This window comes from Hakea prostrata, chromosome 1, assembly GCF_041222555.1.
Source record: "Hakea prostrata isolate BN-2017 chromosome 1, UWA_Hpros_2, whole genome shotgun sequence".
NCBI lineage: Eukaryota > Viridiplantae > Streptophyta > Magnoliopsida > Proteales > Proteaceae > Hakea > Hakea prostrata.
This window is the reverse complement of record NC_142600.1, coordinates 14,902,575-14,973,965: the sequence shown is the minus strand read 5'-3', so window position 1 is coordinate 14,973,965 and position 71,391 is coordinate 14,902,575. Positions and strand designations below refer to the sequence as shown.

The 71,391-nt window shown below is 37.6% G+C and overlaps 5 protein-coding genes across 8 annotated transcripts; 3 read left to right on the top strand and 2 right to left on the bottom strand.

The window, feature by feature from the left end:
- Nucleotides 1–3,505: 3,505 nt before the first annotated feature.
- Nucleotides 3,506–9,290, top strand: LOC149027755 (transcription factor DIVARICATA-like). Of its 2 annotated transcripts, XR_016175050.1 has the most exons (3): nt 3,506–4,945; nt 5,494–6,701; nt 8,647–9,284. XR_016175050.1 is itself a non-coding variant. In XM_089165530.1 (2 exons), exons 1-2 carry the CDS (start codon nt 4,521–4,523, stop codon nt 5,987–5,989), a joined length of 921 nt encoding a protein of 306 aa, XP_089021656.1. In that variant the 5' UTR covers nt 3,506–4,520; the 3' UTR covers nt 5,990–9,290. The 2 variants fall into 2 exon arrangements, 1 of the variants encoding a protein (XP_089021656.1); XM_089165530.1 differs by having other exon boundaries at nt 5,494–9,290.
- A 1,181-nt stretch (nt 9,291–10,471) lies between these two features.
- Nucleotides 10,472–28,098, bottom strand: COI1 (RNI-like superfamily protein). The gene is made up of 3 exons (XM_089165515.1): nt 26,612–28,098; nt 12,454–12,925; nt 10,472–12,357 (listed from the first exon to the last, which is right to left on the bottom strand). Exons 1-3 carry the CDS (start codon nt 27,094–27,096, stop codon nt 11,539–11,541), a joined length of 1,776 nt encoding a protein of 591 aa, XP_089021641.1. The 5' UTR covers nt 27,097–28,098; the 3' UTR covers nt 10,472–11,538.
- A 9,213-nt stretch (nt 28,099–37,311) lies between these two features.
- LOC149027753 (large ribosomal subunit protein eL19z-like) lies at nt 37,312–42,826 on the top strand. Its single transcript, XM_089165507.1, has 5 exons — nt 37,312–37,489; nt 40,048–40,170; nt 40,534–40,847; nt 41,177–41,223; nt 41,328–42,826. The coding sequence occupies exons 1-5, from the start codon at nt 37,378–37,380 to the stop codon at nt 41,350–41,352; spliced, it is 621 nt and encodes a 206-aa protein (XP_089021633.1). The 5' UTR covers nt 37,312–37,377; the 3' UTR covers nt 41,353–42,826.
- Nucleotides 42,827–45,901: 3,075 nt separating this feature from the next.
- LOC149027752 (flocculation protein) lies at nt 45,902–52,974 on the bottom strand. The gene is made up of 4 exons (XM_089165498.1): nt 52,292–52,974; nt 52,063–52,178; nt 47,504–47,744; nt 45,902–47,403 (listed from the first exon to the last, which is right to left on the bottom strand). The coding sequence occupies exons 1-4, from the start codon at nt 52,685–52,687 to the stop codon at nt 46,042–46,044; spliced, it is 2,115 nt and encodes a 704-aa protein (XP_089021624.1). The 5' UTR covers nt 52,688–52,974; the 3' UTR covers nt 45,902–46,041.
- A 6,500-nt stretch (nt 52,975–59,474) lies between these two features.
- THIC (thiaminC) lies at nt 59,475–68,078 on the top strand. 3 transcript variants are annotated; one of them, XR_016175040.1, is made up of 7 exons: nt 59,475–59,584; nt 60,915–61,219; nt 61,354–61,481; nt 63,334–64,160; nt 65,528–66,213; nt 67,109–67,195; nt 67,370–68,078. XR_016175040.1 is itself a non-coding variant. In XM_089165479.1 (6 exons), the coding sequence occupies exons 2-5, from the start codon at nt 60,915–60,917 to the stop codon at nt 66,209–66,211; spliced, it is 1,944 nt and encodes a 647-aa protein (XP_089021605.1). In that variant the 5' UTR covers nt 59,475–59,584; the 3' UTR covers nt 66,212–66,213; nt 67,109–67,293. The 3 variants fall into 3 exon arrangements, 2 of the variants coding, with proteins under 2 accessions (XP_089021605.1, XP_089021613.1); XM_089165479.1 differs by lacking the exon at nt 67,370–68,078 and having other exon boundaries at nt 67,109–67,293; XM_089165487.1 differs by lacking the exons at nt 59,475–59,584; nt 67,370–68,078 and adding an exon at nt 59,591–59,688 and having other exon boundaries at nt 67,109–67,293.
- Nucleotides 68,079–71,391: the final 3,313 nt, after the last annotated feature.

The window sequence follows — 71,391 nt, the reverse complement described above, 5'->3', positions numbered from 1 at the left end:
ATCTAATACCAAATTCTTGAGCTCCTCCAAGACAAAATCAATAAAATAAAATATAATAAGAACTACAAAATGTGACCTACACCCACTGCTAACCTTATGTACCAAATCCATGGTGTTTTAATGTTGTTTTGTAATTGTAGAACCTTGATTATAATCATAATCAAACCAAACTTCAAATTAGAGAATGAAATTTATTTCTTTTTTTACTGAGATGAAAGAAATGCTTGTGTAACATTCATCCATTCTCTTATGAGCTTCTACAAAGGTTCCAATTTAACATGAAAGAGATGAATCAGTCGGAGTAGATAGATGATGTTGTTGACATTGTGGTTGGGAGATTGAATCTCAAGTAGAAGAACTTCGCAGCAATTTAATGGGAACTAGCCACCTATCTATCTTCATTATTGATGAATGAATTGTTACCAAAATTAAACCAAGATGGAATATCTAGTTTGTAAGTAGATATTCAACAAAGGCCTTTATGAATGATTTAATCCATATTAAATGAATTAAAGAGCTCAAAGACAAATAACCTTAAGAGAAGTGATGATAAAGAATATATATATAGCTTAGGCCTTATATAGCTCGTATGACTATAAAGAGTTGATTAGAAAGTAAAAATCTATATAGTTGACCCCGTTTAGTTGGAAATATAGTTGTTAATTAATTAAAATTGATCACTAGTTTTTCTTTCCTTTATGAGTCATTCCATCCCATTATTCATGGAATCTATGGTCTAAACTACTAATGAATGGAATGCTGATTAGCTCCCAAATGGTTTTCAGAATAAATAAATAAATAAAACTCCAACCCACTAGCTACGGGCCCACGAGAGTCCAGAACGAACGCATTAGATACCCTGATGACCTTGCAAGGAAATTTCACAGTCCACTTGGGCTGGAATGAGCGGATGACCCATCACTTTATAATGGGCCCTACCACTTAACTTTCTTACCAAACACCGTACTTAAAATTTAGTGGGTTTTTATTTTTATGGGCCTAAGTCGGTTGTCCAAACTCCACACTACAAACAAAATCTACAACGTGAAAACGATTTGTTAGTATAAGGGACAAAACTATGCTCAAGAATGAACGTTCAATCAATCAGACGGTCAAGATCCTTCCATGCCCCACCTAATGCTCATCGTTTTGTCTTTTAACTCTTTATTATTATTATTAAAATAAAAACTCTTTTTCTATTAGTAATAAGTGGAGAAGAGAAGAATCTCCAACATGGGCCCTGGCCGGGTTGTCGGTTTCCAAGAACCAAACCCTATTTTTTCCTTTGTTGTTTTCCATGAAGGGGGTCTAATAGATAATTCATATTTCAATTGATTAATCATAAAGAGGAAGGTAGAGGACAAAACGCTGGAGAGGAGCTTCATCATCCATCCACCGGGTCTCCATCAATCAAACAATTTCTAATTTTTAATTTCTAACTTCTACACAACTCTGAGACTCCATTGGTCTATCTGTAATCTAGGGGATTTTTTTTTTTTTAACTGTGATCTTGGTTCTCCAAGCATGCAAATCCCGAAATCTATTTTGAATAAAAATTGATTTGGAACTTCTCAAATCGATCTCAATCTCGATGTTTGTAACCTTAAAAGAGAGAAAGAACAATTCTCAGTGGTGCCCCTGGCATGGGAGGCAACAAGGCACGGGTGTTCACTTTGGGTTCAACTTTAGTGTTGTACATTTCACTGAACTGTTTATGACAAATCTCGACCACTCATTTTGTATTTTTCTTTTGTTATAGGTAGGTACGGTTGAAAAAGTTAAATAAAGAAACATACAAAATGAGTGGTCGAGATTTTGACCTCGACCACTCATTCCATGCTCATCGTACGCATCACTGAAGCTCTATTTGTACAGGTTAGGATTTGTCGAAACTTCTGGACCCTGTTAATGTAGCTTCAATGATCTTTCTTGCTATCTAAATACAAAAATATGTTAAAAGTACCTATTTGCCCCAGCGAGACTAAAAAAATCTCATGGAGAGTACTATTTGTTTGCCATAGTGGTGGTCAAGGTGTTTGGTTCTTTAAATTTCTTTATTTCCATGTAAAGGTGTCCCTAAAACTCACTACATCATGCATGGCCGTTAATACTATCTTTATAATTTGTTAATGAGTTTAGTTTTTATGCATGATTGTGCTTGATTTTTCTTTAGTTAATGCGTAGGACTGTCCTGTGGTTGTTGGATGGTTGTCATGTGGTTGAGTTTTAAATGCCGACCATCCGACGGCCACAGGTATGCACAAGACTGAAACAAAATCCTGACTATGCTATCAATGCACGGCATCTTTACTAATCCCATGTTGATGACGAATGTATGTGAGGCATCAAGATGGAATCAATTCTTAGATTCTTATACCTTTTACTCTATGGATCTATATAATTACAATTTAGTTGTACTTGTAGTTGGTACAAGTTTTACGTCAATTACTCGTACAGGTATAAAATTTTAATTATAAGAAGATTAGAGTTTTGAGTTTTCCTATAAATAATCTCTATGAGATAACCTAATAAAAAATCCACCCATACAGGTGTAAGGTCGGGAGGCTTTCGAAAATAGTGAAATCTCTCTCTAGTGGATGTATGCAGTTTTGTCGAATTACGTTAAATTTCTTATAATTATAACAATTTCTTGCTTGAATTATTCTTTGTGGTTGTGCATTTGTCCACAACATTAATTATTTGTGAATAATTTTTGATAGATTCCTTGAATTCACATAACGTTTATATGCATAAAGATTTATTTAACTTATGAAGCAAGTAGCTATCACTAGTTTGTTCAAGCAACATTTATTTAACTGCAATGGATTGGTTTAGTTGGCAAGACCAACACCTTAAATTATGAAATCAAGTTTGAATTTCTTTAAGATCATGAATGAAATCTTCGCTATATATTTAAATTATTTATAAAAATTTAAAAATTATCTTAAGATATAATTGAGATGCAAATAAGCTAATCCGGAACAACCAGACATTTAACAGGGAAACACATTTGATAGGATCAAGATATGTTTAATCAAAATTTTGAAAAAAATACAATAAAAAAGAAAAACTGATCCAGCAGCCCTAATGTCAATAATCCATGGCTTCACAACTCCATTTTACATTGATAAATTTTAATGGAAGTGGGTTTAGGGTTTTCCTTGTTTTTACTGAGCATTGGAGAAAGTGCAATGAGAAAAGATCCTGTGTATTACACAGTTAGAAAGGTTCAGTGTGACAAGCCGTACATTTCGTTGATGTGGCTGCGGATTAACAAACGCTGCAGCACGGTAACATCAGATACTGAAAAACACAATCTTCTTGTCAGAATACCGACGGCGGGGATTCCGTACAGATCAACTTCCCATCATTGCACACGTGCTCCCTGTAACACCCATTCCTCTCTCTCTAGCTCTAGCTCTGCCTATAAGCGATATAATCCCATTTTTTTAAATATAAAGAAAGAGGGAAGCTTTGCTTTTGAGCTCTGCAAGTGCTCTCAGACTCCATTATCCACGAATCACAACTCGACACAGTTGACTAGTCCAATTCTATATTCTTTCGCCGTTCTCTTTCTCTCTCTCTCTTTCTTTCCTTTTTTCTCAAGCCTGTGCTGCTGGGTTTTTGTGTTGGTCTCTTTCTGTGCTCTCTCACTTTCCATCTCTGTCTAGGGCTCTCCTATTGGGTGTGAACGCAGCCTTGTGAAATCTAGATTCACTTCTTGGCGATGGTCGTTTGCTTTCCTTGTCCTTATTCTTTTATTGGGTCTTTGATGCTCGGGCCTTAAGGAAGAAGGAAAATGAACTAAACGGATTTTCACGTTTTTGTTTCTTTTCTATATGAGCCTGCTCCAGATTCGTCAGTATCTCTCTATGTTCTCTACAAGTATTTCACCTGGGTATTGTTAATTTTATTTGTCCTTGTGGTTTTCCTTCTCATCTGTTCCTCTTTTCCTATTCGTCTTCCTTTTTATTTAGACAGATTGGGGAGTTGCCATTAGAAGTCTTACATATTTCTTTACTCTTCTCTTTGTCTTCCTTTGCTATTCTAACATCTTTCTCTGTATTCCATCTTCGAGATTTGCTTCTTTCAGGTTATTTGCAACGGTAGATCTGAAAAGCATTATTTGGATTTATCCTTAGACCAGAAAAATCCGTCTTTCTTTTTCTTTTCTTCCTGGTTTAATAATTTTTTTTGGGCATTAAGATCTCTTTTCGAATTTGGGAAGTGGGTCTTTTTAAGATTCTTCATGTCATGCTTGTGTGAAAAGGTATTCGGATTCCTTGCAAATGCCTGTTGATTTAATACCTCTTGTCTGCTCTTAAAATCTTCATCTCTCTGCATTTCCTCTCGGGTTCCCTTTCTCCCTGCGACTCTGTCCTCTGTATATCGACCTACTTTGGCTTAACTCAGGGCCTCACCCGTTTGAATGAACGGGAGGTCGAAGAAGACAGGAGGAAACTAGAATAGAGAGAGAATCCAGTTGGGTTTGTTCCCATCGTTATGCTCTGTCTTTACCAATGATGAAGTGGGGGATGGAAATATTTTCACCGCAATCCTATTTCACTGCCTCGAATTGGCTGCTTCAAGAGAACAAGAGCACCAAATGGACACACGAAGAGAACAAGATGTTTGAGAATGCCCTCGCAGTGTATGATAAAGAAACCCCTGATCGATGGTATAGAGTTGCAGAGATGATCCCAGGGAAGACTGTAGGAGACGTGATGAAGCAGTACCAAGAATTGGAAGAAGATGTCTGCGAGATTGAAGCTGGTCGGATCCCGATTCCTGGTTATCGTACCTCTTCTTTCACGTTGGAGTGGGTGAACAGTACTGATTTTGATGGGTTCAAACCAGGCTATGGCTCTGGTGGGAGAAGGTCTTCTTCAGTTCGACCTGATCAAGAGAGGAAAAAGGGAGTCCCATGGACAGAAGAAGAGCATAGGTAATCTCATTCGTTCTCCTTAATATGAACTGAGTAATCTTCTAAACATTTTGAGTTGTTAGTGCTGAAACTTCCACTTCGTGTTAGCTGATTCTGTTTACTCTATAAGAGTTTTCAGTTAATTTTGGAGTACTCTTTTCATCCTATGGCCTTCTTTGTGTTATATGATTCTGTTCTGCTCAAGGGTCAAAACTGTCTGTAAGAGAAGTGTTCTTTCCCTCTCTGTAATCGAGAAACAGCCAAACCCAAATAAGTGGGTTGTCCTCTTCCATAGTGAAGTGTCACAGGGTTAACCAATTTTTACCTTTTGTTCTCATAAGAAGGGATTCCACAACTCTACAGTCTGAAACTCACTCGTCTTCAAATTCTTGGACTAAAACTCGTAGGACAAGTTTTGCCCCTTACATTCCAAGTTCTATCACTCACTTTTGGGGTAGGTTGGGGTTATAATTGATTTTCCTGTTTATAACTGTTGTCCGCTGTGGTCTGCTTTTTGGTAATTCTCTAGTTTATAAAGCTTTCTCTGACATGATTATTGGGTCGCACAGGTTGTTCCTCATGGGTTTGAAAAAGTATGGCAAAGGAGATTGGAGAAATATTTCCCGGAACTTTGTAATCACAAGGACTCCAACTCAAGTGGCTAGCCATGCTCAGAAGTACTTTATAAGGCAAGTTTCAGGAGGGAAAGATAAGAGAAGATCCAGCATACATGACATAACAACTGTTAATATCACAGATACCAGACCAACTTCACCAGAAAGCAGGCATTCATCCACAGATCAGACCAGTATGCACCTTGAACCACCCAATGTGGGTAGCACCACCAACAAAACCCTATTTGATTGGAACCAGCCCAGCAATGGAGTAGGAAGCATGGTTTTTAACTCAAGTAGCATGTTCATGCATACTCCTTATGGGGTGGCACCTTATGGGCTTAAGCTACAGGGACAAAATCAACACAGAGAGGCTCTTAGTGGAGCTCATCTTGGATCACGCAACATGGTGCTTCAACTGCATTCCTCACGACTCCAGCCTCATGGATAGGGAAGAGTTGTTTTGAGGTTCTTAATGGAAATGTCAAATTTCATTCTGTTTACTAGGAGTGTTCTGTGTTTCTGTTGTGGTCTTATGTGAATATTGGGACTCAAAGGAGTAGTTCATAGTATGTGATCTTCAGTGAATAGGATTTACATTGTGCATCTATTTGAAATCCAATGCTTTGGAATTGAAGAGAAAATTCTGAACCTTGGGTTTCATTTGTATTAAAGTCTAAAGTCGTATTCTGGTATGGGAATGAGGGATTTTGTTTAGTTATTTATTCTGGATCGAGTCCTCTAACATATGCTTGAATATGGAGAAGAATAATGAAAATATTTAGCAGCTGCATCATAATGCCTTGCAAGTAGAAATTGCCGGTTTTAATGTATGAACAGCTCAAATCCTCTGTAAAACACTTATTAAAGAATTATGATGGTTATCCTATTAGAATGAGTTAAATATGGAAACATGATATGTTGCCAAGCGACCCTATGCAATTCTAGGATATTGAATCTCCACCCCATCATTTATAGGGAGGTCAACTCTTCTTGTGAGGTGCAAACTAAAGGCTATATATGTCCAGCATGGCAAAAGGCTGTGGACCTATGTTAAAGAAATTACTATCATTTCTTATAATTAGTGATCCTATCTCTTTAATAGAACTAAACTCTTCTTTTTTTTTTGGGTGCAGATGGAACAAATCTATTCAAGCAGAAAGGTATCTATTTCTTCCAACTCTACATTTACAAAATTCATATCCCAAAGCTTTTAGATGTGTGTCTTAAGACCAACCAGTAGAAATTTGTTAGCAAGTTTACTGAAGAATGATAGGTACCAGTCCAAGCTTTTGAAACAAAGAACGAATTTCTGTATCTGAGCATGTGGTTGAAATCAAATTTTGTAACCACTCTGGACTCTTTACACGCATAAAATTAGGCTCAAAGTCGGACTCTTGGACCAAGTTGGCGTAGTCACATATCACACTCTCTTTCTCTTTTGAATTTCTTTTGAAGTATCCAATTGTTTTACTTTTTCTTGTGGACCTTTTTGCAAATTAAGATTTATACCCTCCAATGTGGCCTAGTTGACTGAACTTAACACGCCAAACCTTAGTAGATGCTGAGTCTATGTTCCACTAACTCTAGCATCTTATGCTTTGAATCCCTCTTTTTGTCGTTGTTGCATTTTGTTGCTGCTGTACTTGATCAAGATCCTAGATAGATGGCAATAAACTAATAACCATTGAGCTTAATCAATCATATACAAAACAGAAGATGATCCAAGCCTGATCACTGGTATAATTGAAAATTACTTTTTTAATAGCATGTCTTTGATCACTTTTGCCTAACTTGTGGTTCTCTGTTTAGCTGTTGTTGCCATTACTCAGGACTGTCTTTAAAGTTCTTTACCTGTAGCATTACCAACAAACTAAACAAAAGAAGTATCGTTGTTGCTCCAGATCTTCTTGGGGTTCAAGATTCCCTATTTTGGTTGGTAAATCTCATGTGATCCTATATTTTCTTTCACTGCTTTCAGTGGAAGAACCTTTCTTTCCAGTGGAAGTTCTGTACCAATGATTTGACTATCTGATTAGACTAAGGGGAAGTGCTGGACCAACGATTTGACTATCTGATTAGACTAAGGATCAATCATTAGTTTGCAGCTTCTGCGAAGACTAATGTACACGTTCTTGCACACACCTACTAACCAATCATCACAGAAAGACTAACAAACACATAGGCACACAAACACAACTCTGTTCTACTGCTTGCTAACGTGCTTTCGATGCAAATCACAGAATTTGCTTAGTTCAAGTGATGGCTTCCTTGGATGCAATTACAGTTGTTGGTGTTTATGTTAGCATTATACGTTGTCTGGTGCTTCTACTAAGTTAAACCATTAATAAATTGTGTCAATTAGCATGACTTGAGTGCTTATTGCTGTTTGTTCTTGTTCTGTTCTTCCCTGAATTGCTCCATCTTTTAAGGAGAAAGTTGAAGAGAATCTCTTCATCTAAAGTAGCTTGATTAATTCCCATCCCCTAGTAAATGAGATCTGAACTACCTTTCCTGCCTTTAATGGAAGTATCAGGTCCTGTAGATTTAGATGTTCTCTCAGCATGAATGAAGGAAAGCCTGTTCATTGGCTATTACAATTTGCAACCTTTGCTGTCTTGCAGCAATTATAGTGAAAAGCCAAAGCTTAGTGCCCTCATGTGTCACTAGCTTTTTGTTTTTTCATTTTTGGGCCCCCCCCCAAGGTGCAAAGAACTCAAGACAACATGAGCAATATGATCACTCCTATAAACTTTTCTCAGATAAATGACAAAACTACCCAATTTCTTTTTGAAAGGAGCAGCCTTTTTGCAAGTTGCATTGGAAAGCACTTAGGCCACTTTATGCTAATTTTGATCCATCTCTTTGGATTCAGGCTACATTCTTACACTCTTGACGACTTTGCCCTTTTGTTCTTCCTGTTTACAGTCTTCCTCTCCCCTACCCTCCCCCCAACTGTAAAATTCTCTTTCCCCTCCCTTTGATAACAAAAAGTATATAAATATTTTACAGTCATCTCTGTTCTTTTTTGGTAAAAGTTATCTCTTTTCAATTGCTACAAATGTTAGATGCACTGACGTTTACCTGTAAATGGAAATCTATTTGCAGGAAAAGAGGTCCAAGCTGTAGATTGATCGTGCTTCTTCATTGGCCCAGGAATATCTGAGAATAATCTCCATGGGGATTTTGTCCTCCTACAGAATTTTAAAATAGAAAAAATGGTGAAGATGCATTTAGCATCGATCAATTTTTAAATCAATCAAAACTCACAACTTATGTTTACATTTCCAGGCATCAGAAACAACATATGTAGATAACTGAGGAGATTCTTGATAATCTCCATTAGGAGTTGATAGTCATCACTGTTCATATCCATCAATAGCCCAGAACCTAAGGAATTAAATAGTAGCAGAATCTGATCCCAACCAAGCACTAATGTGCCTGCTGCCACCCCAGGGTTGAGGTTGTTATCTTGAAATGCCTGTCTTTTGGCTAAACCCACACTTTTTCTCTGTTCATCTCTCCTGCAAAATATGTTGATTTCCTCCTTATTTTCTTTTTCCAAAAAAAGACATACCAATATAAGTTGGGAGCAGTTAGATACCTTTCCTTAAGAAGTAAAATAGAAGATTTTTTGTACAGCTCCTAACCCCAAATCAAATACGCCAAAACTTCATAGCCATCTCAACTCCTAAATCAGTCTTTGAAAATCAGACCTTACATCAGAAAAGTAACCATCCCTTTCGAATATTTCCAAGTCATGCTCAAGCCTTCACAAATGTTTAGACCAAACAGTTTACACATGTAATCAAAATTCCTACTCTTCCTTTGAAGGTGCTACAGTTTCTTTCTACTTAAATACAGCAGCACAAGACTTGAGGGACTATTTTCCATTGACCATCACCTGTTGAAATCACATCAATCGGTAAAAGAATGAATGGAAAATAGATTCTTTGAAGAGAAACCAAGCTATGATGATTCCCATGGCGATTCCTTCATTACTCTCTCTCTCTCTCTCTGTTTTCCTCTGTATGTGTGAGGGAAAAGGGGGGGGGGGGGGGGTTGTGGATTAATACTTAATAGAGTGAGCATCAAAGTCATCGAACCAACCATCTGGGGCTGAATAGATGAATCTAACTTGTGACAATTTACAGAAAAGCTGATAATCTAGCTGTTCAAAAACTATGATCAGTTTTAACTTCTTTCTTTTCTCAAGTTCTTTTTTAACTGCTATTGTCCACTTATCTCTGAGCAAATTCCTCTTGTTCCATTGAGGCTTCCATCTTTTTAACATTTTGAGATGCTAGATCATCCATGCATGGCAAGGGCATGCCATGTTGAAGCATGTGATACAAAATTTCACTAAAAATATGTAACCAACATTACATACCTCACCAGAGTATTTTAAGTCTCAGTGGACTCTGGTGATTTCCCAACAAAAATAAACAAATGGGTTCTTGAGGCCATAGAAAAGAATATCTTCCACGGAATATACCTAGTTATAGGTTTGACAATGTTATATTTACGTAAGCCACAGAAAGAGAGGGTTTTGGTTGAGAAGTGGGAGAGAAACGTAAAGAGGTTGTCCTCTGACTAGAATTTTTTTTTAATTGAGACCTATAAAACGTCAAAAGAAAAATAGTACGAACGCAAGCATAATCCAAATTCTTCACTGTATGCTCCCAATGCAGAGGATCTACTCCTAGCCCGTCTCTTACTGACTTGAATATTCCTCATAATTAGTTACTTTCCATATTGTTCAAAGACCAAGTACAGAGAATGAGAATAGTTCAGTCTCTGGTAAGCAGCATTTCATTTTCAGTACCGTAAAACCATGGTGTGGCTTTTCAGAGTCTCTCAAATTAATTTTCACTCTCACTAAAACTCAATTACACATTACACATGGTGGTGGGACAAATTAATTCTTGATAAAACAACCCCATAGAGCACCTAGCACTCTTTTTCGATGAAAAATACGAAGCACCCCACACTATCAAGGAGAGCAGAACGCCGGAACCCTGACCTCTTCAATAAGAGATATTGATTATTACCAGCTGAGCCAATGAATCAATTATGCATTATTTCAGAGCTTGTGACTTTGATCCATATCTCCAGAATGATAATGAAAAAGAATCATGAGGAGTAATATGAACGACTTTGTTAAGGATATGGTTTTGCAAGTTGCAGACATAATATGTGACTTTAAACCGGTTTCAGATGGCAACTTTTTGACCTCTTCACATTCAAAGTACATGGCTATAAAAGCACTGCCAGCATAAAAAGTACTCCGAGTGTCATGGTTCATTCAGTCAATCGCCCTGAGATGTTATTGATAACAGGTCAACCTAGCCAAAACGAAATAGGAAGAGGACCGAACAAGAAAATATTTCAACAATCAAAACAGCATCACCCAAAAAAGATAAAAAGTAAATTCACCATTTCTCATTCGGCATTTGAAAATTGAAATACGCTCAAGAAAGAAAGGAGAAGGCCATGTCCCTTCTTCATTTGATCACACGATGCTTGGTACACATAGACTTAATCTTGCTCTAGTCTGGACTGCGATAACACAAGAAATGGTTGACTCCATATGGATGCTTCTGCTTCATGATCATGGTATACAAATCTCATCTGCCAGCTGATGTTTGTTTCCTTAGCCAGAGGCCCTCTGAAAGGCTGCAAGATAAAAGTACAACGCAATCCCTGTAATCTTCTCTTAAGTATTTGCAAGTTCCAGAATTTTTCCTTGTAACTGAAAACCAGAATCATCTCAAATCGACCCAACAGCAGCAAAGAGCAAGGACTGGGAGAAATGCCAGGCAGGGGCAGGAATTGCGGCCAGGATTTCACACAACTGCAGCTGTTTCAGAGTACTGTATGGCACAGATTTATTGGAGGAGGACTTCTAAAGGAAAGGAAACAATACAGGGAAGCTCTATGGACAGGGCACCTTAAGTGCATGTGAATGGTGCAAGGCAAAATCTGGAGAAGATAAAGTTTTCACGAATTGACCATAGCAAATTGCTCCAGTGGGATGACAGTATTAGGGTAATCAGTTCTCTGCCCAACAAGGGAGTAGTATGCAAGAATGTGGGGTGGATGTTCAGCGACTCTCTGGTCTCCATTTTCATCAATAAAGACAACTGCTCTCGCAGGAATCAACTCAATGTTCCAAAAAGGGCGAACCATGGCCAAGAGATCATTGCCTGTTGCAGATGTGCGATAACCTTGCACCCACAAGTACCTCAGTGAGGTCAACTCCAATACAGCAAGAGATAATGCACGCTCGCTGAAGCAACAACCCCTTATTTCAAGCTTCTGCAGATTTGGGCAGCCTTTTGAGAACTCCAGAAGACCATCATCAGATTCTCCCACGTAACCCAGAAGCATCCACCTCACATTATGGCTGTACCGCCCTATATAACCAAGACCAACATCGGTCAAACCTCCCGCGCGCAGATAGAGAGCAAACCTTCTAAGCTTCTCACAACCTGTCAACAGAGCTCGGACTCCATTGTCAAGTGGCAAATCTGTGATCCTTTCTTCTTGATCGAGCAACACTAAACGGAAGTCTGAGAGGTTTTTGCAGAACGTACCAATGGTTTCCAAAGCAGCATTTGTTATATCGGAGACATAAACAGCCAGGTATTCAAGTTCAATGCAACCCTGTGCTAAAACAGATAATCCTCTCTGTGAAACTATACCTTGTTCATCCTCAATTCCTGGTTCATCTGCACCTCGCTCAATTCTAAGCCTTTTTAATTTCTTGCAGCTCTGAGCAATAACTTCTAAACCTCTGTCCCCAATGACATTTCTTGCCTACCCATAAAGAATAGACAAAAGTTCCAAAATTAACTGACAAGAAAAGATAATGATTAGAAACTAAAGGACAAAAACAATTTCCAGTTCATATACCTCAAGAATTTCTAAATTTGGGCACTGTTGAATTAACTGACAATGGTCCTCTGTATCAAGCATGACATACAAGAGATCCAGCTTCCTGAGTTGAGGTGCAAATGGGAATATAATGGACATCTCATTCCTTCCTATGTAGCTCGGACCCAATCGGCATAATCTAGGAGGGAATTGGATGATATTGTACCTCTCTGAGTTCTCATTTAAACAACCCCCAGCAAACTCTTCTAGTGCAGCCGCAGCACGGAAAAAATTAGCTAGCTCCAACAGCTCACAGTCACTGATTTTAATAGAGACCAAGGAGCGGCAGTTTCTGGCTATTAAATCAAGGTCTTGAATACTGATTTTATTGAGTTCCGTAATATAGAAGTTTAAAGTCTCGAGAACTGTGTTCCTTAGAGCAAGCTCATGGAGCCATTGACCATCTTTCTCCTCTAAAACGCTCTCTTCCAAAAACAATGTTTTTAAACATCTGAAATGAATTACATAAATGGATATGAATTACATAAATGCATATATAGTTCATTTGCAGAAATGACAAACTGGTCAATGAAGGAATCAATAAGCAAATATTTAAGCCAACACAGACGCGCACACACACATAGAGAAGCTCATTATAGTTGATGGTAGTGCCTTCAAGTTCAAATGTAGTTAAAAAATCATAATATAAAGTCTAAGCATAACATACAATAGCACAATTGATGATTGGGACAGTAAAAAGGCTTCTTGTGAAGAAAACCAATATAAAATATGCAGAGCAGTCTGCTATCAAGATTGTACAGTAAAATGTGTTTGATCAGACTATACACAACTGCAACTACACAAATATCTGGTTATTATAGCATACAAAATATATCATATTCAATAAAAATTAACTGATGCATACAAGAGGAAAAAATAGAACATTCCTCAGAAAGATTCATAACAGGAGAACAAGCAGCCACATCTCCATGTTCATTCTTTTTTTAACAGGGGTAGTCCTATTAGATAGATTAAAAAAAAAAAAAAAAAAAAAGGATATATTACAAATACGCAAAAGAAAATATATAATAGGATGGATCATAGCTAGAAAAGCATGACTAGACTTTGTAATGGTACATACAAAAGAAAATCAGACATTCTACAGAAAGACTCACCAAAAGATTTCCCATGGAAGCCCCCTCCCACTTTTTTTTGGGTGAATCATAAACAACATTAAAAAGCCCCAAGAAGGGGAAATGAGAATGTACAAGGAAGAGGGGGAGAAAAATGCGCCGGGGGGTGGAGGTGGGTGGGGGGGAGGAACAACCCCATCAAGAAGGGACCAGAGAGAGGAGCCCAAACCCCAGACAACAACAGTAAGCCTATTCCTTAGGGTATCCATAACAGGGGGGTGGGGAAAATGATTGAGCCTAGCAAACACGTCAAATAGATGGCTTTCCAAATCATGTCCAAGGACCTAGATTCGGAAGTCCCATCACCTAATATTGCACTCCCACCACAAGTGGTGGATAGTAGCACCAAAGACTAGCTTACCAACCCAATCGCAAATAGAGGAGCATGAGAAGGTTCTCAAGATCCAAGACCACTCTTGAACAAAAGCAAAGAGGCGTCTGGAGCAGGGCCAAATGGAGGGGAGGGCTTTCCCCCAAAGGGAGCGGGAAAAGGGGCAAGAGAAGAATAAATGGTCTAGGTCCTTTGAACCATTCCAACAAAGGATGCAAGAAGGTTGACCGGGAAGTGGTGGTTGATGAGGAAAGATTGAGGAACCATGGTTAAGAGCCTGCTTAAGGGTAAAGGAGTGGCAAGGATATGACTTTCGAGCCAAACCAAGGAAGACCAGGGGACCATGGGAAAGGGGGAGCGGTTTAGGTTCCAGGACAACAAGGAAGAGAAGGATTCGGAGGGGGAGGGAAGCCAAATGGTGAGGTCAAAAGGGGGATCAAGGAGAGGGGGGAGGGAGGTCTAGACTTGTGTGAGACAAGGTTGGGGCAAGGAGGACAAAGAGCCATCAATAATGAAGGTGGAGAGTAGGGTGGATAGAAGACTTATATACAGTGTGAGGGCCAAGGAGGGTGTAGAAAATGCCCATCGGATGCCACAAGTCTAGCCAGAAGGAGATAGAAGAGCCTAAGGAGATACGGGAAAAGAGAGCAGAAAGGGCGATCGGTCTTAGGAGGGGGAACTTCCTCTAAACCAAGGAACGGTTAGAGAGGACAGGAGCATTCCAAAAAGAGTCAAACTTAAAGAGATAGGAGTAAACCCAGGTAACTCAAATAGAGTCATGCTTGGAAGCAATCTTCCAATGAGTTTCAAAAGGCAAGCCTGATTAATGTCTTGAATGCAGCAGATACCAAGACCACCCATGGTTTTAGGACGACAAACATCAAACCATTTGATAGGGTGATTGTAGCAAGAGACCCCTTGACCTTTCCAAAGAAAATGACAAGATAGGGGTTCCATTGCATGGAATGTGGACTTGGGGATAAAGAAGATGCCACAGCAGTAAAGATAGGATGCTCGGAGGAATTAGCATGACTGTACCGGCGAAAGAAAGAAGTTTGCCTTTCCAAAACTGAAGTTTTTTTCCCTTCTGGATACAATCCAGCATCAGGGCACAATAGTGGGTGGTGAGCCTCCCAAGGATGACGAGGAGACCTAAAATGTCATGGGGAAGGAGCTAAGGGAGAAGCCAGTGAGGCGCAAGAGAGAGTCGCGGGTGGAGTCCAAGACCCCATAAAGGAAAAGAGCAGATTTGCCAATATTGACACGGAGGCCAGAGAGGGATTCAAAGAGGGAGAGGCCAGAGAGGGTGGAGGGGAGGATGGGATTACCCCCTCCCACTTGTACACTCAGCAAAATTACTTTTTCCTATATGCGGTTGTTTTTTTCTTTTGGTGGGGTAGGGCTGGGGGGAGGGGGATGGGATTACAAGCTTTATCATTGCAATTCAAGCAACTAATGTGAGCACATACTTGCACACAAGTAGCATGTAAACTAGGCCTAAACTGAACTAGACTGAACCTAGGCCAAAAACTTCAGCCCAAAACAGTTAACCTGTGCAAGAAAGATCAACCGAGATGCACAAGGATGTTGATTATATACAACTAAGTGGTCAAATTGAAAGATAGGATTTTCCTTTTCTTTTCTTTTCTTTCAAATTGGAAGATAGGATTTTTTGTGGCCTTTTAAAAAAAAAATCCTTCAAATTGTCTAAACCCTTGAAATTTTACCCTTTTCTGGGGGAAAATAAAACAAGGTTCAACTGTTCAAGACAAGTTGGAACTTAACTCAAAGGTGAGATTTAATATCATGACAATAGACACTTCATCAAAAACTAACATCAATGCATGATTTGAGGACACATTGTATGTGCATGCCACACTTCCCACTTACAACTTGCAACAAAGGAAATTAGTTAGCTAATGATACAAAAATTTGTAACCAAAAGACATCATTAAATTAGAAAGCTAAGCTGTTTCAATAGAATATCACTTATAATGGAACACCCCAGAATACACTTGACAAATGTAAATTTACAAAATAGCAGGTAAAGACTCCCAAAAAATAAAAGCAAGGCAAGAAGGAACTTGGCTAAGTTCTAGATCTGAAACATGAGGTTCTGAATCTCGTACCAAAATTTTAATGGAATTTTTACTGAAAGCCATAGGTGAAAATTAAAAACCGTATCAGAAGCTTAGGAGATGATTGATGGAATGCTAAAAAATTTGAGAATGGAACGAACAATGAAGTGGTAAACAACTGAATAGCTGCAGAAAACAGAACCAAACACCAAACCAACTATAAAGTGCATACAGTATTCATTGAATGACAAGTATATGAAAAATCAAATAACTAGATTGTAAGAAATTAAGCATGAACCAACAAGAAAGATTGGTCGATCGATCCATGCTCTTAAACCATAATTTTTTTTTTCTCAGACGTAAAAGAAAATTTGACTACATGGATAAACAAAAAAGAAGGGACAAAATTCACTAGTATGCTTTGCTACCTTGAAAAAAAGAAAAAGAAAGACAGGTGACTGATGAGAAGAAGGCTCTCTATATTGTGAAAGATACGTAAAACTTTCAGAGACTAAAAGTGGCAACAGTTAAAAATTAAGATGGAGAATGAATACATGAAGAAAATATTTGTTTGAAAATAGTAATCAGTAAATTCTGAAAAAAAAAATAATTGACCAATTCTCAACCAAAGATGAGACGAAAAGACTCAAACAAGAATAGCATCATGACCTGTCCACGCACTTCAGAAGATGAGGAGGACACACCTAGACCTAAAGAGTGGTTAGGAAGAGATACAGAGAAGGATTCCAAACCTGACAAATCCAACATTCCTAAGCGGATCTGCAAGAAGGAAATGAGAATTAGGTGTAACAGAGGATGACTCCATAATTTTATTTGCTTATTTATTTAGTGTTCCTTGTTCTCCACTTCAACATGGCATAGTGTAATCCCAGCCTCTGGTGACAGCTGTTGAGCTGGTCTGGAATTATGATGATTGCCTGATTAAACTGCATCAAGATAAACAGTAGCTGCACAGTGGTGCCACTAAAGCCCATGCTTACCAGGAGGTTCAAACTGGCTGTCCAAGAAGTCATAAAGATAAGGATCCTCGGCAACAATAAGTGGGGGGAATGTGCACCTAAGCTTCATTAGGTATAGCATAAAGACAGGAAAACAAAAGTATAATGTAAACTCAACAAAATAAGCACCCAATGTTCTTTAATTTTGAATTACAAAAGTAAGGAAAGGGTGCATCCAACAAATTTAAAATATATGGATAAAATTCTATTTTTTTAATCTACATTTTTTTTTTTGGTTGGGGGGGGGGGGGGGGGGGAACTAGTAGAGAGACTCAAAGGGCATCTTTCTTTAACAGACAACCTACATAAGACCAAACTTTTGTCCCAATTTGACTCTCTCTACAACGCAGGCTCTCGGATCCCATTTCTCAAATTATACTTTTGGAAAATCTAGAGAGATCTTGGGCTCTATTTGGCATAATTTACATTTATGTGTATCACCCATTTATGAATAATCAATTATGATAATGGGTTATGAGTCATAAACAATTTTTGTTTGGTTACTATTAAATATAATCTATAATATAACAAGAAATAGGTTTGGCACCATTGGATGAATGATATTTGTGTATCATTAGTTTGGTTTTTGGTTAGTTTTGGTTAACCTAGTGAAACATTTATTGGCTTTAGTCTTGGTTTTATCTCGTTTTTATTGGTTTTGGCTAGTTTGGATATCCTTAAAATATTGTTAAAGTGGAAATGGGAGCAATGTGGAGGTTGGACAAAGAAAAAAACATGGTATTGTTCTAATTTTTTGTAACTTTACCTTTTTACCCTACTTAAATAGTAATTCCACACATGTTCATTAATGGTTACCCGCATAAATACAAATTAACAGTTTATGGTGATAAATCATAAACAGCCACCCCTGGCCTATGTATGAATGTATGTTTAAATTGATTTATTTTAATGAGAAACAGGGGTCATAAATCATTCCAAACACATCTATTTATTTTTATAGCTCAAATAATCATAAATTTAAACTATACCAAAGAGAGACTTGGTCTTAAAATATTACCAAATGATTGAAAGGAAATACATCAACAACACCATGGTACAGATGAAATAAGATAAGGATATAACCACAAACACATCTTGACATCATGTTTCAGCATTCTTCCACCACCACCCATGTACTCTAATTGTACAGGGACTACTTGATGCAAATAAAACACAAAAATCGAGACACTATAGTGAAAGATTTTGGTTGAGCTAGTAAATGTCAAAAACAAGGACTACTTGATGCAGATAAAACAAATGGCTCAAGCTCGAGGACTCCAATTCTACCTACTTCCACCGCTCCCTCAAAGCTCGAAATAATTTCAATTCCATCCCCTCCCTCATCACCAATAATGGTACTTGCATTTCGATCCCCGCCAGCATCAAAGCTGAGATAGTCTCCTTCTCCAACCTTCTCTCTCCCCCCCCCCTCAACCTCATTAACAAATTCATAGATCCTTCCATCTTCTCATCTCTCAACGTTATCCCCTCCTCGCAAGAAATTCTTATTGCCATCTGCTCTCACAAGCCCATAAGACTCCGGGCCCTGATGGTTTTAGTATGGGATTCTTCCTTGTCTCCCAGGATTTTATTGAGAATGACTTTGTCCATGCCATCCATAGTTTTTTCTTTAACCCCTCTCAGCTCTCTTCCATTAATCAAACGTTCCTCTGTCTCATCCCCAAGAAACAAGGAGCCTCCTCCCTCTCTGATTTCCACCCATTTCCCTCTGTAACCTCCTCTATAAATTCATCTCTAAAGTCCTAGCGAATAGGCTCACAAAAATGCTTCCTTCCCTTGTGAGTTCAAATCAATAAGCTTTTATCTCGGGCCGTAGCATTGCGGATAACATTCTCCTTTGTGCAAAGATTGTTCGCGAATTTGATAGATCCGCTCACTCCTCGACTGCGCTCCTTAAGGTTGATCTTCATAAAGCCTTTGAATCCATTCGCTAGGACTTCATTAGTGATGTCTTCTCTTCCATAGGTTTCCCTCCCCCTTTCATCCACTGGATCGAAACCTGTATCCCTTCTTCCCAATTCTCAATCATCACCAACAGCTCCTCGGTGGGATATTTCCCTTCCGATGTTGCCAAGGCTGCCCCCTCTCTCCTTATCTCTTCTCCCTAGGCTTAGAAGTCCTTTCCCGTATCCTTCAATCCAAAACTAATCACCTCCTCATCTCCCCCATTCTCAAGTGCAAGTCCCTTAACCTCACCCATCTCGCTTTTGCTGACAATCTTATGATTTTCTCTAAAGCGGATCATCTCTCCATCTCCTCCGTCCTTTCAGCCCTCCAGCAGTTTGAAACCCTCTCTGGTCTCCGGGTCAATCTTGACAAGTCCACAATCTTCCTCTCTGATGTCCCTAACCAGCTCCGAGATTCTCTCCTCCTCTCGGGCTTCAAGCCCGATTCCTTTCCTATGTCTTACCTTGGTCTCCCGCTCATTTCAGGTACACTCACTCGTCACCATTGTCTCCCCATGCTTGACAATCCGTAAGAAGTTGCAACTCTGGAAGGGTAAGCTTCTATCCTTTGCTGGGAGAGTAGTCATCATCCGCTCTGTGCTTTAGTCCACCTATCTTTATTGGTGCGTAATTCTCCATTCCCAAATCTACCATCCATGCTATGGAGTCTTTATTCCGAGCCTTCCTTTGGAAGGGGCAGGAAGCCTCGTGCTTCATCCACCAGGTCAGTTGGTCCTCCATCTGCCACCCTACGTCTAAAGGTGGCCTTGGAATCCGTCAAATCTCTGATGTTAATCTAGCTCGCCTTCTCAAACTTATATGAAAAATTGCCGTAAGGCATGATTCTATCTAGGTAAGGTGGGTCTACTCCTTCCATCTCTGGTCTGACTCCCTCTACATTGTCCTTATCCCCTCCAACCCTTCTTGGGTCTGGAGGAAAATCCTCTTGTTGCACCCCTGCGCCATCTCTGCTATCTCCACCTCCATCTCCACTGGCTCCTCCACTTCCTTTTGGCTTGATCCGTGGCATCCGTTGGGCATTCTCTATAACCATTTTGGTCCTCGCACTGTCTATGGCACCCACATCCCCAAATCCACCCTCTTGTCAAACTTCATCTCAAATGAATCCTGGACATTTCCCCCTCCCCATTCTCACACAAGTTTGGGAATCTCTCCCCCCCCCCCCCCCCCCAAGCTCCACTAGAGACTCCACCATTTGGCTCCCCTCCTCCAAAACCTTCACCACTTCATCAACCTGGAACCTTCTCAAATCCCATAGCCCCAAGCCCCCCTGGCCCCCTTTGGTTTGGTTCAAAGGCTTCATCCCCCGCCACTCCCTTACCCTTTGGAGAGCCCTTAACCATGCCCTTCCCACACATCCCTGCTAACCCTAATTGCATCCTTTGTTGGAACGATTTGGAGAACCTTGAGCACCTTTTCTTTTCTTGCCCCTTCTCAAGATCTATCTAAGGAAAAGCCCTTACTTCCATTTTGCCCTGCTCAAGACCATCATATGGGTTTTTTCGAGATTGGTCTTGGATTTTGAGAAACTTTTCAGGCTCTTCCATTTGCGATAGGATTAGTAAGCTACTGTATTGTGCCTTGATCCATCACCTTTGGTGGGAGCGCAATCTTCGGAGATGGACATCCAAATCCCGATCTATAAATAGGATTTGGGATTCCATATATTTTGATGTATCTTCTAGACTGTTAGCCATGCCCATCCCCCTGTTGACAATACCCCAAGGAACAGTCTTATTGTTGTCTCCTAAGGTCTTAGTTCTCCTTTTTAGTCTTCCGTTTAAAGACCTTGTTCTCTTGGTTTCCTTTTGTTTATTATAGTTATTTATCCATCCAAAAAAAAAACACATAATTCGAGACACTCTAGTGAAATGAGTCTTTGGTTGAGCTAGTAAATGTTAGGCTTACAGTCCAATGGATTTTCTTTGTGATAGGCCACTTTAATGGGCCTCAATAATGTCATGAGTTAGGAATACAAGATACATAAGTTAGGAATATGGGATATACTAATTAATTGATCTTGTTATAATGGTTCATGTCCTCTCTTTTTTTTTCCGGGGGGAGGGGTGGAATCATAATTTGCAGCAGAAATGAGACAAATCAAAAAGATTCGCTTACATGGTTATCCCAATAAATCAAATCCCAAATATCTACTACACTAAAATCCATATTTCGAGTGGTTCTAAATCTAGGTTCCCACACAAAATTGGGTCAGTCCGAGAGTCCCCGCATCAATTCTCCTAGAGCACTAAAAAAAGAAGGGGGAGGGGGAAGGAACAGCATCACTCAATTACAATAATATTAGCTTTGATGGGGGCGACCATCCAACACTCCTCATGATCAACCTCCATGATGTAGCTGGTTTATGCTAACAATGATGGAATTATAATTTATTGGACTCCAAAATGAAGAAAAGAGAAGGCTAGGAACACATTTTGGTGGGGAGGGGTAAACTTGGAACAATCAAAGGGAATATAAGGTTAGACCAAGAGGTACTGTGAGAAATAGAAGGGGAAAGATAAAACAAAACGAAAAACATACAGCCTGGGAAGAATGTGATGTTAGAAGAGAGAGACTTTTTTTTTTCTTTTTTTGGTGTTTTGCCCCCGAGGGGGGGGGCGACTAAGATGGATGAATAACCCACCGAGTGGGATGATGCGAACCTAAAAAGCATATCAAGTTGGCTTCTACTGCTGGGAAACCACAGAATGGTTTTGTAAAAATGGCAGACACTTGTGGAGCAATGCCTGAATTGAGAATGCGAAATCCACTTGCCTGTGAAGGAAGTTCGAATCATCAGCAGTGGGTTTCTCTTAGGTCTTCTTCTTCCTTTATTCCAATTCTTTGGTTTTCTACTTCACTTCACCTCTCTTTTTATAATCCCCAGTAGATGAAGCCCTACCAAGAAATGGGAGGACTATGGGTGGGTTAAGAAATCATGGGGAGAATTTATTTACGTATAACCTAGGCAGATTTTATTCTCAGCTTTGTTGAAGATTGAGTTAGTTTTGGATTCTCTCTCTTTCCAATTGCAGAGATCATATAGAAGTTACCTTTTTCATATATAGATTTTATTCTCAGGTTTGTTGAAGACTGAGTTAGTTTTGGATTCTCTTTCTTTCCAATTGCAGAGATCATATAGAAGTTACCTTTTCCATATATGAAGGTTGTGGGCTGCAGCCAAGATTAGCCTGATGACGTGAACCCAATTTTGGGTTACCATTTCTAGGATGATTTCCCAAAAATTAGGGCCGCACAGGATAATCTTCTTTGAATCCAGCAAAATAATTAACAATCTGGGGACAGGAAGGATAAAATTGTTAAATATGGGTTTGATTGTTATGGGCCGTAGATATGTGAAAGAAAATAAGTCTTGGGGTCTAAACAGGTAGGATCCTAAGTAAGATTTGATTCAAGTTAATTAACAAAACTGAATGCAATGGTATGGGAAAGATTTAGAGTAGGTTGTGGGGATTATTCCACAGATGGGATATTTCAGGTCAGGGTTTGGGGAATGGATCTTGGGCAATCATCCTTGAATCTTTTCCTTTCTTTCCTCTTTCTTTCTTTTCCTTTCTTCTTTCTAATCTTTTCTTCTATTTTTTCTATCTTTTCCATTTTCAGATATGCTACAAGTCAGAAAAGGAGGGGAGGGTTGCGATGAAGAAAGAGAGGGAAAGGAGGGTCAGCAGGGTAGGATAGCGGGTGGGGAGGTGCTGGCCTGTGTTAGACCTGTAAACGGATAGGACTTGGCTTGGATACACCACTACCCGAATCCAAATCCCATGAGCAAAACAGCTATCCAAATCCAATCCGCAGAAATTTACAGAAGGTATCCGAATTCAAATAAAAAACTTCATCGGATCTTCGATAATAATCCGATCCAATAAACCATCCGATTATTGATATGTGATTGCCATTTTTTTAAATTTCTAATTTTCAGTTACAGATTACCAGTTTCCGAAAAACTCTTAACCGCTAAGAAAGAGTATTTTCATCACCTCTTTGGTGCCTGATCTACAACCAACCTCTGTTTGTGCCTTTGGAAGTATCAGAAGCCTTAGGTTTTCAGGGCATTGGATCTGAAAGCAAGAAAAGACCAATTCACCAGCGAAGAAAACCACTAAACAAACGAAGAAAGAATCAAGGTATATGGGAGTTTCTCTATATACTCTATATACAACGAAATTAATAGGTTGGTCAGGCTGCGCCCTTTAGTGTAAGTCAACAAACGAAGAAAAAATCAAGGTACATCGGAGTTTCTCTATATACTCTATATACAACGAAATTAATAGGTTGGTCACGCTGCACCCTTTAGAGTAAGTCAACAAAGACAAGGCTTCATGTGCCCAATTATTAATAAGAGACAGAATATACAGCAGCTGCACCTTAGTGATCGCAGACCAACGCCTTGGAGGAACGAACACACGTATGTGACAAAATACGGGGATGACTTGTGGCTGGAGTGAAAGGCCAACTAAGATCGGATATAGCTGGTTTTCCGCAAAATCTATTTTAGTGGAGCGTGTGATGTTGATGGCCCAACTTGTTTTCCCTTAGTTTTTGTTGATTTCTATCCCATTTTCACCTAATTTCCACAACTCCTTTGCCTTCAAACACCTCTTTTGCTCATTTTTTTTGTTTCCAAACACCTCCTAAGCCACAACAGCTATGAAGGGAACTCTGGCAACAATAGAATGTGAAGCATGAGCCATACCCAACAGTTCCAAACTTCCCATTTTTTTATTTTTGATTTGTTCATGCCTTAAATGATCTTGTATTGCCTTGAAATTAATATATGTTTAGCCTAGGACTATGATCTATGATTGTGTTTTGTTAAACTTATCTTTTTATTATTTGCTACCATTTTTTCATTTTCTGATTTTAATAATTATTTTCGAAAATTATGTATTTTTATTTTATGCATATATGATATATAGGCTTCAACTTAATTTATGTGAGACACCATCACTTGATCCAATCGGTCATTCTATTTTGTTGACTTGTTGTATATGTAACAATTCTACCAAACAATTCATGTATGCTGATGATTTTATGCCTATATGCAATACAGTTTGCACTTGTCGAAACTAGTCATTTGTTAGTATACTTGAACGATAAATTCTCAATGGTTTTTTTTTGGCAAAATACTAGTTCCATTGTGTTAATTATGTTTGAAATAGGTAGTATGCAAGAATCCAAATCATTTTGAGTCCATATAAGGCCCGAAATTGAAGTTTCAATTTTCAGAAAACGTGTCCAGTTTCGACCGAAACATCAAAATTTCGGCCTTTCGCAATGTTAAAACTCCTGTTTCGGTCGAATTTTCTTCCTTGCTCCCAATACAAGCTGTCATCTTTTGTGCAGATAGACTTTTTGGGTGCTAAGATCCAAAGTCGAGAGGGAAACAGCCCAGATCGTACACTAAGGGCCCCAAGCAATCACTTAGTGGAAAAGGAAGTGATCGAGCGAGGACTTGGAAGCAGCCATCCTTTGAAGAAAGCATAATAGCTCACTTAGCTCCATGGCACCAAAAATGTATCAAGGCTCAAGTGATACACCAAAGCAACGAGCTGGTTTTTCAAGTATCAATAGCGAAACATTCTGTCAATCGTGGAAAGTTTTTTGTGGCAACACCTGGAGATATCAGAAGTGAAAATGCTGATATGAGTAATGAGAAATCCTGTGAAAAACAAGATCACCTGCCAATGGAAGGCTTTCTACTTTCAGTCAATCTACGCAGAGTGAATTGGTCCCTATGGAACCCCTAGATATTATCCGGTCCAATAAGCAATTACCCAAATCCAATTCTAGTTGCTTAGTGGACAGGTACGGATATTTTCCGCTAAGAAAAATTCCGGATTCAGACACCCTTAAACGAATATGAATGCGAATTCGGCAACGAATTTCGACCACCCATTTACAGCTCTAGGTTGTGCCACAAGGGGTGGGGGAAGGGTTTTAGGGTATTGCAAGGGCTGGGGGGGCTGCTGCCAATGGTGTGATAGGAAGGGGTAGGCGATCCTAGGGTTGCACAAACAGGGGAGGGGGTTGGGTCTTCTGATGGGTTGAGGAGGAGGGGGAGGATGCTGGGGTTGCTGCGATTGCAAGGCAAGGGAAAGGGAGGTGCCGCGATGGTGGTACAATGAAGGAGAAGGGGGCTGGGGTTGTTTACTTGTACAGCTGTAGTAGTTTGTGAAAGCTGTTGGAGACTAGAAGAAGAATGCTAGAGATTGAAGAAAGGTGCTGACCTTTGAATAAGAACTCAATCTTTACTCAACCATGGCCCCCTCAACAAGGAACCAGGATCCTCAACTCAAATTCAATTTTCATTCAATAATCAGAATTAAGAAAATACACCAAAAAACTAAGCTTATTTATAGCCTACTAAAGACTCCAACCTATGTGGGATTCCTTTATAGTTTAGAATCACCCTTACAATTAATCTCAACTGTCCAAATAAAGACTTAAACATCTAATGGAATCTCCTTGCAATAATTCCTCCCAAGACTCTAAGACTCCAACAAATAGAAAAGATGACACTTCTTGTAAATAAAGACTACAAGAGTCCTTTAAAGAAAGACTCCTAAGGACTCAAGAACTCATTTTTAACTCAAATAAAACTTCTCACTTATCAAGACTGTTAAAAACAAAACTAAAATTCTGAAAATTAAATCCAGCAAGTAAATAGGGCTGGAATGGAACCAAACTACCCCTCTAAGAGGATTCAGCCAACCCTAGGTATGCCACTTTGGATTGGCCTTGAGGCCCACTCTAGATCTTCAGCCATGGGGTGAATCCTTGTTCACATCAACTGATGAGTTAGAAAAAGAAATTTTCAAATTTCGAGGGCTCTATCTTACCTACCATCCATTCAAAGATAGTGTTTAGACATCAGATACCTAGCAAGTAATGAGCAGTATATCCCCTTTTTATGCTTCTGTATGTTCAGAACAAGATTATTGCCCATTTATGCCTTCTTTCTCAAATAACTTAGAGAAGAAACAATCATAGTTTTTTCTTAAAAAAGAAAAAGAGGAAGGAAAAAAAACCCACTTTCCAAGCAAAAATATTTATAAGAAGAATTTAAAAAAAAAAAAAGGGTAAAATATGTATCTGTTTTAGATTTTATTGCATCTCCGGTAAAATTAAAAAAATCAAAAATCAAAATTTTCCAAATGGTTTAACTAATTAAGTTTTATTTCTGTTTTAGATTTCATTGTATCTCCGGTAAATTAAAAAAATAAAAAATAAAAATTTTCCAAAGGGTTTAACTAATTAAGTTTTTTATTTCTTATGCTTGAGGTTTTTTTTGTAACTGCTATTACTCCATTGTCGGTTAATTTCTAAACAAGAGAGCTTATAATTAAACAATAAAGTGGGATTTCTTCATCTGAACTAATTATCTTTTGATTCGGCAGTTCAAGTCCATAATATACCATCCGGTGTTCAAAGAATGAAGACCTCAAAACAGTTGCTCCCAGTCCCACCTTTTGGCGAATTCAGAAGCATCTATTCCCAAAATTAACATTGAAAGAAAAATATATAGAAAGCAAGCAAGAAAGACTCAGCGATTGAGAAAAAGCACCTGCAGTGGCGTGCAATATGCAGGAGGCCATCCGTAGAAAACCCAGAACACTTGTCAAGCTTGAGCACCTGGAGAGTATGACCACGGGTTTCACCAAGACGCTTCAGATCAGCATCTGTAACAATCATTCGCCGGAAATGAAGTGACTTCAAACAATTAAAAGACTCAGCGATTTCTTTGATCCATGGACCAGCATATCCTCCCCAATCCTCGGGAATGAGATTAAACATAGCAGCCCTAGGCTTTCCCTTCAATTTCAGCGATTCGAGACCCCGAAACCTTTGAGTAAGACGCTCCGGCCTAGTAGTGTAGCAAAGAGCTATGGTAATATGCTTCCGAGTCAAAGCATCGATCTCATACCATTTACGGCAAACCAGAGAAACAGCATCCCGGTCACGAGGATCATGCAGGTATGCCATAACGCGCTCTAGAGCCACATCAGATATACCAAAGCTCATCATTCTGTTAAGGTTTCGATTTGCCATAACTCAAGCCTTGCTCCAAACGGGTGTGGCCTTGCGAATAAGAGGAACTCCTCCAGAAAAAGAAGAAAAAAAATTTGGGCCCAAAAGAAAGTTGAAGTATAGCTTAAAAGGCAGGGTTTTTTACCAGAAAAAATAGAAATTGTATAACAAAACAAACATCTAAATAAACAGCAAAACACGAAAAAAAAGAAGAGCTATGACAATCTTCGACCGACTAGTTAAGCCCTAAGATTTATCAGAGTACTGAAATTGTTTTGTAGCAGCCAAACAGTCCCCCAACAAAGAAGTTAGTTTAGAAAATGAAACAAATCTTTTTTTTTTTAAGTTTCAAACTTCAGCAGCAAAGAACCTATCCATCGGAAACATGAAAAACCGATCGGATCCTGGATGTCAATGTTTGAGTTGAAGAGCTCCAAATCATCATTTTCCGAAGTTTAAATCGACCAATACATCAAACAGCGTCAGCAAAAATTAGCAGCTTTTTCCAGTAGGATAGACCGACACATGCGTATTCGCAGTAAAAGGTTCCCTTACAGGTCCAAACTATCCAAGACGTAACCCTAATTGATCCAGCCATTCTGCAGTTGGCTTTGCAACAATAGGAAAAGCTTCTACCATGGAAACCGATCGATCAGCCATTAAATGAAGCTACAAATCTAGTCTACCGAGAGCAACAGGCACCTCCACACTGCCTAACAGCTGAAAACAAGAGTAAATCCACAGCAGCAGCCAGCAACTGACCTGACGAGATCGAATGAATCCACCATTAAACCGAACTCAGAGCTACACTTTACCCCCAAAATCTTTCTTCGAGGCACGAAACAAAAGCCAACGGCTCTGCCACCAGTCGAATCTATTAATCCACCATGAATGAGAGTTCCAGAAGTTGAAAACCTCGGATCTAAATCAACAAATCAGACGGCAGCAATCGAAACTTGCAACAGATCCAATTCCTTTGCCTTCCCTGGACACTATATTATAACCAAAGAAATAAGGGTCCCTCTATCCCTTCACCTCAATGGATTTGGATTCTTGTCCATGTTGGCTCCACCTTCTTTCTGGCCAAACAGTCAACAATTGATGAATTTTTTTAATTTAATTTTATAATAATAATTATTATTAATATATTTTTCGGCATTAGTGGTGGCAATGTGAGCTTCCAGAGAAAAAGAACGGTCGAGAATCGATCCACCCGGCAACGGGGTCCCACCATAAGCGTGATGGTAACGCAGCTTATGCAACATAATAGGATCGCAGCATATCGCTACCATCCTTTATGTCTAAACATTTGACTTTTCAAATGGGATGGCATCATTAGATTTGAGATTCCATTTAATTTTCTGTGCACAAAGCCACAAAATCCTCTGCGGGCTGGGCACGCATTGGGGGTAGCTTTGAAATCAAAACAAATCAAGTGAGACGAGAAAGCATCTCTTAGAGACAGCACCTGAAAAAATCTCATCTCCTTCCCGCTGGTTGGTCGGCAGTTATCATCAGCAAGCTTGAAAAGGACAGCTGTAACGCAACAAGCATCATCTGTGGTAGGCTCCACTTATTATTCCAGATTGATGACGTGGAATTTGTTAAGACAATAATAATATCTTCGTTATAAGAAGTTTCTAACCTAACGGTTAGAAATCTCACCCGCATCCTACGGTGATTAATTACTATCTGACGCCCTTGCCAGTTGGTGGCTCTGGTACCAAGAGGTCATGGGATGGACTTTCTTTAAATAAGATTTATATATATTTTTCTTATAGGGAAAAAGAAAAGAAAAAAAAAGATTATAAATGTTTTTTACTATTAATTAATTAAAATTTTAAGTGCACGTACACTTGAAAGTCTTCATTTTTCTAAGAAGAAACCTCTTTGTATTCGCCGTGGATCATGAAATCTCGAGGTGATTTCCCAATTTAATTAGGCATTAGATAATCATGGCAAAGCAAAACAAAGCATGTTGGGTGACACATGATGGCATCCTACGTAAGTCAAGTTAATTTGTCCATCGTGTTAAATTATCAGGCATCACCAACGCAGAGTTGTTCGTAGTTGAAACCAACATCTCTTAGTGAAGAAGTCGTAGGTTCAACTCTGCTGAAACATATTAATATCCCCATCTCCGACCTTTGTACCAAAAAAAAAATTTACCACGCACCAACTAGGTCTCACTTTATGATAATAATCTTTTATTTTGTAAGGGAGGGTGTGGGGAATCATCCTTCATCCCTTCAAAACAATAATAAAAAACTCATAACAGACTTTATGGATTGAAAAAGTAGGATTGCAACAAAATTGCATTCAACAAGGCTTTCTAAACCCTTGGCTCTGGTTATTTTAGTTGTGTTTAACTCTAACTTTAACTCGACACTAACTACAGATATTCAAGATCAGCACAAGTCACTGAGGGCTAAACTTGCATCTTTGATCGAAAAATAGAATAAGGCCAAGGTTGCATTTCATCTAATTTATTGGGTTCCATTTCAAAAAGCAACAAGTCTAATCTATGACAAGTTAACAAGACGATGGAGATTCAGTATTTACTCACAATAATGAAGATGAAGTGAAGTGATAGTCCACTCGTTTCACTATTATAATACCGGTACCATAAAACAAACATCAGCAAGAGTGTGGATAATTTTCCTTAACAAGGAGCTTTCCGGACGGCTTTACAACCACAAACTATGTGGGGCCAACAAGTAAAAATTAATAAAACATCTAAAAAAAAATCCATCGCTCTAGTCCTGTGGCATCCCGTAATTTGTGGTCAATAGTTGTCAGAACCATAAAGGAGATGATCTGTACTCTATCTGCAAAGGCCTGATTATAAGTCTATAATTACAAAATAATAATGAAAGGAAATGGTAGAAATACCGAGTTTTAAAAAGGGTGAGGTTAAAAATTATCATACGATCTTGCCGGGAAAAAAATGAACTATAGCATATTGTTAAGTCAAAATCCTAATGAGTCTTAATCAACATCTGGGTGGTATATAGAGTTAGGAATAATAATTGAATTCACAATTAAATTTTCATATAATCATTTTATAAGTAGGAGCTGGATTTTGATGTTCACGTGAATCTGATTAAGATCAATCATTATCTAAATGAATCCATCTATTATTTTTATATGATTATGTTAATGAAACAACAACCGATTTAAATATGATCGAAGAAAGAAAAAAAAATCCTCTGTTGTACACATTTTTTAGTTGTGCACAACAATGCAGTTTCACACAGCTACACGAGGGTTCAAATTAAAATGATGATTTAAGTGAAGAAAAAAAAAATACCGTATTTTGAAACATGTTTAACTAATACCCACTTCAAATCTTCTTCAACCCACAAATTTCCTCTCACTCCCTTTCCCTTGTGGCGTCCTTCTTCACTTATGTTTTTGTTTGAGAATTTTCTCTTCGAGACGAGAGAGGAGCCCCATTTGAAGGAAGATAAAAGATGAAAAGGAATTAATAAAAACCACAGAGAAAATGATGAAAAAAGAAAAAGAAAAGAGAAGAATCTAAATTTATACAAGTTGAGATTTCTTCTCAAATATCATTTAGAAGTTGATGTCTTCTCATAAATTTTTGTAAGTTGGATCTCTTTCTCATACTCCTTTTCCTCCAGTTTTTTTTAAGTTGAGTTTTCTTCTCAAAAATAATTATGAAGTTCAATCTCTTCTCAGAGATTTCTGCAAGTCGATATTCACTTCCACCATTGCCTTTGCAGAATATCTATTCCTATTTCTGTTTCCAATTTTGAAAAGGAAAAAAAGAAGGTTGTAAATTTGGCAAAACGACACGAATTTTCAATCGAGAGGATGAAGCATGGAGAAGGGGTCTCAAACATTTTTTTTTTTTGGAAGGGAGTAAGCGTTTGAACTGGATTTGTGCAGATGGTTGGCCATCAACTAAATGTGTCTCAACTCTCAAATTGGTTTTTTTTTTTTTTTTTTCACTTTAAATCACACCCTTTTGATCTGAACCCTCTATTTAGCATATTTCATGTGTCGTCATGTGAGTGTACTACTATGTACAGCGGATGATTTTTTTCCCACTCAGGTGGGTTGTTCCCCCAAACTCCCTACAAAGAGCCCAACACAAGCTTACTTGCGGTAAACAGGTAGGCCTAGATGTTTTTGTTTTTTTTTCTAAGAAAGAAATGAGTGGACGGGTAGTTAGGTGGAGAGGATATGCACGCTTTAAATACATTATACATATAAGGTAGACCAAAATAAAAAAAAAGGTTCACCACTAAGTTTTGAATTATATAACCCAAGAATCTAATGGCTACACTTCCAAAAACACACACAAAAATAAAAATAAATATAAAAAAAAGGTACACGTACATGTATATGGATAAGTAGTACGTTTATATGTATAAGTACATATAGTTTTCCATGTAGCTCTACTATTGTATTAGACTAAGATACAATCTACTATTGTATTAGACTAAGATACAATCTATCGTGAGTCTACCTTAATAGTATTAACTACTAATTGATTATATCCCTCCGACCTTCAAGTCTAGATCATCTACCCTTAGGGACAACACCACATACTACTTGCATGTAAGTGAATTCTTAGCCATGGACAGAGCTACACTGAGGCCACGAGAGCCATGGCTCTGCATAATTTTTTGAAGTTTCATTTTTTTTTCTTTATAATTTTTTGAAATATTGGTACTTGACCCCTTCCAGTGATAAATTCTCACTCTGCGATATTCTCCTCTCTTTCTCCTTGAGGTCCCCTCCAAAAAGAAGGAGGAACAAAAGTAACTTTAATCACAAAATAGATCTTAACAAAATAACATGAACTCCGGCATCAAAGTCCATATCAGAGTTAGACGCGTTTGTCTTCATGGATGGGAAAACGGTACACCACGTATTTGCCAATGGATTTGGAATTGGGCATCGGGACAAATGAATGCTACATGTCTTGCATTAACGTCAGAGCTCCATTTCATATACCGTGTCTCTCACCCTAGCCATCCAAAGCCCCAACCAATCTGGAAATTCTGGAAACCACATATAATGTGTGATGATCATTCGATAGCTGAGTTGTGGTTTTCTATCACCTGAACAACTGATGGAATGGTGTCATTTTCGGGTCCAACTTCAGTATTGTGCATTAAATGTTCAGAATGAGTTGTGTATGGCCACGAATGGTCGAGGTCGGAATCTCGCATATTAATTTTGCATGTATATATATATATATATATATATATTAATATTATTACAGGTAGTATGATAGAAAAAGTAGAAAAGAAAAATCAAGGTGGTCGAGATTTTACCCTTGATCATCCATTCCATCTGAACTGTAAGCAAGCTCAGTGTTGTGCATTAATTGCGCAGCACTAAAGCTCATCCTTCATTCTAGATCGCATGCCATTCCTCCCTGAATGAATTTCCCTTTGATCTCCACCCAAAGGAAAAAGATAAATAAGAGAGTTTTTTTTCTTTTTTTTTTCCATTTAAGTTGGGCCCAAACTCTTGTTTGCGCACTTAAGTGGTCAATATTCGAGTTTGTCCAATCGGATGAATTTTGAATATTATAAAAAATCCAACGTTGGGTTTCTATTAAATTTAACTTTGAAATTACTACTTCGCCCATAGAGTAAAGAGGGGGAAGAAAAATATAATTTTTTTATTTTACAAAACTACTTTTAATTTTTCAATTTTACAAAAGATCTCCCTGTTCACTGGTTGTGGGAAAAAACCTTGGAAACCTTCACTGCTTGATGTGGGAAATCTTCACTGGTGTTTCATTGTCTTATTATCTCTTTTATCCTTAATTCTATCGATCCTTCCTTCTAGCCAACCTCAAACGTCCCATACACAATGAATTTCTGAAGTAAGTAAACCATAATAGCAAGCATAGAATTGGACAAACATAAATAGCCACTTAAGTGGGTAAACAAGAGTTTTGAGCCTAATTTAAGTGGATGAAATGAAAAAAATCTAAATAAAAATACAAATTAGCCTAAGAAATAGCAAAAGGTATTTTCATGATTTCATACTAAGAGGACTAAGTCTTGATCAGCTTCTCATTAGGGTGAACAACATGCCGCCCTAATGCTTTTGAAATTTGAATACACACCAACGGAATTGGGGCCCACGTAAAATCCACTGATATTTTTTTTCTCCAATATTCGTAGGTAGATCTCATCACCATTGTATAGTACATCCTCAAAGGGAGCTTTGTGTCCGCAAGGGTCGAACCCCATGACCTTTACACTGATAAGTATGGATCTTACCACTCTACCAACCCTGCGTTGTGCACATTGTTATCTCATGGCAGAAAGGTGATCCAGAGTCTAGAGGACTCTGCTCTCGTCGTACTCTTTCATCACATGTTTGGGAAGTGAATCTAATTTAAGTTTACCTTTTCATTACTCAAAGTGATCTTGTCTTTTTAAATTTATGGCAAAGAGGTGTAAGAGAAACACAATTTTGACCCTTGCAGGTTGAGAATCCAACTCTCATACTAAAGATGCATCAATAAATAATCTAGAAATGGGCATTTGTCAAATAGTATTTATCATAAATAGAAAATGTGATCAAGGTGCGCATAAGCTCGTGCCCCGAGGATGTAGTCGTGTTGGACAGCTTTACAACGGCCACCAATTATGCATAAAGCTTTATATATATTGATCCGCTAGAATGTAATCAAGCTGCACGTAAATTGAGCTAGGCAAACCTCAATTTTTTTTTAAAGAGTGATTTGAATACATGATATGATAAATTATAATTGATTCATATCTTTACAATCCTTCATTTCTATTTCTTGCATAAAATACAGTTTCAGATCTAAAATGTGAGCAGCAGCAGCAATTGACTAATTCTGCCACTTGACTTTTGATTAATAGAAACTATTCCAAATCTACTCCCAACAAGTTGACTTGCAACATACATTGAGATCTACAGCATAATAAATACAGAATCAAGCACATTGGCTACCTGTTTCTCCTTCTTGGTAATCAAAAACATAGACATCCACATTACTGCAACTTCCATTTTTCCAATTTTTTTTTTCTTTTTTGGTAAACAAATTTCTGGTTTTCGTATTTTAATTTGTTTGGTTTACATGTCAGTGTCTCACTTCTGTCCATGATGCCATCAATTTAGATTACTGAATTGGCCATATGCTTTCCCCGGAAGATTCTTAATTTGATTTTAAAGCTAAGATTATCTTTAATTTAACTGGTCATCCTCCATTTTAAATTTTGAATTATAGATTAGAAATATGTCTCTCTCTAGCAAAAATCATGAAGTGTAACATTTGTTTTTTTTTAGAAAATAAATCTTTGTTCTAGATATTTAGATAAAATAATGAGGTAAGGTTCTGCAACCTGATCACATTGTGAATTAATTAATCATATAATTAATAATAAATTCACCACTTGATGTACTAAATTTCGTATATATTTCAATTTTTTTTCCAAAAAATGAGAATGTTATTTATATAGGTTTTGGCATTAAAAATAAAATGAGTTGTAGAAACCCTACCAATAGACAATATATGCGAATTTCAAGGTGTATAAATTTTTGACATGTCAGCTTTGTGGGGATCTTTTAATTCTTCAAATATTGATTGTTTTTTCTTGACACTTTTGTCCATAAGAAATAATAAGCATTGAGTTTCGTTTAGCCTCTCAACCCACAAAATTCTCTATGATTGGATTAAAGTAAGATTTTTTTGACTATCAATAGTAGAGAATGGTATTCAATGATGACATTCATTATTTGAAAAATTCAATCAAAAAGTATAATATAATGTTCATTTCAAGTAAGGTCAATCTATCGCCAACAAATTTTCAATCATTTATTACTAGGGTAGGGTTACTAGTTATTACAATATTTGCTTCGTCAAGGCTAATATAATGGTTTTCTAAGTTGATTGAATTGAACTTGTGCCCACTTCACTAAGAAGTATTGTCACAATGTCACCACTGAACTAACCCTGGTCAGTGGTCACACACATATAAATTAATTGATTCAATACTAATTCATGAAAGCATGATTCTCCTCCATATATGATGGGTGACAGGGACAGGAAAGAAGGAGAAGAGTGGCTCTAATAGGGGTTGAAAAGCTTATCTAACCAACCACATACTCTATACATGCAAGAGAGAGAGAGAGAGATTTTAAAAATTGTTGAATTATTGTAGGGTTAAGCACAGAGGTCTATCATTATCAATGTCTCTTTATTGCTTTTAGTCTTATCCCTTAGCTTGATTTTTATTTGGTCTTTGAAAGTTTCTTTTCCACAAGTGGTCCTGCTCTGCATATGCCTCATCATTTATTTATTTTTTTTTTTTGGTAAACCACATTTCATTCAACTGAAACAAAAGGAGATATATCCGAGCTACAAAGTCTGAAAATCCAAGTAGTGGAAATAGGCTAGTCAACCTCCTCTAGAGAGCTTTAGAGGTCAGCGCTGAGTCTCCCTTGGAGAAAAAAGAAATTTGCAACCTACATTTACAAATTTCAATTCTTCCCTTTGTCTTATGGTGAGTACGCATTTTAGGAGTTTAGATCACCTCTCTGTTGGAGGAGCATAATGTGTCTTATTGATGTTTTTTCATTACACATACTGTGTTAAGTTTACTTTAAATATTAATACATAATTTAGAGGTAGGATCGTTAGTGAATTTTACATAGCTTCTACACAAAATGTATGGTGAAAAAACATTATGGGAGCATATTGTGCTCATCCAAACGAGAGATAATGACTCTCACTTTAGCTCTTAAAAGGAGTTGAATTTGTTAGTTGATACTGGCTTGAGGTACTGATAAGATGGATCAAAGATAAACTTTCTTTATAAACATGTGATGCATGGTGTGAGAAAAGTATCATCATCTACTTGCCATTCTAACTCCTCTACCATGCCCAAATATGATACATTAAATTATGCTTGGTCAATTCATGTGGGTAGGGGTGTCAAATTGCAGTTTGAACCATTAAAATGAATTGCATAGGCCCGTTATAGCCCAGGCCGAACCTTAATGGGTTGTGTTTGGGCTGAGGGTGGCAGAGCCCGCACCAACCCGAACCTTAATGGGTTGTTTTTGGGCTGAGGTGGCAGAGCCCGCACCAACCCGAACCCAAACTGTAACCCGTTATAAACTTTATTTGAATCATTGTATTAGCACTAGGTAGTTGGTATAGACTTATCAAAAAAATTGAGTAAGAATTCAAAGATCAAATAGTCTTCTACTACTTGAAAATGACAGTTAAAAGGATTAAGTATGAATGCCCAATTGAATGTACTAAGTTTGGTTAAATTAAATAAATATTTATCCAATCCAAAGGTATGTCTTTGCATATCAAGTTAAATTAAGTAACGTGGAATGGCTTTTCATTTTTTAATGGGAATTGATCAATAACAATTTTACTTTCAATAGAATTTTGGCTCTTGTTGCAAGATGCTCAACTATTTCTTTTTTATAATTTTTTTTGCATAACATAAATTGTTAGCCCAAACCGTTAGTCAACATGAGTATAGACCATTCGCATAAATTGTTAGTTAACCCAAACCCAAACCGCATCAAATCGAAACCTACCCGAAACCTTTATTTTGATAACGGGGCCATGTTTGGACTGGATGTATTTGAGTCCAAAACCGTTAAGCCCAACCTGAAACTGCTCTAAACTGCACTATTGACATCCCCACATGTGGGTATGGGCCTAGTGATAGGTAACCAATATTGATCCATATGATTTACAAGTGACACAACTCCAACCCATCATATTTTTTAAAGAGAATGATGATTGTTCATTTCTTTTATTTGTTTATTGAGAAATTGAGGTCGCCTAGCCAATTTACGTGCATCTTAGCTGTTATATATAAAGCAGGACTTCGCTCTTGGACTGAGAACATTATTAAGTTGTTCCTACAAGATAGGAGAGGAAGGTAACAATCAATACACCATGAAATAATAGCACGACAAGAAAGTCAGCTTCAAAAGCAATTTAGTTACTGCAATACCTAGAAAACTATCCTTCGATTGGTAATGACTAATATTAGTGAAGAAGTCTAGGGTTCAATTATCAGTAATGGTATATGCGAATATGTATTTACCAAAAAAAAAAAAAAGAAGTGAATATGTGATATTCCAATCTCCTATATCTAAAAGACTAAAATGCCCTTTGCCAGAAAAGGAAAAAAAAAACGAGGTATCGTCGTACGCTTATTATAAATTGGTTCTCAGCAAAACTCGCAACTTTCAATCGTAAATCGCAGCGGCGCGGGCAACAGGAAGAGAGAACGCGGTGAAGGAAAAATGGTGTCGCTGAAGCTGCAGAAACGGCTTGCTGCGAGCGTCCTCAAGTGCGGGAGAGGGAAGGTTTGGCTTGACCCTAATGAAGGCAACGAGATCTCCATGGCCAACTCCAGTACGGCATTCTCACTTCTGTTCTTGTCTTGCTATTACCGATTCTCATATGTTTCCAATTCTTTATATAAATTCGGTGACCGAAGCTTGCATTGGATTTTTGTTACATCTCTCTCGTTTTCCTTACTGAATTATAGTTGCATTTAGCCATTGAGAAGTTTTGCCGCATATAACACCTTTCGTTTTTGTTTTCTTCTCTGGTGATTGCGGCATTTACATTAGGTTATCATGTTCTTACTCTGTAGGATATAAGTTAATCTATTTCGATCTGGGTTGGTGCTTTTCAGTTTGTTCATTGCTTCCTTTAAGTGAGGCAATATGACAGTTTGGATTGTTTTGATTTTTTCCCCCTATCAAAAGGAGTAGGATTTGGACCTTGGGAAATCTTTTTGCGTTCAGAGCATACAGCGCCTGGATTTCAATGTTGTTAGTTGATCAAAGCTTGTCATAGGTTAAAGAAGGGATTGCTTCCGTTGGAATTACCCTTGTTTTAGCAAGGAAGAGACTAGCAACAATTAACTTATCTAGTGGAAGAAAGCATCCTCTGATTCTATTGACAAATTGAATAGGATTCATAACATTTGTGTTCATTTCCTAAGCTGCATTTGAAAAGGCATATAGCTAAGGGTAACCACCCACTATGTATCCCACTTCTGTGGTAGCACTAGGCATTCACTAATGACTTATAACCTCTACTGTACATTAGTAACTCCCAGCGCAACTCAATTAAGCCAAGAGAAGATCACCCACTGAAGCAACATGGGAGGATCTAGATGCCTAGGCAATTCAATTTCCAATGAGTGCAAAAAATGACTCTGATTTTAGGTTGACGGACTGATATGCAGGCTTGTACATCCTTTTCCTTTTTGGGTAAAAGGATTATGTATTAAAAGAGAAACGATTTACACACACAGCATTGTAAAAAGCCTCCACACCAGGAAATGGAATTGGCCAAACCGTCCTACTCGTTATGGACAGGACCTTCCTGGCCAAGGCATCAGCCAAAGTATTGGATGCCTTTGGAACATAACCAAATCTACAATATTCAAATTCCCTTGCTAACCTCTTTACATCATCCAGCACCCCCTGCACTCCCAGCAGCAGCGCATCACCCAGCTCATTTAAATAGAGTATACATGATTGATTATCAGAGTGGCACAATCATGTTCAACGAAGTCCTATAAATGCTACTATATGGAGAAGTAATTTAATCCAAATTGAATGAATTAGAAGAATTCGGGTTAGACCTAAGATAACTTTGAAAAGAAATGGTGAGAAAAGATATGCATAAACTTACCCTTGAAAGTGCTTATATATGCATCATGGAATTGTGGTAAGTTGTTTTAGTTTTGTTATTATTTTTATGTAGGTTTTAGTAGTGGGATGAGTTGGAGTGGGAAGTGGGTAATTAGTAGTGGTTATCTCACCAGAATTTAGGGGGATGGCTTGTTTCGTGCATCAACTTCCATGGGTATGTCATGCATCTTTGAGGGTGTGTATCTGGCTTACATACATCGTATCGTGAAACTATGGTTAGTTGTTATTAGTTATATCTTGTTATTATTTCTTGGATGAGTTGTAGGATTGGAAAGTGGGTAATTAAAATTCATTAAATGGCATGTTTATGATGAATAGGAATCCTGAATTCCCAAATTTTCTCTAAAAGAGATGAGGTAAACTTCTTCACCCAAGCTAAGACATCAGGTTCTGTTTGTAAAGCCAAAATTCCCTATATTCTCTCTGTTCATATCCATGCACGCCTCAGAATGGATTTCGGATATAGTGTTCTATTTTGTAATATGGACCAGGAAGTTCACAGGAGAGATGGAATTAACTGATTTCAACTCCCTTCTGGATTAGTTGAGATGCTTTGGTGGAAACTCTTGAACCAATGTACTTTAGTTGTCAAATTCAACTTACTTCAGTGCCTAAAACATGTAAAACTTGCAACCTAGCTGACATTCCTTCTTATGTTTATCCAATTGTTTGCATTGTAATCCTTAGAAATGTCTCTTTTGTGACTTTTCAGGCTATGCAATTTTTCCATATTTTTGGAAGGGGTAGAAAGGGCCAGGGACAGGCCTAAAATGTCCATGGGAGAATTTATGAGGAAGGACTTGGATAGAGCAATTGATGGGCAAGAATCCATGTAGCAAACCCCATTTAGCTGTCTCCTGACTCACTGTGCTGTCGCTCATTCCTTTAACTTCCTTGTTTCCTTTATATTTTGTCCTTCAGTTGCCATTTTCAATTTTTCTATTTTAGGTCCCATTCCCCTTCTCATCTCGATTTTCCCTCCGTTGTTTTTGTTTGGATCAATATAGCCAACCCCATTAAGTTTGGATAAGGCAGTGTTTGTTGTATGCATTTCATCCTTTTTAGGGCTGTGTAGTTCGAGCTTCCTCACTATTTTGTGTTTTGATTTTACCTGCTATATGTTGCATTTGTCTCTTGGTTGGCTCAGTTAACAACATCCCAGTCTCAGTTAAGAACATACTATCCATCTCTTGAGCTGTTAATTGAATCATGACCTTCCTGGTTTTATGATCTGGTTTGCAGGGCAAAACATTAGAAAGTTGGTCAAGGATGGGTTCATTATAAGGAAGCCAACAAAGATCCACTCTCGATCGCGTGCACGAAGAATGAAGGAGGCTAAAAGGAAGGGACGCCACTCTGGATATGGTATGCCTGCTTTCAGCTGGATTCACTTGATGAGATCATTTACGGACATTTTTTTTTAACTTCAATTTATGAAATTGTGTAATAGTGGTTGTCTGTTTGATCAAAGTCATCAAACTATTTACCATTCAAAAAATAATAAGCCAAAGCTATTCAATTTAAAAAATTGGTCAGGTTCCTTCGTATTGCCAACTTAACTTTGGTGAGCTGCAGCTTGCAAGTAACAGTCTACTCTGGGCCTTGCCAAGTTGTTTAAGGTTGCCTTGAAAGCTGGATGTGTATGAAGTAAACAGGCCAAAACTATCCAACAATATTTTGAGTGCATTGGTGACATCAATCATAAAACTGCACCTAAAATGTTTGCAGGTAAACGTAAGGGTACCAGAGAAGCAAGACTTCCCACCAAGATTCTCTGGATGAGGAGGATGCGGGTCTTGAGGCGCTTGTTGCGCAAATATAGAGAATCAAAGAAAATTGACAAGCACATGTACCACGACATGTATATGAAGGTTAAAGGTAACGTCTTTAAGAACAAAAGGGTGCTGATGGAAAGTATTCACAAGTCCAAAGCTGAGAAGGCAAGAGAGAAAACTCTGTCTGACCAGTTTGAGGCAAAGAGGGCTAAGAATAAGGCTAGCAGGGAAAGGAAGCTTGCCAGGAGGGAGGAGCGATTTGCCCAGGTGAGCACTTTTTACAAAAAAGAAAAATGAATTGAGATCTAGGAAGAAGCTTCCTTTTGAGAAAATCCCGTTGAAAGGGATTGATAACCAAGTGGAGCCAAAAGGAGAAGAAAGGCGTCCAGTTAATCCATTTGCTCAGTAATGCTTAGCAAACCATATACTATATGTATGGTCATATTGATCTGTCATGACTAAGGAGCTGCCTGGATAACTTGGTCAATAAAATGCTTAGCATATCCTGTATAATATATCCTGGCTAACTTTAAAGTTCTACCAAATCTAGATTTGTATTAATCTCTGAGCTTGTGATGTTGATCCATGTCTAACAGGGCCCAGTGGAGCGAGCACCACCAGCATCAGTTCCCCAACCATCTGAGTAAGAAACATTTTAAGTTTCCTTAAATTCATCTTTCTATTGTTCTACTGAAGTAAATGAGGTCAATGTAGAAAATGTGATTTATGTGCCTTCTTTTTTCATAGGGGAACTAAGAAGGCCAAAAAATGAGATGAATGTTCAGGGAGAAGTATCCATCAACAATTAAGAAGAAATAGCCTTTGGCTTGCGGATTCGACATTAAAAGGTTTTAGGTTCTTTTCCTTTCTTTTCTTCCCTGCAACGGAGTAAAAAATCATTCAGGTTGTAACTCCTTTTAGTTGTCCCTTTATGACTGAGATGATTCACCTGCATAAGCAGTGTGGATGATTGAGTTTTGTAGCCGAGAGTGTTACTATTACTTTGGAGGAGTCTTGAGTGTTAATGTTGAAGTAGTTATCAGGATTCAGGATGTTGCTTATGTCTCTGGATGTACATATGTGCATCCCATGTCCGATTGTAGGACAGTTTGGTAATGACACCATTATTGGACTAAATAAGCCAAGGGAGAGGGCTGGGTATGATGGTAATGCTAGTTTTTGGTAACTAATGCCGTACATATGGCAAGGCTGAATATAAGAACGGCGAGGAGAGAGGATAGTTCATTCTGAGAACTTCAGTGGTGTGCTTAACCTTTTCTCATAAACCCACTAAATTATAGAGCTCCTCACAAAGATATCCTAACTTAAATTACCTTAACAGTGTTCTTAAGGTAATTTTAGACTTGTGCTTTTGTTACTTGGCCATTGCACGAAAATATGTGATGGTGGGCTGGGCTAGTGCGTTTCGTGGAGATGTGATGGGGATACACTTCTCTACTTGCCATGGTAGCTGCAAATTGAGCATTATGAGTTGGAATTAGTCACTCTTTTCTTTTGGGAAAGCCCACATTGGCAAAGGCTTATCCACTACATAAGCTGACCCTTTATAAATATAAGTAAATGGAGTGAGATCTAATCATTCAGCATTTTGGATTACTTGCCACCTTATTCATTGAAACTTACATACATGACCTGGGTTGACGCCACGTAAGGCAACCACATATTGTTCAAATTTGGGAGCCATATATCGTTCGAGAAGTTGTCCTGCACAACTTGGATTGGCGTCTGATTCTGGTCATCCACTAAAAATGTTTTTAAGTAGCCCATTGAAAAACCGATCCAGAATTGATGCTTTATGTTTTCACATTTTCTGGATACTACATGGATGATGGATCCCATCATCAAGCCGACAAGGTGAAAGAGTAAGTGGGACGACAGTAGCGAAATGAAAGTAAGGCCTGATCATACTTTTGGCACAGTAACAACAGCTTCTTGTGTAGAGATAGATATTAAGATCAAAGAAATTTCAAGTTTGAACTTCCGTGCCTTTCATAGTTTGCCCCCACTGCCTGGTTCTATGAGCCCCCAACACTCTTACTAAGTTGATGTTGACCAAAAACGGAGGGAAAAAAATAAAGCAAAATCTATGGTAAACTGTGATGCGAGTGCGACAGACAAAGTCGAAGGATGCTGTAGTGATGATGGCTTTGAAGAAGAGTTTGAACTCGCCGGAGTCACTTGGGTGGACTGACCCCGATCCCTGTATTAAATGGTAGGTAACATGTTCGATGCTCGAGTCGAAGGATATTCCTCTTTTAGATTGGAACTCTAGGTCTTTCATGTACTTTTTCTTCTAATCTAGGAAAGCTTGACGCCCTGGAACGATTGGTGGTGATGAAGAGGCAGTGTTTCAGAGATGGGTTCTCATGGGTTATACTGGTGGGGAGGGCGCAGGTTATTTGATGGTGTTCAATACTTGCATCGGTGGGTGACGGATTCTGATGGTCGGAGTCAGAGGAGGGGGTCTGCACAGTGACTTAAGGGTGTCAATTGAATCTTGATTATCGAAACTATTTAACCGTACCAAACTGCGTTGTCTAAAACTGCACCGTACTATATTGTTCAAATTCAGTACCATACGTTCCAAACCGAATTTCTTTAGTATGGTTCCGGTTTTAGGTACTCATATCGTCAGTATATACCGAAATCATACCGAATTGGTACCGTTCCAAATTAAGGGATATAAATGTAATTTTATAATGAAAACACTTCACATTTACCCTATCTATATAATTCTTTATTTAAGTTTTTCGGTTTTGTCCTTCATTCCGCTTCTTAGATTTACTTGTTTTGTCTCTGTTAATATCAAATTCTGTCAATTGTTTGATTGCAATTTCATTAGGATCTTAATGAACTAATAACAAAAGTGGCATGGGTTTGTTTATACCAAAAGTGTACCGCACTAGTTACCATGTTTAAATCGTTTTTCCGTACCTATTTAATACCAAAACTGAATCGAACCACTTTTACAAATACTGAAACTGTATAAATTCGATACTATACGGTTCTGGTTTTCGGTATTCAAAGTTGGTACCGTATCGAAACCGTACTGAATTACCGAAACCGTATCGATTGACACCCTTATAGTGACTTGCGAGTGAAGAGAGAAACGATAGGAGGGAAGTGACTTAGAGGGGCATTAATGTAATTTGAATGGGTGAGGGTATACTATTCTTGTCTTAAACTATTTTAGATTTGAAAAGTTAACGGTCAAAAAATAAAGTAAATAACTTGTAATTCTTGAAAATGGCCAGTGTGGGCAGCTTGTAATTTTTACCATTTAAGTGGGTAGTCAAGAATTTTGGCCCAACTTAAATGAGTAATATGAAAATCACTCAGTTTGTCTTAATTCCTGGGGATTCTAATGTATTACCTGAGCCCTTAGCCAAAAATTCCATCCATGCTACAACAAGCTCGCCTATTTCCTCTCCCTAGTTGTAGGACTTTTGTATCTCTGCAATTTGGCGTTCTTCATTGTCTTCCAAGTAGAAGCTCTTTTACCCACCCGAAAAGAAACAGGAATTACACAATCAAACGCTTTCTTTAGAACATGTAAAACGAATTCTCTATGATAAATTGATTTGTCTTTTTTTTCTTTCTTTTTGGAATAGGTAAGTGATAATATTAGATAAATAAAGTACAAAAATTAAATTCGATAATAAATCTTCCCTCTGCATCATCACAAACAATATCCATTAGGGCAAAGGATTCCCCCATGATCAAAATGGATCAACGACACTTCAAGAAGGAGGTTAAGCCAAAAAAATCCGAACCATAGTTTAACTCCTGGACATGATGCATGAACACGCACTCTGTGAATCGCTGCTGCAGGGAATTGATCTCATAAATAAGTTCTACAGTGAACCAAGGTGAACGATGAGTTCCATGAATCATCTAGATGGTTTCTTTGGAATCATATATGATTTGAACACATCGAATGGGCATGTGGATTGCATGCTGCAAGCCTAGTTGGATAGTAGATAACTCCACCGAATGGAGCCATCAAAATTAATGGAGATCCAACCCAAATTAGGAGGTTCCCACCTCAAAGCTCTTGACAAAGTGGACTTGGATCCCCCAATTACTAAACAAATAATACATGTGGGGCTAGTCAGGGACATGAGCGTCAAGATCACAAAACCTTATAAGGGTATCTATCAAGATCTAGCGCACTAGGGAAGAGGGACTACAATTGGGCCTCCCAAACATGTGGGAATTCCTCTGAGCTGATAATTTTATAAATAGAGCAATAAAAACTGAATTTTTTGACTTGGGCTACAGCCTGTAAGGCAAGTGACCAACCACCCATTGAAGATTCTCTTGCCAAGAACTTTTGTGACAATAGCTATAATCATTCAACCTCATAAAGGTAGACCAAACCAAGCTAGAGAAATTGTAGTTAAAGAAGAGATGGGATTGAGATTCATCTTCCAAGCCACCTAGAAGACATTGAGTTTCAACTTGGTGATTCCACGAGACAATACTCAACTTGGTAGAAAGGCGTTCAAGAGCAACCAACCAACTAATAAAGCTGAACCAAGGGCGCACATGAGTGAACCAAATTAGAGAATGCTAGAGAACCTCAAAGAGAGGAGGACAGGCACCAAGATAAGCAGAAGAAAGGGGGAAAACACCATCAGTGTTTCCAACAGGCTATGGGTGTCCTATGCATGGGATTCATGCAAACGGACATTAGATATTTCAGACTATCGACTTTGAAGAATAGCATCCAGCCAGCCTAAAAACCAATGAGCACCCTTAACATAGAGCCTAGAAACATGATCATCATGCCTTCTAGCGAGGGCCTCCACAAGAATAGTGTCATTAGACTTTAAGGGGCCGCCATCTAACCAAGGATCATATGCCATGGCCGAGTAGAATGGCCATCCTTAAGCAGGTATTGAACACACTTACAGGCAATATAACCCTACTATGAAAAATCTCTCTAAAAGTAATAGAGCAACGATTAGAAATAGACAAAGACCAAATAGAATCATTAGTGAACCACCTATGCATGTAAGAAGCCCAATAAGATGTACTTTATCTAAAACGATCCAAACATGACAAGGAAGAGCCGCTTTATTCCAATCCAACAAACTCCTAAAACCAAGCCCTCTTTCAGATTTGGCTCTGCAAATCATTTGCCAAGCCACCCTATAAGCGTCTCTAATCATTTGCCTCTCTTTTCATATTAAAGTTTCTGTGAATTTTTTTCCTCAGTTTACTCTTCCATTTCTTTACCTTTCTTGGCATCTAAACATAGCCTCAACCCCACGAACGAGAAGATTTACAATGAAATGAACTCCAGAATGTCTGAATTTTTTTTGGTCGAACCAGAATGTCTGAATTACATCAAAATTACATATCTACACTTTTTCCTGGGCAGGACACAAAAGGAGAAAACAAAAAACAAAAAGACACGATCATGACACCACCTAATCTAACTTTCCATTGACTTGCTCGCGCCTACCGGGTCATCTGAACAGCAAGCCGTATCAGGGCCTTCTGTACCTTGTGATAGATTTCCCACCGACTCGTCATCCCTGAACTGTATCTTTTGCCACGCTGGTAATCCCATGGCCCCAACACTACTTTTGATGGCACCAACATCAATCATTCCACCATAGAAACCCCTACTTCCAGCACCAAAGTTAACATGTTTGTCGTCATTGCTGCTTAAAACAACAGGAAGTACACCCATGAGCTGTGAATTTGTCTGAGACGAACTAATAAGCAGCTGCAGAGTTTCCCTCGCACCCTTCTCCACCACTGACTCTGTTTCTGGAATCAGGGGACTCCTGAAATTTGGGTGCAAAGATGGTATAGCCGTGGAGATAGCAGGCCCTGCACTGACCAAGTAGCCTTGACCTGATGAGCAAACATCGATCACTGGAATGTGCACAATAGGGTCACAAATCAAGGGGGTGAAAGTTGGAATCTGCTGTGAGCTCACTGCAGAGATGATTGAAGAAACTGGAAGCGGAAACTGAAACATTGGGTCAGGCAGGAGTGCAGGGAAATCCAATGATTTAACATCAGTGATGCCAATAGAACTCACTGGTGGGAAAAGGGGGATGGGGGACATTGAATCTGATGATAAAAAAGACAGAGTTGGCAGAGACAAAGAATCACTTAATGGGACTGGCAGTTGTGGAGGTGTTGCAGAGCGTTGTAGGGCTGACGAGCCCGGTGGGCACCAGCAGTAGTAAGGGGAATAATTTGGGCCACCAATGGCAGGTTGGAATGAAGATGATCCAAGTGAGGGTAAAGAATCACATCTCCCTAGGGATCGCAAGAAACCTAATGGCAAAAGGGATTGAGATCGGTTGATCTCCAGAACATTATCCTTTTCAGTGTGGATCACAGAACATGCTTCCACGGCAAATGCTGAGGCAACAGGTAGGTTCTCAACTGACAGGTGAACATCTCCTTGTTGCAAAATATTTTCCTGAGAAATGTTTTTAGCAAGAGACAAGCTTCTTGGTAACTCATCCAGGAAAGTATTTGATTTTGGGCTGAGGCTGCTTTGATAGAGGGCATGAGTCTTTTCTGCTTGGCTGCCAAAGAATTGGGCACAACAAGACGTTGTAGCTGCAGGTAGAAGTTGGATGCTTGGGTCCACCCCTGAAGAATTGGATACAGCGACCAATGAAGATGAAGAGACATTCGTATTAGCTTTGGTACTGCTCATAGTTGATCCAATCAGATGAGCACGAAGATGAGCTGCAAAGCAGTCAAGTCGTGACTCACTGATTCCGGTTAGCTGAAAAAGAGAAGGCTTCCTCTGGACAATATCCTTCATCTGTCACATGGAAAAGGAAAATAAGGTCCTAAAGTAGTCTCACCACAAAAAGTCCTACAAATTCACCTCCTGAACAAAAACATTACAGCACCAATCATACCTTTCCCAGCAGCTCCATGCCAAGGAGCTTTGATTTCTCTGCACACCAGAAGTATGAGACTTTCCCATCTGGCAGCTTTATTAGGAATGAACGACCAGAATTGTCTGCTTCGATTTCTTCTATCGCCACTGAGATTTCAGAACTGCGACTAAGTGTAGCAACTTTCTCTGTGGAGCCATCATCCCCAGCAAATGTTATGCGCAAGTCAGATGTCGGCAAAAGGGTGAGATAGAGATTTCCCCTGTTGAAAGTCGAAAGGAAAAACATTTAAAAACATTAAAGAATGACTAAATGCAACAAAAAGAAACAAGAATAATTTTCAGTATAAGACCAACATAGGAGATTTTCAACCGAAAAATGCATGTGGATGCTCAGTACTAGTTTGAACAAAAACAGACAGTGGCCACACATGCAAACATCCTGATAGATAAACAAGGTCAAATATAGTGTTGTCTCATATGTATCTAGGGTCATCACTTCAGTTTGACATTACACATTTTAACATCAATAGTGGTTATTAGATATAAAAATTACACAGCCTTATTCCCACAAACTGGGTTCTGGTACATGGATCCTAAACCAAATCAGCTCTATTTAAAGTCACATTGGATACAAGGCTTAAGCTATGCATGACTTTTTTTCACCAGTTCTTCTAAGGTTATTTCAGGTCTTCCCCTGGTTCTTTTAGTTCTTTCGATGTGAATTAAATCATTCTTCTGGACTAAAGCATCCAAAGCTCTCTGTTCAACATGGCCGCTGCCACATTAATAAAAAAAAAAAAAAAATCTGTAGCGAATAATTATCAGAGCTACTTCTAAACAGGCTCTAATATGATAAATACCCACTTTATCTTTCCTGAGTTTGCCACTCATCTATTTAAACATCATCATCTGTACAACATACAGTGTATCTATATGATGCTTCTAAACTGCTGACATGCCACACCATAAATCGTTAGTGATTATTGAACCAGGAGTGAAAATAGGTCCAACCCTGATGGGAGACTATTGAACCTATTAGATCATTCATTAAATACCTCTCAACAATGCCAAACGCACACAGGCATCACTATCACTCAACAGACAACCAACCGCACTAAAGGATCCCTCCTGGGAGTCTAGGACATCAAATTTTGGGCCTGAATAGGAACCAGAATCAGGCTGAATCTCAAATAGCTGTCAAGCACCAACACTGATACTCAAACAGTACATTGCAATATTGGCATGCCTATTGCTCATATGATTGTATAAAAAGGTAAGAAATTAAATGCATTTTGCAGGAAAAAAATCAGAAATGCTACATTATCTATGACGAGAATGACAAATAATGCACCTAAACATAAATATTCAGCATTTGCAGGAATTAAAAATCTAAATAAATAATAAAAAAATAAATTCAGATGAAGCCTATGACATAGACAAACATGAATTACATTTGATAAAAGGATATCTTACTTAGTCACTGTAACATGGCCAGCTAGGACACCTAATTCGAGATTACTAAAACCAAAACCTAAAAGATACTATCGGCATAACTATTACAGAATCCTATCACAAACACTAAACAAGGTGGTGAGAAAAAGTCCCAATGTCAGCTAAACAATATTATCACAGAAGCTCCATAACCCTATTGTGACACAGAAAATAATAGCATAATGTGATTCAACATCATCTAATCACCTTTTTCATGAACTTTTCTCATTTGAAACAAAATTATTGTCCAGCAATACCATGATTTGGGTAAAGCAACGTCATGAATTAGCATAGATGAGGCACAATTTGATTGTTCTCAAAAAAGATCAGCTGAACCAATGAGTCTAATATTCACAGCAAGGTTGGCAGAACTGCACTTGTCTCTATAGTTGGTGAGGCATCCGACGGGAGTGTTATTCACTCACTCCACTTGGTTGGGATTCTGGAGAACAGGATATTAAGCAATTAACTATTTCAAATATGAGTTGATTGGAAAAACTCCAGCATATGTGTTTGAGGATTTTGAGAGAATAGGATCTCAACTAGCTTTCGTCTCTAATTTTTTTGGTGTATGTCAGAGAAGACATCGACACCTATTCAATAACTACTACTCCTAAACTATCACCCTACTCTAGTTGGCATATCTACACATATTTACACATTTCTTAATCAAATCATACAGAAAAAATAAATTCAACAAAACCAAATTATCTCTCCACAAAATAAATCCCTGCAAATATGAAACAATAATGTAGATCTTGAAGTAACAATAACATAGAAGAAAGCATCTGGAAAAGATATAACAACAACAAAGAAGATAACACCCAAAACCACCTCCCCGAAAAAAATCTACATTCACATTTTAATAAAGAAAGCTAATCAAAGACAGCTGTTGTCAATCGCAAAGAGAGGAACAAATAACAGTACAGCTCAAGGGTTCTAAAGCTTGTCTATGAGCACAAAATCCACTCCCAAGATACAATCAGTTTTAACTCCCATCTCCCACATAAGAAACAGCATCCTGAAGGGAACTACACAATATGGGGACATGAAACTACCTTCACTTCCTCTTAAATCAGACATCATAATAGGACATCACAAACGCCCACTTTACCTACAAATCAAAAGATATATTTATTTGGAAGGATGAACACTGCCACCATTAATAAGCTGAAACATAAAATCCAGCAACTTATAAAATCACCAGCAAATAAAGGACATTTTCCAGCCAGTATAAAGTGAATAGTTAACTCAAATGGAGTGGTTGACAATGCTTTAACAAAAAAGTTGCTTCATCAATAAAATAATATAAGACCTCTTCAAGCATGATATCAAACTGAATGTTAAACATAACAAAGAATGTGCATCGGACTGAATTAATAGATTTCAAAGAATAAAAAAAAAAAGAACAATGCTCCAGAAGCAGAGCACTGCACAACCATATGCTTCCAGAGTTCCAGTTATTAAAGGAAACTTAATATTCTAAGTCCTAAAATTACTAGATCGCGAAAAAATGGCCCTGTTGTGTGATTGAGAACTAAATCAAGTGATAATTATAAAACCAATCTTAAAGGTACTACCTCATGTTCATTATGCACCTCTTAGCCAAATCGCATTCTCATTTCAAGATGGAGAGGTTTCAGAACAGGCCAAAAAGAACGCAGCATGCAAAACAAGTCAAGAGAACGTCAAGCCGTACAAAATCATGAAAAATGTAAAAGGCACAATAAGAAAAGTACCTAAAAGGAAGTACTGGAATAAAGAATTGGCCAATGAATTTGATAATGGGAGAAATCAAAGATAATTACAAAAAAAATGCAGTTCTTGCTATCAGAAATGTCAGGCACTTATCTCCAATATTCAAGACACCGTAACTCCCAAGGTGGCCACCTGCTTTGTGATAACTAGATAGTTTATGGCTATATGCTAGCCACTTCAGCTATCACATGGTATTCATTCATTTAGAAAATGCACTTGATGGAAATCGTTTCAAATAGTGACTAAGCTAATATCATCCAACCTAAGAGGAAGTAAAAACTAGGTAAACATGACTAAATAAGGTGATCATCAGATCAGCAAAAAAATGACTACTGTCAGATGCAATGTAACACACAATATAAGCGCATAAGCGCAATGCATACCAACAGATTATATGGTACTATGTTGCAATATAACATTTATACAACTAATCAATCAGACTAACTAAAATGTGAAAAATCTACCAGTAGAAATTTACTCTGAATGCTATCATACAGACGAGTTAGCTAATCAAGATGTTCAAATAAGCTATGATAATATAGCTGTAAAATTCTACAATAAAATACAGCTAACTGACCTTAATGGAGAGAAAACTTGACCAATTATCCATCATAAGTCACTGGATAACACAAAAAGTGATACTGCACAAGTACCACTTGACTATATTAAATAAATTCAGAATGTTCTAGGCAATTCCATTTTAACAGCCGCTTACATATTTGATCCTAAAAATCGGATCACATGATTCAAATAAAAATTCCATATCCAAAACAACCCCCCCCCCCCCCCGAGAAAAAATAATTCTGAGGATAATGTAACTAGAAATAATTAAGTTTTGTGATAATAACAAATTCAAGCTCATTCATTACATGAAAACCCTTAAATAATAAAAAAAACACAGCTGACTACTCATAAGTTAAAAATAACTGCACAAGCATAAATGGTGATATTTACTCTCAGACAGAGAGACCAAAACTGTAACAATATGCTACAGTAACACCAAACCAGTTCAATATAAGCAAACAGAGCAGATATATATGACGACGGGCATTATGTCATATCGGATAGAAATCACTTGTCAAGTACTCTTAATTAAAAAGCATTGAGTAGAACAAAAGACGAGAAAAACAGAAAGAAAGGAAGAACTGAAGAAGGCACATCAAAATAATTCAGTTTCAATAACAGAATGGAGAATAGAGAGGCAGGGACAATATTTCTTCTGAAAATCCAATCCCCATTCAGTCCCCTCGGAACAAATCGAACATAAATATAATGAGTAGCACATTTGAATTGCGGTGGCAACCGAGTAAAAAAATGTTCTGAAATCACCTTATAGTGGTTGGACATAGAAGTATTCCTTGCTTGACGACCTTCCCTACACGGATGGTGACTAAAGGGATGCACAAACACCTTGCCAGCATACCAACTTCTGATGCCTCAAAATGCTTTCATAAATTAAGAATCAACAAATCAATAAGGAAGCCAATAAGAAATCGCGCCCAAATCTCTTAATACAATTGAGTACGTGACTGTTACAAGAAAGTTCACTGCAACAAACCTGACTAATATGAGCCAGTAAGTTATCATCGATAACACCACTGGAGACATTCAGCTTCATCAACGGCTTCAACCTTTCATCGGCACGGCAACCGCCCATAACCTGTACATCCAACGCCTGAAGCCACTGCATAATGTCATTTCCTCTACCGGATCTCTGTAGCAACAGATCTTCGTGACCCTCATCTCCGAAGAAACCCCTAAGCATCTCCGTAAGCTCCCGCTCGTTCCCTGAACTTCTCCTGCCCTCCGAGGAAGGGCCAGTTGAACCAAAAGCAGAGGATTCGGTTTCCATAGACGAAACACCAACACCAGACTCCTCTGAAACATTATCTGCAGAATCCGATCCATCGATTTTGTTCTCGTCAGTAAAACCATCTCTCTTCGAATTCTCCATTCCAAAATTCGAGAATCAAGCACAATTAATCGGTCTTGAACTTTGAAAACCTAGAGTTTTTGCTCGTCAGAACGGATCCGTTATAGAAATCCTTTTAGACTTCCTAATATCGTACGAGCGAGGGAATTAATAGTGCCAAAAGCCTTAAGATACAATCCAGAAGATAAATCAATCGAGAGAAACGCAGGATCGAAAATCTAAAACCGATTCCTCGAGCGCAAGGTGAAGAACGAGAGCAACGAAGGCTGCCTCCAATTGAAATCGTCGCTGCAAAAGAAACTAAGATAAAATGATGTTCGGACGAGATATTTTATTTGTGGGTTAGAGAGATGCGTTAGCCGGACTTGAAAGGAATTATAAATTCTGCCTTTGGGCATTTTAAGTCCACCAATAGGGGGCACATGTCCCACGTCGTTCTCGCCTGTTGCAACCGACTTCCAGCATGGTTGCCACGTCATTGCTACACATCCACGCCAGTACTGACGTACACGTAATTGTTTAATAGCAACATTTTCCGCCGTTGGATCTGAATGGACAATCCAGATTTTCTTCTTTGTTTTTGGGTACGTTTTAATAACAACATTTACACCGTTTGGTCTGGATGGATAATACAGATTTCTTCTTTCTTTTTTTTTCTCCTTTGTTTTTGCGTAAGATATAACTCAGAATTCCAACCACTAACTTTTTCTTTAAATAGAAATATCATTAATCATTTTAAATGAAACTGAATAATAATAATAATAATATTATTATTAAATAATTGAGGTGATGAACTAATTTGTTTTAGATTAGTTTTGATAAAAATTACCTGTTCCCTATTTTAATGTCCACTGTTCCCCCAAACAACTAATTGGCCATGAACTGTCGAAATTATCTTTTTAATAAAATCATTTTTTATATATAATAATTTAGTTATCATTTTTCATGCTTTTTAAATTTCTTTTTCTTTCAAAATATAATTGCCAATCCTCCTAAAATTTTATTTAGGACTCTTCGTGGTTTAAAAAATTAAAATAATAAAATAACCTAAATGAGAGACTAATAATATAATTTAAAAAGACATATAGTCAACATTTTAGTAAACGTTTTATCATTCTTTCAATCCTTGAAGTTTTTTACAAAAAAAAAATAAAAATTCTCAAGTTACAATTAACATTTTCACATATCTTGAAAAAATGTAACACCTTTTACCAAAAGGAAAATGGGGTTAAAAGAGAGGGATGAGTAAACTTTAATTACTTGAAGTGTCATCTTAATGGAAAATAGTGTTAATTATATGACTGAGGTTGAAATTGCTTGGTAATAATTGGTAAGAGGAAGTTGCATTGAGAAATGCTAAGTAAAATTATCCTCTCCCATGGATCAAACAAGGACTTTCCTAATTAGTTTGAAAACATAACGAGTATATCTTAGTCATGGATGTTAAATATAATAAATGATAATTTCATTGCCGTAAATTCTAAAACCCTCGATTACCTTAAAATGCCCCCATCACAAACTTCATAACCATATTTTTTCTATAGGTTTTGATCCCGGATCTACAAACTTCATAACCATATTTTTTCTATTGGTTTTGATTCTTGGATCCACAATGTTCGTCATTAATGCTTGACTCATCTATAGCAGTGAAACAACCAAGTCAATATTGTTGTTTAATTTAATTCATATAGGGTAATTGGAATCTTCTTATTTCAATCCGTATTTCTTTTCTTCAACCATCTCAAACATCTATCTTTCAAGTTAGTACTTAGTACCTTACTTTCTCCAATTCCTGTAGTTTTTCTCAATTGTCGGTAAAATTTTGACTTTCTCCTTCAAAGATCAATGTTTTCTTTTACATTTTTTTTCAAAAAATTATAATTTTTCAAAAATTTAACTCATTTTCTTATGGCCTGTTGGTTATATGAATCCAAAGATTTCAAATATCTAGACTCAAGAATGCAAGATTTTTACCTGTTTGGTTATCAAAATCTTTTGATTCATAAAATCTAGAGATTTATCATTTTATATAAAAAATGTGAATCTGTAGATTTATGGGTATTGAGGTGAAATCACTCCTACTATAAAAGCGCTAAATATTTACACATTCACAAAAATCACGTTGATCAAATAATTTTTTACAATAAATTCATAAATTCAACATTCCAATTAAAATATAATCTTAAAGTAGTCAATTAACCCCGGTTTTCTTTTTGTTGGGAAAAAAAATGTTGAAACAATCTGGTACCTCTCTGTTTCCAATGACTAACTAATCATATTTAGGTGGGTAAGCCTTCGGGGTTACCAAACGAGGTTATGTTTCCTATCTTAATATGGAACATCTTTAATATTGAACGTCTTTGCATTCACAATTTGACAGAAAAATCTTTAGGTTGGCCTTGGGAGTACTAAACATTGTACAACCCACAGGTTTGAAACTAATTTATTTTGTAATAGTCAAACGACGAGTCAAGATTGTACAACCATAGCCTCTTGAACCTTGTGGCAAAGTTTGAAGGACATATGATCATGTAAATTGCTTGAGTCATGAGCATTACTGTCTGAGATTTCAATCTGACGACCAAATATGTTTCGCTTGACGGTCCTGTACATTTAATGCTCAGAACTGAAGCAAAATCCTACGGCCTAGAGTGCTTCATCACCTTCTTTTCTCAAGTGAGGAGGTGAGTTACGTTGAATTTGGCCAATAAACTGTTATTCTATCGAGTTAAATTATTATTATTTTTTTAGGTGAAGTCAAGTTAAGTTTTCAGGTGTCTAAGTTTGATGTGATTGATATGTGTATCCACACAGTCGAATCATACGGTCAAGATTTGATAGCTAAAGCTCCAAAAAGATCTTGGCCTTCTGATTGGATTATGCTTATTCAAGAGGAACTATTAAAGTAAAAATTGTGATCCAACGTGTTTGCAGGGAGAGAGATAGAAGGATAAGTGTGGATTGGCCAAGATCATGACTAAGGTTTAAAGTATCGATATCGAGTATCGTATCGGTCAAGTATTTTAAGAGACGTATCATCCTGTATCGAGTATTGTATCGCTCTGGCTAATGTATTTTAGTGTAATTCAATAGAGAGACGTATCGAGATGTATCGTATCAGTTGGTTCAAATATGGATACATATCGATAAGTTTCGTATAGTATCATGGGATACTTTAAACCTTGATCATGACAACAAGCTTCTCTTGGCTTTTTCTTGTGGAACAACAATAGGTTTGGTGTTAGAAAGAGAAGTGTTCCCGATCAAATTCGGCCCCACCCTGATAGGACTGGGGGCCTACTAAGTGTAAGGGAGGGGATGGATGGGAGGCTCGAATCTTAGTCCTCCTTGATCTTGTCCCTATAAAAAGATACCATCACTGATTAGAAGCATGTCGACTCCCCCTTGTAAGATAGAGTTTCATAAAATTGGTTTGAGCTTTTTTCATGTTGCTTATTTAAGTTGGGCCGAAACTTTAGGTTGCCCACTTAAGTGGCCAATAGTATATATTGTTCAATCTGGCAAACTTGGAATATTACAAAAATTTCAAAACTCTTTGATTGTTAAGGTTTTCATGTTTTGAAATGTGTTAAAACCTAAATGCTCCTCACCCATTTCACTCACTATGTACCCAACTCCTAGGTGGGTGAAGGGAGAACATTTTCTTCCTACACCTTGCTGAAAATCCTACCACTGCCGGTCATCACTGCCACACCTCCTCCTCACCGTCCCTTAACCCTCCCAAATGGTTTATCCACCATTTCTACTGCCTTGATATGAAGAGAATTAAATCATTGTTGTGAAGAATTGGGCTCATCATCAGTGTTTGTTTCTAGAAAAAGTGTTAGAAGGCATGGAAGAAGAGGAAAAGATGGCATTTGATAGGAAAATTTCAATGAAATTCGTTGCTCTTCGATCTCAAAATCTTGAAATCGATACTAGAGGAAAGCGACGTAAAAATTTGAAACCCAATGAGTGGAAACAATTTTTATCAACGATGTCAAAGACTTTTTCTAATTCATCAACCTCATTCGGTCTCTCCAATCTGCAGGTTTGAAGACCGATCATGTGTGAGCTGCACTTGTTTTTTATTTTTCATTTTGGTTATCAAACCCTAACTTTAGTAAATCTGGTTTAGATTGTTTTCAAACCCTACAACAATTACTTTCAAGAACAGATTGATTCCTAAGTTGCTGCTGATTCGTTAAAGAGCCAATACTAGTTAGGTTTGGGTCCCAAACCCTAAATCATTCCATAGAAATATTGAAGATGTAGAATTGAAATTATAGAAGTCTACGATCCAAGGATTTGATTGTGGTCAAATCATCGGTTTCCCTATTGATAGGACCTTCTTTACTAGTGATCATTAAAGTAATGAGTTCGGATCATCTCCCAACCACAAACTACAATGGGACCCACAAGAAAAAAAAATAGTAAAACATTTAAAAAAAATCTAATCACCTAATCCTGTGGGCTCTATTGTAGTTTGTGGTTGTAAAGCTGTCAGGGAGTACAGAATACTTCTCCAACTGGGGGATGATCCAGACTTTGAAGTGATTAACACACCTAAGAGTATATGAGAAATTATATTCATAAAAGTAGGAGGACAACCGGCGGATATTCTAAATGATGTTCATTGCTTCAAATGGAGGGTTGGGTTGTGCTGTAAGTTTTCTACGATTGTATTATCATTAGATTCGATGGTCACTTTCGCATACACAATTTTGGCAAAATTAACTTACCAACTATTGCTAATGTAGGGTTGGTTCAATGGTAAAGATCCATACTCAGTGGAGAGGTCTTGGGTTCATCCCTTGTGGATTGCATTACATTTATAGTATTAAAAAGGCACCATAACCCAAAAAAAAAAACCTTACCAACTATGCTTGTGCATGAGTATTAGTAATGTCATCTCGAGGAGAACAACTAGAAGAAAACAAAAGAAAAGAAAAATACCTTTCAATGATATAACAAGCTATTTTTACTTTTTCTTAATTTAAAAACTAACATGTAAAAGTTTTTCAATAATGGTTATATATAGTAATAAAAACAAGAGCAAATTACACATACATCCTTTGTGTTTGCAAACCATTATGTCTATATCCTTCATATTTCAAATTATATTTTGAGTGCATTTCTACTCAGCATAATGGAGTATCAAACAGTTTGGTACAATGATGGTTGATCCTAAATTGACACCACCATTACATTTTTTTCTTTTTGTCTGTTGTACATTAATTTTTGCTTATTTATGGATTCTCACAAGAGAAAATTACAAAATACACACTTTAGTTGGGCTTAAACTCTGGATTGCACGCTTTAATACCCTAAATTAGAGATTGCATACTCTCAAAATTATAAATTGCACACTCCTAACATTCAATCCAAGATTCTAATAAGTTATGAGTAAAATGACCATATTACTTTTATTAGAGACAAATGACATAACTACCCCATTTAAACCTTCATGTACCCATGATTTAAGGGCCTGTTTGGTTACATGAATCCAGAGATTTCAAATCTCTGGATTCATGAATCTGAGAATTATATCCGTTTAGTTGTAAAAATCTCTAGATTCATGAAATCTGGAGATTTACCTTTTTACACTAAAAACGTGAATCTGTAGATTTATGGGCCAGGGGTGAAATCTAGAGATTTCAAAAAAGCTATACAATTGCACATTCACAAAAATCACGTCAATCAAAGAGTTTCTTAGGATGAATTCACAAATTTCATTCCACAACCAAACATCTAATTTTATAAATTATAACTCCATGGATTTGAAATCTATAGATTTGAAATCTCTAGATATTTAAAATCTCCAGACTCATGTAACCAAACAGGCCCTAAGAGCATGTTTGGTTACACGAGTCTGGAGATTTTAAATCTATGGTGTCAGAATTCATAAAATTAACTATTTGGTTAACCTGAATTTGTGAAAATTTCATTATGAAAAATTGTTTGGTCAATGTAATTTTTGTAAATGTGCGAATATTTTGTACTTTTAGAATAGGGGAGAAATCTCTTATACCCATAAGTCTACATATTTACATTTTAATGTAAAAAGATGAATATCTAGATTTCATGAATCCAAGGATTTTCATAACTAAGGTTGCGTTTGTTTGCAAAGGTGGGGTGGGAAAAAAGGGGTTGAAAAAAAAAATGTGGGTCTCATGTGTAATGGGATGAAGAAGAAGAAAATGAAAGAAAAAGGTTTTGTGGAAAAGTGATAGTGGTGGGGTCTCACTTTTTACTTTTTTCAACTTTCATCAAAGTCCCACCAAATATGTGGGGTTTTGAAATGGCTTGGGGTGGGAAAGTTGAGTTGCCACATCGTAGAGACAAGTTTTCTAGACAAGTTTTATTGATTCAAGAAAACTTGTCTCTCACTTTCCCACCCCTAGCAACCAAATAATCTATCATTTTGGGATTTAAGAGAAAAATAAGAAATCTGCACTTTTTTCAAGAATTTTCCTACCCCACCTTTATTCCAGCAAATAAACGCAGCGTAAATCTTGCATTTATGAATAAAAAGATTTGAAATCTTTAAATTAATGTAATCAAATAAATAGAATCTTGAATGGAATGTGGTAAATGAACTTGTAATTTTGAAACTCTATAATCAATCATTTATAACACTAAACGGACAACCCAGAGTTGTCATTCCCAACTCAAGCGTGTAGCCAGTAGCCGCCTGTGATTTGATCTTCTCACAAATATCTCTCGTTCTTTGTATAGATTATCACAATTATCTCCTCCCATTTCGGGTGGAAACCAAGCCACGTGGTTACGATAGCTTTGCTATTAATATCAACGTAATCTTGAGACCAGTAACCTCTGTTCCCTGCATCTTCGGCACTTAGAGGGAGTTTGGAGCCCTGTGAACGAGACGGTAAAGACAAGACTGAGAGTGCTCAGGTTCGTGTTCTCTTCCTTGCTGTTCGGAAATCATTTCTTCTCTTCTTTGGAGTTCCTGTTTTGCTTACGATACTCCAAAACTCGGCAACAGAGTACTATTTGAGGTGACTTTATCAAACTGTCCTTCTGTTGGATTTGAATTTCTTGATCAAAGGGTGTGTATAGGGTTCTTGTTTTGATGCGTTAACTATCTAGTTTCTTAGGTATGCGTGACAATAAGCAGGTTGTCGGCTGGCACCTAGTCCACATTCATTTTTAAGTTCGGATCATGTTTGCATGTTTGCGATGTTGTGATTGTAGTAGATTTCTTAGTTTCGAAATCGGACTGGTTTGGGTGATCTTCACCATCAGAAATATTATAAAACATTTCTATCGGCTTGGAATCTTGGATATTGTTACCTTTGGTCATCGAAAGATAAATCCCCTTTTTTCTGGTGCGAATTACTTGCATAGGGTGATCAAATTCCGATGATTTTTGGTCTAGGGAATGCTCTAAGTTACTCCTATTCTTGATAGGCTAGACTCCGTGGGCATCAGGGCAGTGGGACAAAGCCATGCATTGCCTATTTTGTGCTGCCATTTTATTGCATGCAGACTCCTCTATGATCAAGTCAAAATAGAAACCGAATCATCTAGTCTTACAAAATAACTTAAATTGTTAGGATGATTCAGGGTGATTGGGTTATTCAAACAAGTAACTGATCTGTGGAAATTCTAAAGATGATCAATGTATAGAGTTGAATGAATGGTTTGTTTAATTTTTTTCAAATGGAAGTTTTTTTTGTGCTTGAAGGAAGCTTTATAACGACACGGATTGCTTCTCTATTGAAAAAATAAGTGAACCGGGTGGCATTCTGTAATGGGTTTGCTTGCAGGATCCAGATCCTCTCCTTCCAGTGTTGCCCTCTGACCTGTCCATGACTCTACCGACCGTTGGGTGGGCAACTCGTGGCTGGTAAAATTGCAACCGTCAGACGGAGAGGAATCAAACCTTTTGAAAATGGACTGATTCTGTTTCAGCCATTTGTAAACAGGCTATCTGCTTCAGCCTTTCCATCCAACAGTGCAATTCACCCATCCGATAGTTGGATGGACAGGATGGAGGATAACACTGGACAGGAGAGGATCCGGATTCTTGCTTGCATGTGCAATTTTTTTCCCTTCTTACCATTCCTTTAGAACTACAGCATATACTTTTTCCTATTTATAACGAAAGCACTGAGCATATGATCTGTTGTTTTTTCAGGAATTGGAATTTCAGCATATGTTTAATTGTGGTTAATATGTTTTCTAGCACATCTTTCTTATACATCTGTGGTCCTTTTTCCAGATGGCATCTGTTCATATTGCCTTGGCATCTGTTGTCTGCAAGAAAGGCAACCCTTCTCCAAGGTCACTGAATACTACTTTCTTACCTGGATTTGATGTTGCTGGATCTGTTTCAAATGCATGGGAAAAGGAGTCCTGTCCCTCTTATATGAGGTCTGTTCCTAGAGCCACATTAACTTTTGATCCCTCAACCACCAATGCTGAAAACACCAAACAGAGAAAACACACAATTAATCCTGCTGCCCCTGATTTTCTTCCGCTGCCATCCTTTGATCAATGCTTTCCAAAGAGTACAAAAGAATGCAGGTATGTTCTGGACATTTCTTGCCTCTTATCTGTTGATGGGTTCCTCCCTTATTTAAGTTTGCCCAATTGGTCTAGTGCTACTTATATATATTTAGGCAAGTATTTATGATATTTCATTGTTCTCTGCTTTCTAGGGAAGTTGTTCATGAACAATCTGGTCATGTGCTTAAGGTTCCATTTCGACGGATACACCTGGCTGCAGAGGAAAAATACTTTGATACATATGACACTAGTGGCCCCCAAAATGTCAATCCACGCGTTGGTATGCTTATTAAGCTTCTTAGTACTCTTTGGTCTTAGAGTTAATTACTCAACGTTCTTTCTTATCTTTTCTGGATTTTTTTTATATCACATAACCTTCATTTTCACCTTTGTAATTATGTCTTACACTTTTCATCCTGTGTGCTTTTTCTCTCACTGTAAGTTTGGTAGTTTTATCTTTGGTTATTAAGCATATATCCCCACCTGTACAGAAGTTGAAGTATTTTCTCATGAATTTGATTTTCGAATTTGTCTTCAACTTATTGTGGATTGCAGACTCAAAGTTTTTCCAAAGAATAGAAAAGAGAAACATCAGTGATGTTTAAAATGTTTTTATGCTTCACAACATGCCATTTGACTATTTAAAAGGAAAAGAAAGAGGTTGGTTTTTTTTTTTTGGGAGGGGGGGGGGTTGGTTGGTCATGATTTGTGCAGCCTAAACCTCTCTCCCCCAAGGCACCAATTCTCAACTCCTTTTCTTATACATTTTTTATTTTCCCAAACTTACCCTTTAACAGTTGTTATCCTTGGATGTATTCCTATTATAATGCAACTTATGTAATGAAGAGGAGACTCCTGAACCAAAATAATCTCTTGAAATTATCTAGAACGATATTGTGGGCGTGTCATTGTAGGAGCGAGTCCATATGATAGAGGACCTCTCATATGATCCAATGGCCAAGTTACAGGGCAAAAGAGCGAAGAGAAAGTTCCTTAAAGTTGGAAGTGACTTTGAAGTTACAAAAATAATTACAAAATGCTATTAATTGACAAAGCTGAGTTTAAAGTTGCAAAGGATAAAATAAAGTTTACAGGACTGCTATTGAATTCCATTATGTTGAAATTGATTGTGTTCGCTTTTTTTGGACGAATGAAAAAGTTCATTAACGAAAAGGTACTAGAGGGGGGAAGGGAGGAGATACAAGAGCAGGGCCAAGCCCAACAAAGCTGAACAGCCCTAAGCAAAACAACACAGGGAACCTTGGGGGGGGGGGAACTAAGGCCAAAATTGATTGAGCTTTTATAATTGTATGAAACCCTGAATACACTGTAAGGCACTTCCCCTACTTCTTCTGGCCTGGAACTTGACCAGTTGGATGTGAGCAAGATCCTCTATCAACTGAATGCAACCTATGTGCTCCCATGAGGCAGGTCAGGAATTATAAGAGACACTCTTGAATGGGTAGTATACCTGGCAATTATTTGAGTTAGTATTCATTTCATTTTTGTTCAAACTTTACTTTACTTTACTTATCCACATTTTACATATAAACAGATGGAGCTCAAAAGAATTCAGCATATTTGTCTAAATTAATGTGCATGCATTGTGGTTATTTTTTCCCACATTGGGAAGAAGAGGTGAAATGCGAAACCCATTATTGATGAGCCACAGTTTTTCCATCTTTCTAATTCATGTTTGAAAATTTTGTTTTGGGAGGATGTAGCAATGAAATTGCGTGTCCTTTTCTTGTCCAATGCTGGTATAGAATCTGACACATATTGGTCCTTACAAGAAACAAATTTCTTAGCCTTGGGAGCACTGTGATTTCTTTGCATTTCTTATCTAATGACTTATTGTTTCTGTTTGATTTTTCTGATTTGTTTTCAACTTTTATTTTTCTTTTTGAAGATAAATGCCTATGTAGGTTTATTATTTTCTGTACAGTAATTTTATTACATTGATGTTGATCCTGTCAGAAAAAGTAAACTCTATTTAGTATCTGCAATGCTTCTGGAGATTATTTAAATTATCTATCCTACAAATGCATCTTGAACTGCTTGTCAATTTATGACTTCTTAATTTGTTCTTGCTGCAAAATTAAATTAGTTCCTATTGTTGATGCTGTTAACAGGCCTTCCAAAAATACGCAAAGACTGGGTCGAAAGGCGGGAAGAGTTAGGTGGACCAAGATACACTCAAATGTACTATGCTAAGCAGGGAATTATAACGGAAGAGATGTTGTACAGTGCTACTCGTGAGAAGCTCGACCCAGAATTTGTGAGATCAGAGGTTGCACGTGGGAGAGCAATCATTCCTTCCAACAAGAAGCACTTAGAGTTGGAGCCTATGATAGTTGGAAGAAATTTCTTAGTGAAGATTAATGCAAATATAGGGAATTCAGCTGTTGTGAGCTCCATTGAGGATGAAGTACATAAACTTCAATGGGCAACAATGTGGGGTGCTGACACTGTCATGGATCTCTCTACGGGCCGTCATATCCATGAGACCCGTGAGTGGATCTTACGTAATTCTGCAGTACCAATAGGAACTGTACCCATCTACCAAGCACTTGAGAAAGTGAATGGAATTGCAGAGAATCTCAGCTGGGAAATATTTCGAGAAACCTTGATTGAACAAGCTGAGCAGGGTGTGGATTACTTTACTATTCATGCAGGAGTTCTACTTCGCTACATCCCATTGACGGCAAAGCGCATGACTGGAATTGTATCTCGTGGGGGATCAATTCATGCAAAGTGGTGCCTCACATATCACCAGGAGAACTTTGCATATGAGCACTGGGATGATATTCTTGACATTTGTAACCAGTATGATGTGGCACTATCAATTGGTGATGGCCTGAGGCCTGGTTCAATTTATGATGCCAATGACTCTGCACAGTTTGCTGAGCTTTTGACTCAAGGGGAGCTGACACGTAGAGCATGGGAAAGGGATGTTCAGGTAATTACATGATTCTTTGTGCTTAATACCCACATACACATGCAAAATAGGTTATTTTTCTTCTAGAGCCTGTGCCACAGTTTTTAATCTCAGATTGAATCAGTAAATTTGACTGGGTTGAGATTTGTATTGGGCTCTGATCCTCCTGTACAGATAAGGTTAAGAGGTTAGATATTTTTTTTTCCTTCATTTTTTAACAAAATGGAGGGGCAAAAAATGTCATTTTTGGGGCGAGTTCACAAACCTTGTTGCGTGCAGTAAAATCTAGCTCATATCCTTCATTCATGGATGTTTGCAATAAAAGATTTTTGAGGTTGATTTTTTTTGGGGTAAATAAATAACAAGTTAAATTCAGTTACCTTCTTGACATAGACTGTATCAGGAACTTCAATTATTTGTCAATTAGGGGAAAAGAAGACTTCATGAATTAATCTTGAGACTTCTTGATGGGATTTATCTTCACTGAATTAAGGATATAGCATGCTAGTATGGCAGATATTATAACCCTAAAAGGAGACATGAAACCCTGAGAAGTGGTGTTAGCTGAGGTCATCCTGATGAAACTAACAAATAAGTTATCCACTCAAAAGAATATTTGCATATTTTCAGATTTATTGAAATCCTGAGTCCAAACTATTACGCCATGAGTCCAATGTGCTTGTATTTTACAAAATTCAATTTGTAACTCGTGGCCTGTTATTCTGCCAGTGACAGAAAAATATGCTTATGCACTTTCCTATTTCTTGACTCTCAAGTGCTTGAATACGGTTCTGAATTGTCTTCCCATGGGAGTGGTCACACTCGGTCAAATTAGGAACTACGTGGTTCACCCTGCTGCTTGGATCGGTACAGATTAATGTAGTGAAATTTAATTCAGGAACACAGCCTCCTATACATGTAGGTTGTATGGCCACTGCGATAGTAAAGAAAAATTTAAGGAGAGTGATTTTGGTTAATTTCTTAAATACAAGAGTCAAACTGAGAAATAAATGATGCGTGTATAGCTCTCACCTCACTGCTTGGACTGCCCTCTTTTGTAATATTAGTTAGGTTATCCTCTTTTAGTAATGAGGAGCACATGATCATTTAAGTAGAAATTAGAATGAGCATACATATCTTTGTGGGGAATCCACCTAGCAGCTTCTGCAGTTAATCAGATTTCAAAATGAAGTTTGAAATTTTGGATTTAGCCCCCATTTCAGAGCTTTGCCAAAACCAACATTCTTAGTTAAGTTCCAGTAAATTTCTTAATAATATTTTTATTCTGAATCTTATAAATATGATGTGTTTTTCTTGCTATGAACCTCACTTCCCCCCCCCCCCAGTGCTGGAAAACCCCCAAAATAACCTTTTTGTCTCTGTATTAGGTAATGAATGAAGGTCCAGGACACATTCCAATGCACAAAATTCCTGAAAACATGAAAAAGCAACTGGAGTGGTGCAATGAGGCTCCTTTCTACACACTAGGCCCATTAACAACTGATATTGCACCTGGTTACGATCATATCACTTCAGCCATTGGTGCTGCTACAATTGGGTCCCTTGGGACTGCACTTCTCTGTTATGTAACACCAAAGGAACACCTCGGGCTGCCAAATAGGGATGATGTGAAGGCTGGAGTTATAGCTTATAAGATAGCCGCACATGCAGCTGATTTAGCTAAAGGTCACCCACATGCACAGGCATGGGATGATGCACTGAGTAAGGCAAGATTCGAGTTTAGATGGATGGATCAGTTTGCACTCTCACTGGATCCCATGACAGCCATGGCTTTTCATGATGAAACCCTTCCATCTGAAGGAGCCAAAGTTGCTCATTTCTGTTCTATGTGTGGACCGAAGTTCTGTTCAATGAAGATAACTGAAGATGTGCGTAAGTATGCTGAAGAGCATGGTTATGGAAGTGCTGAGGAAGCTCTGAGAAGTGGAATGGAGGCAATGAGTGCTGAGTTTTTGGCTGCAAGTAAAACTGTAAGTGGAGAGCAACATGGTGAAATTGGTGGAGAGATCTACTTACCTGCAAGTTATGTTGCTGGATCGCTTGAGAGTTGAAGGTCAGTGCTAGTAAATTTTCTAATCACGAATAACATCTATATTTTTCTTCGTGAAATTTGACAGTTGCATATTTAGTTACCGGAAAGAATCTTTTTGCAGTTGCATTTCAGTCAAATTCAGACTTACTAATATGGTGTTTAATATTACAAACCATACTGCTGGAAGTTGTATACTGATGAATGAGACTGGCAATAGGGTAGCTAGTGGTTTGTGAAAATCATGGCATACAATGTAAATTGTGGTATGCACATTCCTCTGAGCACTTTGACCTTCTTATCTTTTTATTTTGAAAAAGACAAGATTTTCATTGCTTTCTAACGCTTCCTTTATACCAAATTTAAAAGCATTTCTGAGAGTATTTTTGTTATACTCTATGTGATTCTTATTACTGATGATTGTTCTCTAATTTTATTATTATCATTTTATTAATGAATAGTTGTATCCATTAAAGCCCAGTTCTTTCTTCCCTCTCTCAACAACTGTGCATGTCCTTGCTCATCAGATTCCTTTACTAGTTGGTAATCTTAAATTGCACTTTTTCCCATTAAATCTCTCTGTTGTCTTGATTTTTCTACAGCCAATCAGGTGTATTCTTGTGTCTCTGTCTCCTTTCTGTTGTAATCTTTATGTTGATTCACATTTTACTCAGACCCTATGCATATCTCACACAATTACCCTTTCACTAGTAAAGGAACTAAACTATAATTCCATGCACAGTTTTTGTATTGTCAGTTTTTTGGGTAGTGCTATGCAAAAATTTCTGGATCCAACAAATAGTGGACCCATCTTTCCGCATTGTCATACAACCACATAGGCATTTTAGTCTCCCAAGTACTGCAGGGACCAACACATCTCACTTTCTTTCTTAATCTAAATACTTGAACATTTTCTCAGGAGAACTGTCAAAAGGCATCTTGGACTATAGCTGGAGCTTTGGTCAGCTTGCTAGCCCTGGTGGTTACAGTTCATTTTGGGCTTTAGGTGAGCAAATAGCTTTAGCTTGTTAAATAAATGGAGTTTATATCTTCCTTTGTCTTGTTTTTCTTGGAATGTTTTGAGTAATAAAGTACTTGGTTTATTGTTATCAAATTTTTTTTTTTTTAAAGTTCTTTCATTGACATAAAAACGCACCGGGGGTGCCTGTATCTGCTTCAGTCCTGGCTATTTTGGGCCTGGATGTGGGCAGGGCCGGCTGAGAAAGTCCCTTAGAACCTGAACAGGGTAATTCCTGCGTAGGGAGTGTGCATTTTTGGTTGCCATTGTTTTCTGTGCTTACGCAGGGAGGGGCATCCATGGTTCTGCCCAATTGATCCATGCGACCGGGTTTGGCATCATGATCAGGTTATCTACCTCAAAACTGGGAAGAAAACCAGCAGAAATTTGATGTTTTTGTTTCTATCTTTACTAAATCCATGCGAACAGGTTTGGCATCGTGATCAGGTTATCTACCTCAAAGCTGGGAAGAAAACCAGCAGAAATTTGATGTTTTTGTTTCTATCTTTACTAAGTGTTTGTCGGTAATTTTAGATATTGCTTTAGATATTGCGCAATGCTGAATCAGGGAGCGTATTGGAATTATTTGGTTTCCTACATGATTAATTCAAAGAAATTAAGAACGCATGAATGTCTGTTGACCTTTCCTTTCTTTGTTAATAGTATATATTACCCTTGACCATCTCAAAGCTTGTAATTTCCTACTACGTCTGTAGCTCTATTTTTTGTCATCTTTCATTCATGAAGATTCACCATTTCTTTTAACTTCTTTCTGAAAATTCTCATGTTCTGCTCAGAAGTATATTTCCTTTTGTCTTTTATCTGTTAGAAACGTGATTCATTGGAGTTGCATATTATTGTTATTATTCTAAAATTATGACAGTATTGATGGGTCTGAAACGATAGAAACTCCATAATCCTTACTAAACTGACCAAGTAAAGGATGCGAGTAATTTCTGAATATGTTTAACTATTTAATTTCTGTTTTTTTTGGATGAACATGTTGACTCACCTACTAGATTAGCTTCTTATTCAATTTCCTTTTCTTTATGATCATTGAGTTTAGTTTTTCAGGATTTTGTTTTAAGTGCTGTTTAAAAAGAAATGAGTTGATGACAAGGGGTGGAGGAATTGATTTTTGAGATCTTAGTGAACTCTCAAGTACTAGATCAATAGGTTGCAGAGGAATTATAAAGACCAAACAGATTCAGGAGGAATATTGAACATGAAAAAGCAAGGCACAAACAGCCCAACCTGAAGGTGATGAGAACCCAGACAAGAAAATAAAATAGAAAAGTTGAAGATATCTACTTGACTTGAAACGGATTTTTTTTTTTTTTGGTACTGGTGTTTTTTTTAATACTGGAAATGTAATGCCATCCACAAGGGTCGAACCCAAGACCTCCCACTGAGAAGCATGGATCTTTACCACTCAACCAACCTTGCATTGGCGAGTTGAAACGGATTTTTATTGGCTGCTGCTAATGGCTATGATCATGCCATGTAATTAAAGTAAGATCCAACTGTTGATAATATTATCAACCAATATATAGGCCATCTTGATAATACCAAGAAGATTTGGCATCTAGATTCATAGGGATAGGAGCCTTGGAGCTGCATGTCCTTCAAAAGACAAGAAGGCTAACAAATCTAAACTACTTAGATCATGCGTGTCCCTATCTTAGACTAGCAATTTATGAGTGGTTCTCTCCACTTAGCACCACTAAACGCTTGGCTGCGTTGGTTTGCTAGAATAAAGGTGGGGTGGGAAAATTCTTGAAAAGAGTGTAAATTTTTTACTTTTCCTTTAAATCCCAAAATGGTAGATTGTTTGGTTATTTGGGGTGGGAAAGTGGGAGACAAGTTTCCTTGAATCAAGGAAACTTGTCTGATGATGTGGCAGCCCAACTTTCTCACCCCATGCCATTTTAAAACTCCACATATTTGGTGGGACTTTGTAAGAAAGTTGAGAAAAGTAAAAAGTAGGACCCACCCTTATCACTTTTCCACAAAACCTTTTCTTTTCCTTTCCTTTCCTTTCCTACTCTTTCACCCCACTACACATGGGACCTACATGTTTTTTTTCCCACCCCACCTTTGCTAACAAACGTAGCCTTAGCTATTGATATCTAATTCCTGTGGACTATGGGAAATGATGTATACTAATCAACAATTAGCTATTAGTTACCTAGCCAACCAAGCAACATGGAGAACTGCACCAATTTGAACACTACCCAGGAGAAGCCAAGGTGACAAAGGGGTTGTATACCAATGATTCTGCGCCAATTTGGCAAAGAATGAACTTTTTTTTTTTTTTTTGCTTCTGTGCCAATTTACCCAATATGGCACATAATAGATATTAAAATTTTGTATGGTTGATACAAATGGCTACATTTTTTGACAAAATTGATACATAATCTTGTATAATATTGTATAAAATGGGCATTTTTTTTTTTATAAAATCAAAAGAAAAAGAAACTAAATACAAATACTACTTAAGAATATAGAAAACAAAAGAGAAATCACCAAGGGTTTCATTCATTTATAGACAATGATGTGTATTATTTGTTACTAAGAAAATTAACAACATGAGTTCTGATGGACTCGAGTCATTATACCCTAGAAACTTTCTAGGTGCTCTTCCATTTGAGCTAAAGATTCTCACCTGCAAAAATTAATGTTAAATAAATCCAAAAGAGTCCTTACTATGAAAAAACACCTCGTTGAAAACATCAAAAGCTATTATATTGAAATGACAGTAAAAAACTACAGGAATCTATTATTAAGAAAGTCCTAGACACGAAGAACACATTTCCAATGTACTACTTGCTTGGAAAAAAGCTTATCTTGATGATAAAATAAGACTATGAAGAATGAAGGTAGGGTCAGATGGAAGTGTAAACTCATTACAAATTCCACACACACGCACACAAAGGAGAACAAAATCCAACAATATATATAATTGACCGAGGATGATCTTTAGAAGCTATGAAACTACAACTATCATGAGAACTGGGAAAATTAAAAAAAATTTAGACAATATATAACAAGCACAACAGATAACCAGTGCTTGGGAAGTGAAATTCAGCAATGAAAATAAATTCAGGGGGCAGAGGAAGTGAAAAATAGAATTAGGTGGCCAGTTTTGCTTAATTCTCTTACTGATCTAGCTTTTATATTAAGAGAGAAGAGTTGATATCATATTAACAGTAAGAAAAGAACAATTTTAGCTAACACACGTCCGGGAGAGAGCTTCATAACAAATCCTACGTGCTCTTCATTTACCTGAATTATATCAAGTTATATTGAAAAAACAACAAAAGCATACACAATTAATGGAAAAAAGAAGATCCACTGAACTTCGAAACTTACCTCAATTGTCACTTCTTCCAATGGCTCAAGCATTTCACCCTTCTCAAATTTTTACTTGTTCCAGTCTTAATAAACTAAGAAAAAGAATAAATACAAGAAATCATCAATGACTTATTTAAACTACGTGACATCAGTTAAGCAGTTCCAGGTTCCATTTAAAATGCCATCTTAGGCATCATCAAAATCAATCCAAAGTTTAGGAGGTTAAAAAAGAATCAAAAGCCATGAAGAACAAATTAAGTTGAAGTTCTCCTCTCCCTTGAACATTTATTGCAACATTTAGCAGAAAAAGTATAGCAGATCTAATGAAGGAATAAAATACACAACGAACATATGGTAACAGTACTCGAGGAATAAAAAGTAGAATGAGAGAAGAAGAAAGAAAAGCATTAACATAGATGACATTGATGGAACAAATCAAGTAGACCTGGATGTCATCAAACAGCTTGTATTTTCTAGACACTAACATAAAAAGATGTTAGAAATACATTTCTGATTAATTATGCAAAGCATACAATTTAACTAATAAGCCGAGTACCAACTTTGGTTGAAAGGTAGCGAGGTGTACATTTACGTCATGGTGATCAGATCATTTCCAACATTAGTTCCAACAGTCACACAAAAGTTGAAAGATCTGATACAGTTGGTTCAGTCCAACCCAGGTTCTACATTAATCGTTTCTTAGTTGCTGGACTCCACTGACCTCCCACAAGGATAATTCAGCATAAACTCAAAATGTCATTGGCTAAGCAAAGACAATTCTGCAAGAACTCAAATGCCTCTATCTTTCGGCTTAATTTCTCTGTCGAACT

Coding starts and splice junctions, on each gene's coding strand:
- LOC149027755 (XM_089165530.1), top strand. CDS start 4,521: ATGATGAAGTGGGGGATGGAAATATTTTCACCGCAATCCTATTTCACT. Junction 4,946..5,493: donor TGGACAGAAGAAGAGCATAG/GTAATCTCATTC, acceptor TGGGTCGCACAG/GTTGTTCCTCATGGGTTTGA.
- COI1 (XM_089165515.1), bottom strand. CDS start 27,096: ATGGCAAATCGAAACCTTAACAGAATGATGAGCTTTGGTATATCTGAT. Junction 12,926..26,611: donor CATATTGCACGCCACTGCAG/GTGCTTTTTCTC, acceptor AATTCATTTCAG/ATGTTTAAAAACATTGTTTT. Junction 12,358..12,453: donor CAAATTTAGAAATTCTTGAG/GTATATGAACTG, acceptor CTTTATGGGTAG/GCAAGAAATGTCATTGGGGA.
- LOC149027753 (XM_089165507.1), top strand. CDS start 37,378: ATGGTGTCGCTGAAGCTGCAGAAACGGCTTGCTGCGAGCGTCCTCAAG. Junction 37,490..40,047: donor GATCTCCATGGCCAACTCCA/GTACGGCATTCT, acceptor TCTGGTTTGCAG/GGCAAAACATTAGAAAGTTG. Junction 40,848..41,176: donor GGGAGGAGCGATTTGCCCAG/GTGAGCACTTTT, acceptor CATGTCTAACAG/GGCCCAGTGGAGCGAGCACC.
- LOC149027752 (XM_089165498.1), bottom strand. CDS start 52,687: ATGGAGAATTCGAAGAGAGATGGTTTTACTGACGAGAACAAAATCGAT. Junction 52,179..52,291: donor TACTGGCTCATATTAGTCAG/GTTTGTTGCAGT, acceptor AATTTATGAAAG/CATTTTGAGGCATCAGAAGT. Junction 47,745..52,062: donor CTATGTCCAACCACTATAAG/GTGATTTCAGAA, acceptor GACTTTCAACAG/GGGAAATCTCTATCTCACCC.
- THIC (XM_089165479.1), top strand. CDS start 60,915: ATGGCATCTGTTCATATTGCCTTGGCATCTGTTGTCTGCAAGAAAGGC. Junction 61,220..61,353: donor AAGAGTACAAAAGAATGCAG/GTATGTTCTGGA, acceptor TCTGCTTTCTAG/GGAAGTTGTTCATGAACAAT. Junction 61,482..63,333: donor AAATGTCAATCCACGCGTTG/GTATGCTTATTA, acceptor TGCTGTTAACAG/GCCTTCCAAAAATACGCAAA.